The sequence below is a fragment of the Orbicella franksi genome, chromosome 10 (assembly GCF_964199315.1).
Source record: "Orbicella franksi chromosome 10, jaOrbFran1.1, whole genome shotgun sequence".
Taxonomy (NCBI): Eukaryota; Metazoa; Cnidaria; class Anthozoa; order Scleractinia; family Merulinidae; genus Orbicella; species Orbicella franksi.
The window spans coordinates 17,617,082-17,674,581 of NC_138154.1; the positions used below are offsets into that span (position 1 = coordinate 17,617,082).

At 39.1% G+C, this 57,500-nt stretch overlaps 4 protein-coding genes and 1 long non-coding RNA gene across 6 annotated transcripts in view; 1 reads left to right on the plus strand and 4 right to left on the minus strand.

The window, feature by feature from the left end:
- Positions 1-11,705: 11,705 nt before the first annotated feature.
- On the minus strand, positions 11,706-13,735 carry LOC145501901 (uncharacterized). The gene is made up of 2 exons (XR_014051269.1): positions 13,575-13,735; positions 11,706-12,372 (listed from the first exon to the last, which is right to left on the minus strand). It is a non-coding gene; the product is annotated as an uncharacterized LOC145501901 (long non-coding RNA).
- A 5,887-nt stretch (positions 13,736-19,622) lies between these two features.
- LOC145499998 (neuronal pentraxin-1-like) lies at positions 19,623-29,289 on the minus strand. Of its 2 annotated transcripts, XM_081479511.1 has the most exons (4): positions 29,217-29,289; positions 28,606-28,686; positions 27,578-27,788; positions 19,623-20,284 (listed from the first exon to the last, which is right to left on the minus strand). In XM_081479511.1, exons 2-4 carry the CDS (start codon positions 28,667-28,669, stop codon positions 19,891-19,893), a joined length of 669 nt encoding a protein of 222 aa, XP_081335637.1. In that variant the 5' UTR covers positions 28,670-28,686; positions 29,217-29,289; the 3' UTR covers positions 19,623-19,890. The 2 variants fall into 2 exon arrangements, with proteins under 2 accessions (XP_081335637.1, XP_081335638.1); XM_081479512.1 differs by lacking the exon at positions 29,217-29,289 and having other exon boundaries at positions 28,606-29,104.
- Positions 29,290-35,067: 5,778 nt separating this feature from the next.
- LOC145500549 (beta-4C adrenergic receptor-like) lies at positions 35,068-36,120 on the plus strand. The gene has a single exon (XM_081480070.1). It carries the CDS (start codon positions 35,085-35,087, stop codon positions 36,114-36,116), a length of 1,032 nt encoding a protein of 343 aa, XP_081336196.1. The 5' UTR covers positions 35,068-35,084; the 3' UTR covers positions 36,117-36,120.
- Positions 36,121-38,748: 2,628 nt separating this feature from the next.
- Positions 38,749-44,897, minus strand: LOC145501705 (putative glycoprotein hormone G-protein coupled receptor). The gene is made up of 4 exons (XM_081481117.1): positions 44,418-44,897; positions 41,054-41,125; positions 39,749-40,114; positions 38,749-39,718 (listed from the first exon to the last, which is right to left on the minus strand). Exons 1-4 carry the CDS (start codon positions 44,639-44,641, stop codon positions 38,752-38,754), a joined length of 1,629 nt encoding a protein of 542 aa, XP_081337243.1. The 5' UTR covers positions 44,642-44,897; the 3' UTR covers positions 38,749-38,751.
- A 12,364-nt stretch (positions 44,898-57,261) lies between these two features.
- LOC145500564 (uncharacterized) overlaps positions 57,262-57,500 on the minus strand; it is a 5,319-nt gene continuing 5,080 nt past the window's right edge. The window contains exon 2 of the mRNA XM_081480083.1: positions 57,262-57,500. This exon is cut by the window's right edge and continues 534 nt beyond it. Coding sequence (XP_081336209.1) covers positions 57,321-57,500 — 180 coding nt within the window. The 3' untranslated portion in view covers positions 57,262-57,320.

Sequence of the window (57,500 nt, forward strand, 5' to 3'; positions counted from 1 at the left end):
ATTTCGTAAATTCCAGTTCAATAAGCGTATGTTTTTAAGTATGCTCGAGGAAAAGGGCCATTTGATCGCCTTATATGATCCTAAGATGGGGCTTTTGAGAACATTTTTGGATGGGGGATTGGGATTGCCCCGCCCGAAAATTCAAATGTAAAATGCCCGTGGGTAAATGTTGAAGTTTTGAATTGACCGGTGCATAATGTCATGTCTTCATTATAAATTGGCATTAAGAAGCCGAGACTGATAATTTACAAAGGCATTCGGTTTTGGAAATGCGTCATTGCGCGAAACAATCATCGCGAAAAGGAACAACAAAATATAAATATGTTATCTTACTACTGGAAATAACTCACGCTTCGTAAAAAAAATAACAAAAACCAGCAAAAGATATTACAGTTACGCAATCCGACAGCAGTAATAGTTTTGCCAAAAAGAATACATATTTCATCGGCCATTTGGAAGTTTATGACGTGTTCACCCGCCAAACTTGTAACTTTCCCAGTATGCCCAGGATGTTGGCATGTCCTTGGCGCTCGCCAGAATCTTCCAAGCGAGTGTCTGTGCCTCGGGCAGATGGTTATGCGTGTGATTTGTGTCGCCGACATCCCACGAATACCCGCTCTCGCCATGATCAGCTCGGCTTTAGTAACATCGCCACATTTCGATAAATGACAACTCAACAAATGCGCAGAAATATCCGCGTTGCACTCCGACAGAAAAACATGGTTTTCCTTGTCCCTCGAGGATCCAAGTGAAGTGAACAGTTACTTTGCTTAGCCGACAATTTGTACAATTAAGACGAATGAATTGCGGAGAAGATTTTATATGTAGTTAAATTAACGTAAAATTAAAGTGCGAATTTTTTATACGCAGTAACATTTTTTTCCACACTGACATTCTGAATTTTGAAACAAATTTTTTTCTGATGGTACCCCCAGCGAAAATAAACTCATGCAAAACCTTTTGAACTGAATTAATTTCAGGAGCAGTAATTTTTATGTACTACGAAATTTCTCGAGAAGAGGTACGGTTTAATTCAATTAAAGTGAAACGAACAAGTGAAGCCTTGAAAGCAAACATTACGTTACCGCAACGTGAGAAATGGAAAGAGCTCACTAACCGGTAAAGAAAGCTTTTGCAAGGAGGCCGAGACAGCTTTTTCCCTCGGGTAAGAAACAATTATTTGCCTTTAAAAATATGTAAAAGAAATCAGTTTAAGCATTTGGTCGTCTCATCGTAACAAAAATTCACCCGGCTGCAGTACACGTAATTTGCATATGGATGAGAAAGTTCCAGTTAACCCGCCTAACAACCAGCGGAGATGTATGCCCGAACCCCGGTCCTCCTACGACAAAACCTAGCTGTCAAATGTGCTCAAGAACAATCGCCCACAACCACCGAGCATTACACTGCAACTTGTGCGGTCTAAACTATCACATGAAATGTGGTCAAGTGACAGCCAAGGAATACAAATCTATTCAATTAATAGACCCGACGACATGGATTTGCAACAGCTGTTTATTAAAGCAACCCCAGTCGGCCTGTGGATTTGACGAATCTGATCTGCTTACAGCTTTACCTTTCAGTTCATTGTTAGACGATTCGCTTTCCTCAGTGATCGGCATTCAAACACCGCCGCTTTCAGACGTACTTCCCAAAGCTAGCAGGCGATGCGATTGTCCCGTCACTCCTCAGCCTATTCCGACTCTCCCTTAACACCAGTAGGGTGTTCACTAGCTGGAAAACTGCGAGGCTTACTCCAGTATATAAAAAGGACGATGAAACAGATTGTTGCAATTACAGACCGATATCATTGCTAAGCGTCCCTAGCAAGATCCTTGAATCCGTAGTCAACGACACAATTGTTCGTCATGTATATAAAGCTAATAATCTGGTCACGGACAAACAATGGGCATACCGCGCAGGATTTTCGACAGAACTGCTATTAACCCAACTTACCGAAACGTGGACAAAAGCTGTAGACGCAGGCTTAGTGGTAGCAGTTGCCTTTATAGATTTTAAAAAGGCATTCGACAGTGTGTCGCACATCATTCTCGAAATGAAGTTGGAAAGGGACTTTGGCATATCAGGACTACTCCTGGACTGGCTTAAAAGTTACTTAAAGGAAAGACAGCAATTTACAGCTGTTAATGGAGCAACTTCAGAGATGATACCGATCTCTTTCGGAATTCCTCAAGGGTCCGTTTTGGGGCCAACACTTTTCCCTTTTTTCACGAACGATCTTCCGTCCTCTGTGTCTTCCGGATCCGTCTATATGTTTGCCGACGACACAACGGTTTACTGCGTGAGTGACACGGCAGAAAAAAGTATTGCCCAGTTAAATTCTGCCCTCCGTGAATTAAACGAGTGGTGCCTCATTAACAGATTAACACCCCACCCAAGTAAAAGTGAGGCCATGCTAATCTCTAGAAGAACTCTCCCGGCTAATATTCCCCCGATCTTCATTGGAAACTCTACAATTGAATGGGTATTGAAATCACGATTACTGGGAATGACCGTTGATGAGAAACTGACCTGGACTCCGCATATGCTGGAACTCAAAAAATCATTTGCTAAAAAACTAGGATTACTTAAGAAATCGAGATTTCTCCCTAGGAACGTTCGTCAGGATCTCTATTTTAAGGTCATTTTGCCCTCAGTGACCTATGGTCTTATACTATGGGGATCTTGCTGCAACTCCGACTTATTTCAGTCCCTGGAAAGACTTCACTGCAGGGCTGCGAGGCTTATTTTTAACTTGCCGAAAGACATGGCTTCTGTTGATGTCCTACAACGGGCCCAATGGCCCACTCTGTCTATTTATTATAAATCAGCCATTTTTATCTGTTTTCATAAAGCTTTTCATGATAGGTTACCTGTCACATTAATCGATCTGATTTCTAAGAAACGGGCCTCAAATTATTCAACCCGGACCTGCGCTTCTTTAATTGTTCCCCGCTTCAACACGCGTTACATGAAAGACTCTGTCGCGTTCAGAGGCTCAGTCCTGTGGAATGCAGTGACCAACAACTGTAGTGCCCTGACAAAAAATGTTCCATATCGTGACCTCAGGCTAAAGCTTAAATCTCTAGTTAATTTTAATGAATTCAGCTTTAAGATAACGTCTGCATCCACTTGTAATTTTAGAAAAGATGACTTTGCATATACTTAAAAACTTATGCTAACAATCTCTTACTGTATATATCGCTGACTTAAGTTCAAACGTTTTTTTCTGTAAATACCCCTAGTTTTTAGTTTTTAGTTACTTAGCGATTAGTTAATTGCAAACGACCTCACAAGCTCATGTAGCTTTAATACTCATCGTTTTAAAATAAAGGTTATCTATCTATCTAAAAAAATATTCATCGTTTTTACTGTTTAAAATACCAAATGAGGGTAGATTTTTCCCGAAACAACGGCAAAACCGCGGGTGATCTGATTTTAAATCTACAATTTGACCTGTAGTGATTATTATTTCATTTCCAAGCGTTTACAGTTCATGTTTTTTGGTTGCAGGCGGGACCGCCGTTATCTTTGTTTACCATCAAAATGGCGAATATTTGGCAAAATCGTGGAGCTCTGTACGACGCGCAGTGCAGAGTGCCCACAAATTTTATTCCATACGTTTTTACATTGATGTTATTACTTTTGAGTTATCATAGATTTGTTTCGAGATCAGGTCCCACATTTTAGAAAATAGCTTTTAACTTTAGGTATGTCACGCTTCACACATTCCGGAGCCAACTTTGACGGAATAAAATTGTTAAACCGTTAAAATATCGAGGGAAAATGAAACTTTTGTATGTGAAATATTCAGCTTGTTAGATTGAAAAACTGTGTTTTGGCAGCGTTCGACGTTTATAGCAAAATTTCAGAGTCTGCCAAGGCAAATTAGCCAGTTTCGAGGTCACTTTGAAAACCGTCTCGTAAAAAATGAAAAAAAAAAAAAAAAATCGAATTGATTCCAATAAATGCGTTATTTATACATTGCATATAATGGTTGACTTTAATTGAAAAAATGAAGCCAATCGGTGAAGGTCCGCAATTTGACGTATCCGTTCTTACGCGGGCAGCCTCTTAAAAGTTCCTTAAATAACCACGCAGAAATAAAGTTGAGTTAAATGCGAGGTGCTTAAGATAATACGATAGTCAAATAATACACTGAAGTAAAACAAGTACAAGCTACTACACTGTTTGGTGTAACAACGGAAAAAAAACCCAAACATAACAAAAACCAACCTTTCCTTGTAATACTCCTTTTCCCGATGGCAAAGGTCCTGAAAAGCACTCACTTTTTGGAAGCAAAGCTGAGATGAGAAGAAATGTAACAAGAGAAACGACGGCTTGGTTCTCCACTCTTTTGATACCTGTGGAACAGTGGAGTCAGAAATTCAGTAACTCACAAAATTGCCTTTTAGTTACTAAGAATACTGTTTGACTTGATATATATAGTTTCAGCCGCCAATGTGGCGCTGTATTCTGCATCCCAATTATACTATCACATTACGTTATCGTAAAGAAGACGAAAAGTCCGACCTATTAACTAACCGATTAAAGTTTTCAGGAAGAAATATAATAGGGTTAATTTGGGTGCTGTCTATTTTACTGAACTCTTTAGACATAAGGCGCCTTTTTTTAAAAATGTGCTATCACTGTTTTGATAAGCAGCTTCTTTACAAAAAGATTCCACTTTAAAGTACAATTACATATATTTTTATAAAAAATGGTGCAGAATTACGAAGAATTTCGAATTTTATTTAAATTTAGGCCACCACAATCTTGTGGTTTTAACGGCCGACTTTGTTTACACCTACGAAGACATATTTTACGAGAGCTCTTGTAAAGAAAGTAGCTGTAGCCTAATCTAGGCATTCTGGTAGTTGGAGAGGCGCCCGAAAAATGAAGAATGTATTCAAGAGGATTTGGAATAAAGGGTTGAGAGATGGCAGCGGAACCGGAGTTTATAAACTTTAAGACTAGACAACTGATATGTATTAAACCAAGATAGAAAATGTAGTAAAACTTTAACGTTGATTGTACTTGGAAACAGCATGGAGCCAAATACAGTGATACTTGGAATGTCCTGGAAACTCTTGCAAGAGTACCACTAAAACAAAAAGCAAGTACACAATGTCAGCATTTGCAGTAGAGGAAAAAAAAATCTTTCTTTTTTTGTGGTGTATTACATGGCGACATAATTTTTACAAATCGACAAACATTTGTCGCCATCTATAAAGCTCCGCTTTTCTAAAGTATTACTTTGGAAATACATTAAGAACGTATTGTAAATTAACATAAGTTTTGAAAAGTGTTTATAGTAGTACAGCTGAAGAAAAATATTTCCAAGAATGAAAGAAATAGCAGTCGTTTATGAATCGAAGGTTCTTATTCATCGTTTAGTGTTAACAGTCGCTCACCTTTCGAAGTTTTACCCACTGTCTGACGTCGACCCAATTGTTTATCTTTCAACCAATTGCCTTTGGTTAACTGAGAGGTTTCCTGAAGGATAGAATGGATTTTATGCTCACCCAACGGTAACGGAATCAGGAATGTCACCAACAAAGGGTTTAACAAGCAGTACAATGGCTCTAGACGTGCGTTATAAATCTTGGTACATTTATTTGGCGTTCTCTGGAAAAGTACGACGTAAAATCGCCAAATTGTATTTTTCCAACTCAAGGCTGTTTTACATATTCCGTTTTGAGTTAGCAATGACTGTATTAGACAAACTGAATGACTCTATATTATCGCGAGGTTCATTCTTTGCTATAAATTCATTGAAAATCGCCGTCTTGGTTGCTTCCATTCTCTAGAGTTTCTGTGAGAAATTTCCTCGTATTATTTCCATAAACAACTTTGGATTCAAGGCAAAATCACTATTACTCGGCTCGGTTTAGCAGGGGAGAGGGGGAAGAGGGGTGGGGGAGACTGCGCTCAAGGACCTTTTAGACGATAAATCGGCCATTTTGAATTCTATTGTTTCAGATAGCTATTATGGGATGCTCAGGGAGCAAATTAGCATCCCACAATAGTTATTTGAAACCATAAAATTCAAAATGGACGATTTATCGCCTAAAAAGCCTATTGTTTACGATTGCACGACTCCGGTATCAACGTATTTCCTAGTTTGATTTTCCTTGCCATAGGGATATATGAGTAGCCTAGCGCACACATGTAGAAAAGGGATTAGATGTCACACAAGGAAGAATATCAAAAGAGTTTGAGTCAATAAAGGACGACAAATGCGAGGGAGATAACTTGTCTTAATAGCTAAAGCTGTTTATTTCAATTTTCGCATTGATGTGAAGTATATATAAAATAATTCATATATGAACTGCGTTTGTAGATGAAAGTGAAAAATTATCATCGCAGTAAATTTTCGATTTAAGCAATTGGAAAGAAGAAGCCTGAAAAAATCAGGGCTTCAATGGGATTCGAACCCGTGACCTCCGCGATACCGGTGCGATGCTCTACCAACTGAGCTATGAAGCCAGACATTGGGCGCGAGGTCAATTAATTGAGTTCTATTAACTCAATTAATTGACCTCGCTCCCAAAGAAAGTCATTTCAAGCTGCTAAGCAAGAAACTGTGAGAAAATGGGAAGCTCCTGGTAGATGAGACCAGAAAAGGGTCCGAAAACTTTCCTAAAGGCATAAATAGCAGTGTCTGAAGTTCTTGGCCGATCACGCTTTAACACAGCAGTATCTTGTGTAATTGTGGATTGTGCATCTATATCCTCGAAAACCAAACAGTTCCCGTAGGAGTAGGTATGAAAAACTAATCGTAACTCAATGGCCGTTTTTATACTAAAGACGCACTATCCGTCTGGACGAACTTGGGCAAACATTTGTAGTTCGTCTGGTTATGCGTCTCTGGTATAACGACGGGCACAAGACATATTATGCGTCTAGACGAGCTATACTTCGAAATTCGTCTTGAACGACGTACTAGGAGAGATAGTTCGTCAAGACGCATAATACTTCTTGTGCCCGTCTATATACTAAAGACGCATAACTAGACGAACAACGTAATAAATGTTTGCCCAAGTTCGTCCAGACGGATAATGCGTCTTTAGTATAAAAACGGCGAGGAATATTATTTACTTTTCGTGACCTGAGGCTACACGCGATTCCCAAAACATTTGCGGGGCTTTGAACTTGGTTGCTTTTGAGAGACGTGTGCAGGTGGAAAACAGTTCTGATGTCTGATTATTGCGTACGGATATAGGTAACTATTGGTTTGTATTGAAAAAAACCAAAGACTGCACTATGATCGGTTTCATAAATATGAATATCTATCCTACTTAGGCTGGGTTTTAACCGCAAATTCAGAACTGCGAAAAAAAAATGAGCACGTTTACTATATTTTGTTTCCTTTTGTGTTCCAACTGGTTAAGGAAATGCAAGGACGCAAATAAAACACGCGGGGACTGGGAAAGAGGGCGTGGCATGGGCTTACGGGCGTTTCACTTCTGCATTAACCTCTACATTGCAAGTTATCAGTGTTAAGTACCAATTTCAGACAGCTTTTCACGTTCCGTGGGAAACGAGGGTCATTTCCTTAGGACATCTGAACGGCTGCAATGTTTCAAGGGGTTGAATTCTCAGCAGTTAGAAGAAAGTGGTGGGAAGGGGCGCGTGAGAGATTAGGTATCACCGAGCTTTCATGGAAGAGGTGGAAGGGGTAAAGAAGTCAGTAGACGTCCAGTGTTTCATGCAATTAATGAGTTTGCGAAAGATAAATACAACAATTTCGACTTGGATAGACAATCAGTAGTCTCTTATTCTTTCTCATTATACTTCCGAGCGAGCAAAATACGCAAGCACTTGGAAATGTCCTGTCGCAAGAAGACACAACACGTGGAAGGTTTTCGGCGTATTTTCTTCTTTCGCTCATTAGTCCCTGAAAATTTTGAGAAGCAAATAAGAGACTGTTGCAGGAGCCAAAAGCTTACATACAAACATGTTAGTATTACTTGAGCTCTCTCTAACTCAAAATAAAAGCCTTCTCCTCTGAATTTATCTTTATCGTTATCTTTATTTACCTTTCTTTATCGTATCTTTTCCGCCTTTCTTTATCGTATCTTTTTCCTTTGTTTCCACTCAAGTTGTCTGCACGAGTTTGCAGGAAACATCACTACGCGCTGAAGCGAGAAAAGCAACTTACATTAACAGTTGAGGTAGGTAATCAATCTTAGGAAAATCTGATTTAATAAATAAATATTTGCATACTTTGTAATGGTAGCGTGTGTAGAGCTAATATAAATTATGCATATATGCCTATAATATTCTGCCTTTGTAATTTTCATAGGCGACTCCCGATATAAGCCCTGAAGAGATTCACGAATAGTCTGTGTCAAGGATATCGACTGATCAGTCACCTGTGAAAATACTAGTACTGTTTCAGCATATGAAAGTTAACTTGAAATCTCGATGACATCTGCCAACGAAGACGATGACGCAGAAGTTAGCTTGTGGATTGACGAGAAAGAACAGCAGCATGAGAGAAGAGGAGTAATCAATCAAGCTATCTCGCAACTAACTGAGAGTCGCTACAGTCCTGTTGCATCCACGCTTAACACAGCGTAGGAGGATGTGTCAGTGACGCAACAGCAATACTATCAACGCAAGATGAAAGAGGTTCTCCAAGTGGTGTTATCGGTTGTTGTTCGAAGACAAGAAGAGAGAAGGTGGAGTTGTCTGCGGGAATACCAGTAGGTTCTTAACGTCGGAAATGAACCACCCGCTAAGAGAAAACGATTGGACACTGGTCTTGTGGAAAGACTTATTTCTGCTCGCAACGACGCCGGCAAATAAGCAGCTTTTTTTTCCCGATTATCTGTATTGCAGAAAAGCAATGAAAAAGATCAGTCTCTGAGGACAGTATAGTATTTCAGTGGCCAAATAAAGTTGTAAGTCTTCCTTATGCTTTCTTGTCAAAATCTTGCCCAAAAATCCACCAGCACGTAGAGAGTTTCTTCGCAAAACAACACTCTAAATGTGACTCTTATTTCTCAGAAATCACGTGATTTTACATACTTTTGTGACTCTGTTACCAAATTTGGACAAGGTGTAACGCAAGCCTTTCTCGCGTGATCCATATAAAAATAAGTTTCCATGTGTGGAATTTAGTAGAGTTAAAACAATCACAAAATTAGTCATGTCACTTTGTTTGTTTTAATTTTTTGTGGTAAAACGTCGATCCAGAACAGTTTTGTCCAGCGTACTAATAATACTACTACTACTACTAAGCTTTTAATATAGTGCAGGTGGAAATACTTGCAAATAGTAAAAGAAATCTCGCGCACAAAGTTTAGTGGCAAAAAATAATTTGCGCAACGGAAAAAGCTCCCTCGTCGATCGCTTCGGTACCCTCGCTCTCACCTTGGCTCTAAATTCTAATAGACCATTTTACAGTTGTCTGCTCAGTGACCTGGCAGCGAGGCTAGAGTTGACCTTGTTTTGATACAGACCTCACTGCTTTTGTCATGTAAATGCACCTAGTTAGCATCAGAACAACTTGTTTCACACAACAAAGGCAGTGAGGTCTGTATCAAAACAAGGTCAACTCTAGCCTCGCTGCCATACAAAGGCCAGGTCACTGAGCAGACAACTGTAAAATGGTCTGTTCTCTCTATAAATTAGTGCCCTTTATAACCAGTTCTTTTAGGAAGTATTGAAGAAGCGTAAGGTTTAACGTATTTTATATTGCAGATCCAGATAACGCATTGTACTTTATGATTACATTACGCTTAGCAAAACAGCATTTCAAAGGTACTGTTTTCTGAGCCGCTCGTATTCTTGAAAATTCACTGCAGTTAAGCATACGAATAAGCAATAACACCGGTAGTTTATAATTTTTTTTACCTTCTCACACTGCCTGATTAAGTAATGTAAATAGTAATACGAATGGGTGGGTACATTCAAACCCAAAACAAGCTGAAATACAATATTATTTACTTCGTGAAATCCGATACGTTCAGAACAACGTGGTCAATATTGACATTTTATGCAAATTTGTCGAACATGCAACAGTGAAAAAAACCTCACTACATCCGTCAATTCATGGAACTGTTACAGTGGCCAGACACGAGGGGTCATGTTGCAGGGACATGTTGCAGGGACATGTCGCTGCAGCATGTCCCTGCAACATGACCCATCGTGTCTGGCCACCTTTAAAGGGACTTGAAAAGAATTTAATTTACATTTGCTCTAGTTTTCTTTTCCAGGTAATCAGTGAGACTTTCGGAACATTAGTTCACATTTGTGTCAACCAAGGGCGCGTGACCTTGAAGGATGGCGTGACAAATTGTTAGTTTTTACCTAGAAAATACAACTGGAATTCTCGTTGAAATCGCTTCTGAATTTAAAGATCCCAGAATTCTGCCTCTTGATTTGGAAAGAAGGATTGATTAGAAGTTTTTAGCACCCATTTCTTTCTGAATAAACCGCCGCATATTCGAGGAAAGTGGTGGTCAAAAAGCGTTGGAAAATTGAGAATTCTGCTTACCACAACTTGTTTTATGTATGGTAAGCTACCAAATGTTTCAAAAAGGTCAATAACGGCTTATCATAAGTCTTTATAGGTCCTGGTAATAGAATCTTAAAAATGGCAGCTTTCGTGAAGCGATTACAATTGTTACGCGTTTTCGATGCTAAGTGTCTAAATTAACTCCATTTCTTCAAGTTAACGGTGGGTTTTTAAGAGGGGGGGGGGGGGTGGTCTGATGGAATTGATGGTTTGTATTAAACAGCCAAAATATGGAAGGAATCGGCCGACCCCTATTCGTGAGGTCTGCCCGGTTTTCTCTGGCAGTGGCTCTTAAATAGCAAAAACAAAATATTCCTTTCCTAAGTCTGAACCAGAAACCTTATGCCATCTTCTTTTTGACTGTCTACACTCGAAACGTTTTTAATTTTATTTCTTACTCTCTATCAATAGACGTTGTACACCTTACCTGGAAAGATATTATTGCAGGCATTATAATAACAAATGCCCTCTGCTATTTATTATTGATAGCTAAAATATGTTTATGGGATTGCAGAAGAGCACAAATATTGATGAAACAAAGCCTTGACAGCATCAAAACTAAAGTAATCAAATCACTGATAAGAAGAATGTAAAATGAGGCTCTGTAACTGAAGCCACAAGTGCCTTTTCTTGAAATGGAATAAAAATCGAGAAAATTTAACGAAATTTGTCCGTGTATCAATCAGTCGGTCGCTCGGTCAGCCAGTAAGTCAGCGAATTACACGGAACATTAGCATAGTAAAATTAGAGTCTGCCTGTTAAGGGCCCATTAACCGATCTTTTCAAGCCGTTGCTAAGGAAAATTTATTCTCATATAACCTCATCATTTTATTTGGTTCAGAGTTATTTCATGTGTTTTAACTTTTTCATGATCAGCAACACTAGTGATTACGTCATCAGGCCACGCCCATGGTCATGTGACTAATACTGAAAAAACGCAAAGGCTCCCAGGCAAATTACTTTATCTGGACTTTTTTCATTGATGTAATATTTTAATTTAAATCCTCATAACGCTATGCATAGATTTTGTTTCATTTCTAAAAGGTCAAATTTTGAGAGAATGTCAAAATATCAAAAAATTCGTAATTTTCTGAAAAAAGCATGATTTCGAAAGAGGAATGCATAGCTATGTTCCCAACGTTGGCTTAAATCGAAATCCGTCAAAAAAGGGTGGATTTAATGAAAAACCGCGTTTCCTTTAGCATTTAAAGAAACCGGAAGTGCGCTCGATATATATTTGAAGTTACCCTATCAGCGCGTGCGCAATTTACACTACCAGTGCACTTCGGTAAGATCAAACAAAGCCACACGGAGTTAGTTTTTCTCTTTCTATTGCTCTTGTTTTTCTGTCTTTTTCTTATTTTGTCTTTGCTTGTACTTTTTTTACTTTGCATTTTGTGAAAAACAAAGAAAAACATCTAAAATGCCAGTGAAGCAAATTTGCAAGTTATTGAGTTGGTTTTACTTTCCGCGCTCAGGCTGACGTAAGTAACTGGAAGTGAAAATTCACCTCCTTAGCAACGCGCGCGAGCGCGCGCATAAATCGGTTAATGGACCCTTAAAACGTTAGCCGAAGACCGCAAAAAATAGCTTGATAAGTGAATGAGAAAGCAATGTTGCAACTATGACGATTGCTTTATTTTATACTTCTTACAATTTATCAGTATTTATCCCATGCTATAATTATCATCATCTGATTCTTCCGAAGTTACAATGTTCAGCGTTAATCAGTATTCGGCTGGTTTTCCTTGTTGTTCGTTGCGGTCGTCATAGACGGTCTGCTCCATTCCCCCGCATCCAAGTCTTCTTGCCACAATGCACATGTTACTTTCCACTCTTTTGAACTTTAGAAGAAAATTAAAAGATAAACGATAAAAATTGTTGAGCAACATTGAGTGTTTCAGTGCGGCGTACATGAGTCTCGCTTGGTCCTGTCTTAATTAAAATGTATCTAAATTTCCGTTTTGACCTGCAGAATTATTGGTTGGATATCCGTTCATTGTTTTTCTTGTTTTGGCTTCGTAATGTTTTGAAAACTTCTATTTTCATCCACTTGACCATATACCTATCTTATTTTTGTAATACGTATCCTTGGGGTGGATGCGCCAAACTTGGTTATTTACAATAAGCAAGCAACACCTAATCGAGCATCTTGAAAGAGTGTTTTTTTTTAGTGCGTTAGCGCGCGGAATGCTCTGAATCCTGCCGTTTCATTGGCTTCGGGAGTGAGGGAAATTGCCAACTGACGCTATGATTCCGTCCGGGTTGATCACGCAGAGCTCGATGTGGAGAAGTCTAAACGTTTTACCTAAAAAGCTCACAATATATTGCCGTTTTACCGTTCTCAAGTGAATGAAGAAATTCTCCCAAAACGCGAGTGTTCATTTGATTTTGGAGTAAGAATTATTTCTCAAAATTACTCGTCAGTTTGTACTGCTGATCCTTTGCAGTGCTTCTCATTTTACTTAGTGACTTTGGACGACGCCATAATGGTTGAAAATACTCGCAGGTATCAAAAAAAATTGTTAAACGATCGTTCAAGTATACCAAAGATTAGGTAACATGTGAAGCGAGAAAAACTATATACTACTGGGTCTTGAGTACGGTCTTCACCCTACTGGAGAACGTTTGCAAAGCTAATCTATATGGACCTTCTGCCCGAAAGGGACATTATCTCACTTGCAAAAATATACTGAGTCATTGGATGGTCCTTTTAATGCAACTTTGTTCCTGTTCAAAAACTACTTGGGGATCATTCTAAGTCCAGGTTGGAAAAACGTGGGGAACATTTGGGGTTGGGATCATGTCGGACTCAATTTGGGATGATTTCTGGGCCTGGAACGATTCGGAGTCCAGGATATTTCAAAAGCGATATAGTTACTAAGATAACCTCGCAGAAACAAAGTTGAGATAAATGCGAGGTGCCTAACAGAAATACGATATTCAAATAATACACTGAAGTAAAAGAAGTACCGGGCGAAGCGTATACAAGACGTTTTACGCTGGGTGTAACAACGGAAAAAACCCAAACATAACAAAAACCAACCTTTCCTTTCAATTCTCTTTTTCCCGATGGCAAAGGTCCTAAAAAGCACTCACTTTTAGGAAGCAGAGCTGCGATGAGAAGAAATGCAACAAGATAAACGACAGCTTGGTTCATTCTTTTGATACTTGTGGAGCAGTGAAGTCAGAAGTTCAGTAGCTCACAAAATTGCCTTTTAGTTATTAAGAATACTGTTTGACTTGATATATATACTTTCAGCCGCCATTGTGGCGCTGTATTCTGCATTCCCATTTTACTATCACGTTACGTTATCCTAAAGCAAAACAAAAGTCCGGCCTGTTAAGTAATCGATTAAAGTTTTAAGCAAAGGAATATAATCCTTACAACTTAAGGTTTCAAAAATGTACCGCTAGTGACAAATTCAGCATTAATAGACCTTTTTTTAGCTTGGGCAGTTTGTTTTCCCATTACAGACCACGTAACATTCTCTTTCATCCATCTTAAAATTATTCATTCATATGCACGTGACCATTTGAAAATTTGAAAGCAAGAATTCTCAAGATTATCGTTACATGGTCTGAAATTGGGCAACAAATCACCCAAGCTAAAAAGGTCCATTTTACCCAGCCGAACTTAAGACTTTGAATGTGTCTATTTTACTGGACTCTTTAGATATAAGGTGGCTTTTTAAAATAAAGGACAAATGGATGGCACAGGCACGCACAGTCAATCAAAATGGCTGCATTTTACTTCCAGCGACAAAGGTAAAAGCTATTAGTATTCCATTAAATCATTTGTGAAATAACTCAACCATTTGGATCATAAATCCTCTTCACCCTTCAAATGTGTCGGCGGTTTTTGATTCTCACTGCTTCCAAGATTCCTCTTTACGTTCATCTGTCTCTTGTGCCGGACATCGAAAAAATATGAATTCCTGTTAGGGCAGGTGGTGACTGAGAACATTGCAGTGCGATGACAGATACCACAATTCAGTAAAAAAATCCGTCCACCTGGGCTTTTATCTACACATTAGAAATAATTTAAATAGAGGTTAGGAGAGCTTCCGTCTCAATTCCTATATAATCACTGAAAACGTCGCCTTATATTGGTTTTTTTATGTACCCATATTAATCGCCTTTTTTGAAATTCAGAAACAAAATCCGTCCTCCTAGGCTTTTATCTACGCATTAAAAATAATTTAAATAGAGGTTGGAAGAACTGAAGTCTTAATTCTTACATGATTACTGAAAACGCCTCCTTATATTCGTATTCATGTACTCGTATTTTTCATCTAGCTTTTAAATAATTTTTAACCAGAGGTTTTGAAGTTCTTATTTACGTTTTTATGTTCTTGTCCAATATTTTTAACTGTTTTATTATTTTTATTTTGCTTTATCCAAAAGGTTCTGTAAGCCTCTTTTTTGTGACCAGTGCACCCTGTCCAAAAATGCGCTTTATTAAAATGATCTTTTTCTGGACTTAGAATGGTAATTGGCTTAATGTGCACGTGGTACCCATAAATAGGAGGTGAAACCCAGCACTTGCATAAGAGTTTTGTTTATCATTTGCATTTGAAAAAAAATTGTTGGCACTGAGTAAGAGGAATTAGTTTTTCCTGTAGAGTCCTGTAGAAATCTAAAAGCCTATTTGTACACCGTGCCAGAAAGATGTCATCGTAGGTGTTACAATCACAAAATGCCCTCTACTTAGCAGTTTGTTATTGAAAGTTAAACTATATTATGGGGTTGCAGAAGAAATCAAATATTGTTATATAAAATAATCACGAAATAAAGCTTTTATAGCATCAAAACTGAAGCATTGAAATGACCTATAAGAATTCAAATCGAGGGTCTGTAATTGCAGGCACAAGTGCCTCTTTTTAAAATCGAATCGAAATGGAAAACAGGTAACGAAATCTATCCATCTTTCAGTCAGTCAGTGAGTTGGTCGACGGGCGGTCGGTCAGTCGGTCGGTCGGTCGGTCGGTCGGTCGGTCGGTCGGTCGGTCGGTCAGTCAGTCAATCAGTCAGTAAATACTGAGTAACTTTAGCATGGTTAAAATGTGGTCTGCGATGCATTTATTACTCTGATGGCAAACTTGCCGTAAGACGAGGAAGAATGAATTGATAAGTGAATGGCAAAGCAATATTAAAGTAATGATGTTAAAGGTGCTGTAGAAATAATTGCACAGCTACTTTATTGTATTTGTTATAATTTGTTATAATTATCATCATGTAATTTTTCCGAAATTACAAGGTTCAGTATTAATCAATATTCTGCTAGGTTTCATCACTATTCGCTGAGGTCGTCGTAAACGTTCTGTTCTATGCCCCCGCATCCAAGAGTTCTTGCCACAAGACACACGTTACTTGCCGCTATTTTGAACTGTAGAAGAAAAAATTAAAAAAAAGAAAACCAATGCTATTAGACTCCACATTTCGTGTAAATCTTGTCAGCTTTGAGACCTACAATTATTAGTTGGATATCCGTTCAATGTCTTTCTTCTTGTTTTGGCTTTGTAAAGTTTTGGAAACTGATATTGAGCCACCTGACCATATCCCCATCTTATTTTTTTTATATGTATCGTTGGGGATCACTTTAGGCCCAGATTAGAAAAACGTGCTGATCATTTGGGGTTGGGATCATGTCAGCCTCAATTTGGGATTATTTCTGGGCCTGGGACATTTCGGAGTCGAGTTCAGTTAAATGCGAGGTACTTAACATAATACGATATTCAAATAATACACTGAAGTAAAACAAGTACAAGCTACTACACTGTTTGGTGTAACAACGGAAAAAAACCCAAACATAACAAAAACCAACCATTCCTTGTAATTCTCTTTTTCTCGATGGCAAACGTCCTGCAAAGCAGTCACTTTCGATAAGAAGAAATGTAACAAGAAAAACGACGGCTTAGTTCTTTATTCTTTTGATACCTGTGGAACAGTGGAGTCGGAAATTCAGTAACTCACAAAATTGCCTTTTAGTTATTAAGAAATTCGAATATTCTTCGACTTATTATATCGTTTCAGCCGCCAATGTGACGCTGTATTCTGCATTTCCATTATAGTCTCACATTACGTTATTCTAAAGAAAACGAAAAGTCCGACCTATTAACTAACCGATTAAAGTTTTCAGGAAGAAATATAATAGGGTTAATTTTGAATGCCGTCTATTTTTCTGGACTCTTAAGACATGAGGCGCCCTTTTTTTTTTTTTTTTAAAAATGTGCTATCACTGTTTTGATAAGCAGCTTCTTTACAAAAAGATTCCGCTTTAAAGTACTAATTACATATATTTTTATAAAAAAGTGGTGCAGAATTACGAAGAATTTCGAATTTTATTTAAATTTAGGTCACCACAATCTTGTGGTGTTAACGGCCGACTTTATCTAAACAGTTGTTTTTCTGGAAAACCTACGAAGATATATTTTACGAGTGCTCTTGTAATGAAAGTAGCCGTAGCCTAATCTAGGCATTCTGGTGGGTGGAGAGGCGCCCGAAAAATAAATAGTGTATTCATGAGGATTTGGAATAAGGGGTTGAGAGATGGCAGCGGAACGCAATTAGAGAGTACTTACAACAGCGTATTATTTAGAGATCCTGGATGGTATCACAAAATGGAATTAGCTGTAAAATAACCCTGTTATAACATTACCTTATTACATGAAGTTTTCGCGACACGTTAACTTCGCGAATTTCGCGATTTAAAAAAAATCGCGAAATTTAGGTGACGCGAAAATTTATTGTCGCGAGATTAACATGACGCGAAAATTAAGTGACTCACATTATGTCAATAATTAAAAAAGCCACTTTAGTACCATTACACACGTTTATAACAATCATTTTGAACTATTCTGTGGTAATGTTCTGGTCCTCTTCATCACTATTGCTTTCCGTCCCTAGTCCTCAAACTGTCCATTTACTGGCTCCTTGTAGTGCTGTTCCACTAGTTGCTTAAACGTTTCAATTGCTTCAACGTTCTTGGTAGATGCCTCCATTCTTACTGTCGCCTCTGGAAAAGAAGTGCTACCGCCTGTTGATCCGTATCAAGACGTTTACGCAAACAATTATACAGCATCAGTCGTGAAACTAAACGGCAACATTTTCTCTTTGGAGTCTGCAGAAAGGAATATTTAATGTACGTGGATAATGAGGTCAATTGACCACTAAAAACGTGACTTGAATTAAAGCATGAACTACAAACCGTGCCTTGTAGACACTGAGAACATCTTCCTTGTTACTGTTTACATAATCAGATGCGTTTGTGTTTAATTGGACATTGTTGATTAAGTTGTTTGATCAAATTTAGGGACATGTTAAATAACATTGACAAAGAAATAAAGCGTGTCTCACTCAAAAACGCGAAATTAAAGTGAGTCAATGAAAAAGTTTCGCAAAATCGCGAAATTAAGGTGTCGCGACATATGCGAACCTCAAAATCGCGAAATTAACGTGCGCGAAAATTTCATGTAATAAGGTACACGTAGTAAACAATTTGTGCTTGTAAAGTGAATAATTACAAAATTACTTATCAACGAGGGAACACCTTTTACAAGATAATTTTTCAAGAAATCGCGCCCACCGTTTAAGTAAACGGACATACGGTAGATGTAGAAGGTAGAAATGGATGGAAAGATCACGTACTGTCAATCAAGATGACTTCATTTTACTACCAGGCGCCGCAAATTTTTAAAGATAAAATTATCGGTATTCCATTACATTATATGTGAAAAAACTCAACTATTTGAACCATAAATCCTTCATCCTTCAAATGTGTCGGCGATTTTCGACACTCACTGCTTTCACGTTTTGTCTTTACGTTCATCTGCCTCGTTTGGCGGACAACGAAAAATTATGAATTTCTGTTTAGGCAGGTGGTGACTGGGAAGATTCAGTATGGTGACAGCACTCTTGCAAGATTACCCCTAAAACAAAAAGCAAGTACACAATGTCAACATTTGCAGTAAAAGGAAAAAAAAATGTTTCTTTTTTTGTGGTGTATTACATGGTGAGATAATTTTTTACAAATCGACAAACATTTGTCGCCATCTATAAACCTCCGCTTTTCTAAAGTATTACTTTGGAAATACATTAAGAACGTGGTGTAAATTAACATAAGTTTTGAAAAGTGTTTATGGTAGTGCAGCTGAAGAAAAAAATTTCCAAGAATGAAAGAAATAGCAGTCGTTTATGAATCGAAGGCTCTTATTCATCGTTTAGTGTTAACAGTCGCTCACCTTTCGAAGTTTAATTTACTGCCTGACCTCGACCCAAATGTTTAACCTTCCTTCCAATTGCCTTTGGTTAACTGAGAGGTTTCCTGAAGGATAGAATGGATTTTTAGCTCCCCACAACGGTAGCGGAATCAGGGATGTCACCAACAAAGGGTTTAATAAGCAGTACAATGGCTCTACACGTGCGTTATAAATCTTAGTATATTTATTTGGCGTTCTCTGGAAAACTACGACGTGAAATTGACTAATTGTAATTTTCGAATTTTTAACGTTGTCCTGCATATTTCGTTTTTAGTTAGCTATGACCGTAATAGACCGACTGATTGACTCTATATTATCGTGAGATTCGTTGTTTAGTATAAATTCATGTTTCAATCGACGTTTTCCTCGATTTCGCCGTCTTGATTACGTCAACTCTCTTAGGTTTCTAGAAGAACTTTCCCCGCATTATTTCCATAAACAACTTTGGATTCAAGGCAAAATCACTATTACTTGGCTCGGTTTGGCAGGGGAGAGGGGTTGGGGAGGCTGCGCTCAAGGACCTTTTTCGCGATATGGGGGCCGTTTTGAATTCTATTGTTTCAAGTAGCTATTATGGGATGTTCGGGGAGCAAATTAGCATCCCATAATAGCTACTTGAAACAACAGAATTTAAAATGGCCGCCGTATATCCTAAAAGGCCCATTGCTTAGGATTGCATGAGACTGGTATCAACGTATTTCCTAGGTTGATTTTCTTTGCCATAGGTATATATGAGAAGCCTAGCGCACACGTGCGGAAAAGGGATTAGATGTCACACAAGGAAGAATATCAAACGAGTTTGAGTCATTAAGGGACGACAAATGCGAGGGAGTTAGCTTGTCTTAATAGCTAAAGCTGTTTATTTCAATTTCCGCTTAAATGGCCAACGACAGTGTTGAGGAGTACAACATATATTGTAAATTCAAGACTAGTTTCTCTCTTGCATTCCAGTTACATTGGATTATGCCTTTTACTGTTTATGCAGTTCTGCTGTATACTACGTTAGACATAAGACTCTTATCGCCTTTGTTTTAAATCAGCTAAATGTTGTTTACAACTTACAGGCTAAATTTAATTTTGACAAAAAAGCCTCTGTTCAATCTAGTAAACACATTTACAAGTTGGTGGGATTACAAGACGTGGATTTCCCTTAATTGCATATATGAAATCGGACCACATGTACACGTTTCCTTCGCCGGCACGGCAGCATCCTGACAATTCCTTGATCGTGGACTCTGGCAAGACATGAGACCACACGTTTACATTTGTCAAGCTTCCTTGGAATGACTGATTCTGATCAAACTTTCCTCCAGTTGAGTCTTGTTCTTGGCCCAACACCAGAGATCCCTCCGCTTGAATCACGTAACCTGTCTTGAGACCCGTCCCAGTCTTCTCCATTTTCCCATCTTTGTAGAGCTTCCATTCACCATTAACGTTCTCCCAGGTAGCGCAGATCTGATGCCAATCACCGTCGTTAGCTGAAATACCCGTTGATCTGCACCGGAAAGGAAACAATAATGTGGCGGTTGTAATGAGCACTGCTGGGTTACGGGTATCTGGGGTTGCTCTGGCATTCATATTTACGTTACATTACGCTAAGCACGCATCAGAGTGAAGGAATGATCGATACACTGTATTTTTAACGAGTGCGTCTGGTATCTTAAACCGGCAATGTTCGATAGTCTTTGAAACCGCGGCAAAACTGATCTTTTTTATACTTAACCAGCCACCTGTTTTATTTTTGAGTCACTCATGTCCAATATAATACACCCAACCTGATAGCAATATTTTGAAACCCACGGTCATGTTGCTATTGAAAGTACCAAAGATGCATATCCCAACGATTTCCAAGACTTTATCTATACTTCATGACTTCTACCAACTTGATAATACGCTAATAAGTGGAACGTTTGTCATTTCCACTATCTATGCAAAGTGAGCCTTGAAGTCAACCAATTTTGGTCTGTCTTCTATGTCTTTGGCTAATATCTTTATACCGTGACCATTCAGTTGAAAGCTGTCGAGTAGTCGTCTCATCTGGTATTAGTAGTACTACTGACTCCTTTGCTCCCTAACCAATCAGAGCACAGTACATATAATTAGCATCTTATTAAAATGCTCTCGACCAATCAGAGATCCGGATTTCATCCACGTAACTAAATTTGTGACGTAGTCGATTTTGAGGACCAAGAGCCAATCAGGAGTCGAATTAAGAATTCAAGATGGCGGTGCTAACCGTAAGCCAAGATGTCAGGGAGGGAGAATCACGCCAGGCCGCCAAGCCTATTATTTTGAGAGGCGTCATCATTGTCACGCGGAAAAGCGTGACTACCATCTTCTTGTTAAAAAATCTGTACAAAAATCGATAAACAGATACTTACAGTGTCCTGCCCACAAACAACAAAAGTCCACACGGTCTGCCATCATGTTGAAGACTCACTGGAAACGACATCGATTACAGTCACTTTAAGAATTTGCAAGACAAGCGCAAAGCGGATACAAAGAACTTCACTGGAAATAACTTCTCGCGTCTTTTTTCCCGTTATTGTTTAACATTCATAATCGTAGCCTCGATTCTCCTTATAAGCAGCGACCGTTGAATATCCTCGAGTACGTTTAGGCGTAAGCATTGTAGTTGAGCTGCTCTAAACCTTTACTGAGAACCCGTGAATTTCTATCCTGTTATAGCTCTTATGCTTATACACGTTTTCATACGCTTTATTGTATAAGTTTGTATGCAAATTTTAAGTTACCCTATGTAGGTTTCTTCACTAGAGAAACACAAGAAAGACTACGCAAACTCGTTCAGCGCTACTGTACTAACATCGAAACTAAGTTAGCTTTTTCTTCTTTTAAAGTTGGTAGTATGTTTAGTGTTAAGCATCCTGTTCCTCTCGATCTCCGTTCGCGCGTTGTCTGCAAGTTTTCGTGTGCAGGATGTAATGCCTGTTACATCGGCGAGACTAGCCGACATCTCTCGACGCGCGTTCGTGAGCATCTGAGCAGGGACAGGAACTCACATGTATATCAGCATTTTCAGCAATCCCAGTCATGTCAGTGTTTAGCTAATAAGAACTGCTTTTCCAGCGCAGATTGTGCACCCAACAAACTACAAATTATGTTGAAGGAAGCAATGCACATCAAATGGAAGAATCCCACTTAAAATAATGTCTTAAAATTGCGTGTAAATTTCTAGTGAAAGAGCTGAAGTACAACAAGTCGCGAGTTGACTTGAGTCATGTCCTTTAGCTAGACGTTTTGAAGAAAACACGTGTTTAGAATTCAACTTAAGCCAAAATCATTTCAGGAACGACCGTTGAAGAATGAAAATAATTAGTCGAAGAGCCGACAAAAGTTTGAATAAGCATACATGCTTCCCCCTCTCAGAACATTAAACCATGCATCACTCAATGTCAAACGTAATGAACTTTAATTTCAAAACTTTTGCACTAACGTTACAAGATATGAAAGTCAGTAGGAATGAGCAAAAAACGTACACGATGTGTGACACTATAAAGAGCTTCTCGCGCTCAATGTAACTATAAACTAAACCCTTCAAATAAAACAACCGTTTGAATAAGAACACATGTTTAGAAGCTGAAATCATGTTTTGATTGTATCCATTAGGAAACACCTCGAAGGAATCTCAAACAAAGTTTTCGCGCTTGAAGTAAAGACCTAACAAACACTGCAAATCGCATCGCTTCTAATTCAACAGCCGCGCGAATGATAGTTCGGCCTAAGCGGTTTCCCAATAGTCACAAGAATAAATCATTTACATCAAACATAATCCTTTCCTCCAAAGCGACGCACAGCTCTTGATCCGTTAAATCCATAACGCCCGCTAAGACACTTCAGAAGAAGCGTGTTCTGAAGTCCGGCGTTGCAACTTGTAAAAATGAATTATCTCAAAGACCGTCTGACTTATAAGTGTGTATTCCCGGCGGTAACATATCGCGTTAATTTCGTTGCTAACAACCAATGAGACCCATTTATTATTAAATTGTTTAAAAATGAACAAAGAGTCTTGATGCTTACTTTCTAACGTTTATTGAATAATAATAACATGAACTCCGAAAGGATAATTGTTTACAATTTTAAAACTTGACCGTCGGTATTCCACAAAGTGCTGGGAACTAGACTGGTTTCCAGTTTCTCAAACGCACGATATTATGGTTTATTTTTCTTTGCTCTTGGTCACGAAGTCTTTGCTCGATCCGTTCCTTATTCTTGGCATAAACACTTCTCCAGTATTCATTGATCCGTTGCCTGTTACTTTTACATTATTGTGTTCAGTAGTTTCTGATCTGCTCGTTGTTCTGTTGACAATATATAGGCTGCTGGCTAGTGGTTCCTTGTTGGTTTCATACCATCTTTTACGACGGGTTTTGAAAATCTTGACGTTCTCTGCACGATATCTTTTTTGTTGGGCCGGGATTCGCTCCCTGTTCTTGGCATAATATTTTTTGTGGTAGGCCTTTTTACAGACAACCCTTTGGTCATTCCCTGACAGTTGATTGGAGCAATTCATCTTGCATGTGTGGCGTCTTACAAATATTAATGACTAAAAATCTGGAATCAAACACTCTTATAAGAGTCGTAGGGCTAATTTAGGTCTAACCTCCTCTTCTACTTCCTCTTCGCCATCATCGTCGGGGAGTAACTTCTTTTGCATTAGTCTGTTTAACAGGAATTTCCGTTTTGCCACTGCCGACTAGGCCGCTGCGTCAAAATCCATGTCGTCTTCCTCAATAAAGCGTCGAAGAGTCTTCATGACTTTACGGTGTATTGCGTGGTGTTTGATACGGTGAGTCCATTTTAGACGCTGTAAGTAAGTCCTTCATAGCGTTCTTCTACTTACAGGTAATAGGGCATTGAAAGCAGGATTTTCGGATAGTTTTGGGATTTTCCCTTATCCAGGAACTGCTGGACTTCTTTCAGGTAGGGTTCTTTGAGATCTTCCCCGACATTTTGACGTAACGGACTTCATGGATCTGGTTCATCGTCGTCCGCTTCTTCTTCCTCCTCGGAGCTGCTATCATCCTCCTCTTCTTCCTGTTCCTCTTCAGGCTCCTCTTCCTCTTCTACGTTTTCATCATTGTTATCTTCCACGGGGCCAAAAATATCTGTTGAATGATCACCCATGATTCTCGACAACCTTCACCAAAGATAGCGTGCTTCAAATGAGCCGAGTCGATTAAGCTGATATTTAATATACCATTTTGGTCATTGATCAGACATCCTCTTTCTTTCTTCGATGCCAGCGCGGGTATCCTTCGTGCGTCAGGAGGTGACTAAACACGCGTTTCCTGTCATCACTGGCGGGATGTAAATCCAGGACCGTGTACCCAAACGGTCGTTCGGTCACTTTTTGATACGCGTCCGTCATGTTTTGTCAAGGTGGGAAAAGCTTGAAGCAGTAAATTCTTCATCCCTAATTGATCTCTTGGATTTTTGAAGGCTAAGATGTAGTGGGCGTTTCTGGAAATACTCTTGGCGTATTTGCCTGGTGGAAACATGTCTTGGCACAAGATATATCATATACAACACGGTGATATTTTGATGATGAGAGTGTTTGGTGAACAAGTCTAGCAACGCTTTTTCCTCACCTCCCTCTGCTATCAGATCGTCTAATGCGAGTAATCCACCCTTCGGAAACCATGACTTGAAATGGTCTAACTCTGGGATCCCTTCGTGAAATTGCACACCAGCGTGTTTCATGTTTCGGAATCCATCTTGCCACTCCCCGTAACAATAATAGGCTGATTTAGCAATAGGACGGGAAAGTCAGATGACGATTGCAGGGCGCGCGGAATAACCTGGATTCTGTTCTAATTTGACCATATTTGGGTATTTGTACCGCGCGCGCCGTCGTCAAGTGACGTTCCCGTTCTCTCGCTAAATCAGCCTACTGAATCGTAGGGGGAGGTTTTACAAACAATTCTTGCAAGTGATCCGAGAGTAACGATTCGGTAAAACAAGTCTTGCCACAACCAGAAGGGCCCACGACCAAAATATTGGATGGTGTCTTGAATTATCATCATCGTCATTATAAGCCAGAGAGACTACTGTCAACAGAACAAGGAGCACATCAGAAATTACTGAACACAATACTGTAACAGCAACAGGCAACGGGTCAATGAATATTGGAGAAGTGTTTATGCCAAGAATAAGGAACGGATCGAGCAAAGACTTCGTGACCAAGAGCAAAGAAAAATAAACCATAATATCGTGCGTTTGAGAAACTGGAAACCAGTCTAGTTCCCAGCACTTTGTGGAATACCGACGGTCAAGTTTTAAAATTGTAAACAATTATCCTTTCGGAGTTCATGTTATTATTATTCAATAAACGTTAGAAAGTAAGCATCAAGACTCTTTGTTCATTTTTAAACAATTTAATAATAAATGGGTCTCATTGGTTGTTAGCAACGAAATTAACGCGATATGTTACCGCCGGGAATACACACTAATAAGTCAGACGGTCTTTGAGATAATTCATTTTTACAAGTTGCAACGCCGGACCTCAGAACACGCTTTCTCTGTAGTGTCTTAGCGGGCGTTATGGATTTAACGGATCAAGAGCTGTGCGTCGCTTTGGAGGAAAGGATTATGTTTGATGTAAGTGATTTATTCTTGTCGCTATTGGGAAACCGCTTAGACCGAACTATAATTCGCGCGGCTGTTGAATTAGGAGTGATGCGATTTGCAGTGTTTGTTAGGTCTTTACTTCAAGCGCGAAAACTTTGTTTGAAATTCCATCGAGGTGTTTCCCAATGGATACAGTCAAAACATGATTTCAGCTTCTAAACATGTGTTCTTATTCAAACGGTTGTTTTATTTGAAGGGTTTAGTTTATAGTTATATTGGGCATGAGAAGCTCTTTTGTCACACGTCGTTTACGTTTTTTTGCTCATTCCTACTGACTTTCATATCTTGTAACGTTAGTGTAAAAGTTTTGAAATTAAAGCTCATTACGTTTGACATTGAGTGATGCATGGTTTAATGCTCTGAGGGGGGGAAGCATGTATGCTTATTCAAACTTTTGTCTCTTCGAGTAATTATTTTAATTCTTCAACGGTCGTTCCTGAAATGATTTTGGCTTAAGTTGAATTCTAAACACGTGTTTTTGTCAAACCGTCTAGCTAAAGGACATGACTCAATTCAACTCGCGACTTGTTCTACTTCAGCGCTTTCACTAGAAATTTGCATACAATTTTTAAGAAATGGACAACAACTTTAAGTTTAAAACAAGACATGTTTCGATCGTTCAACGATCATATTCAGTTGTGAATTCGTTTACAAGTTCGGTTGAATTAATACAAGCAATGGCGTATAAGTTAAAACGTGATACAATTCAAAATTTCGAAAAAATTAACGTACAATTTTAAGAAGCGCGAGACATGGAATAACACTTGCGCGAGCTCTACACTTAATACAAGGAAGAAAATTGTAAAAAATTGAAATTATTATAATGATTATAAAACAAAATGTTATGAAAAAAAATATAAACCGGTGCTAAATAAATGTATATACACAAAGAATAATATCAGAACAAGAGAGTTAAGTCAGCATGTTTCAGCTACTTATTTAAAGTGGGATTCTCCCATTTGATGTGCATTGCTTCCTTCAACATAAGTTGTAGTTTGTTGGGTGCACAATCCATGATGAAAAAGCAGTTCTTACTGGCTAAACACCGACATGACTGGGATTGCTGAAAATGCTGATATACATGTGAGTTCCTGTCCCTGCTCAGATGCTCACGAACGCGCGTCGAGAGGTGTCGGCTAGTCTCGCCGATGTAACAGGCATTACATCCTGCACACGAAAACTTGCAGACAACGCGCGAACGGAGATCGAGAGGAACAGGATGCTTAACACTAAACATACTACCAACTTTAAAAGAAGAAAAAGCTAACTTAATTTCTATGTTAGTACAATAGCGCTGAACGAGTTTGCGTAGTCTTTCTTGTGTTTCTCTAGTGAAGGAACCTACATAGGGTAACTTAAAACTTGCATGTGAACTTATACAATAAAGCGTATGAAAACGTGTTGAAGCATAAGAGCTATAACAGGATAGAAATTCACGGGTTCTCAGTAAAGGTTTAGAGCAGCTCAACTACAATGTTTTACACCTAAACGTACTCGAGGACATTTAACGGTCGTTGCTTGTAAGGAGAATCGAGGCTACGATTATGAATGTTAAACAATAACGGGAAAAAAGACGCGAGAAGTTATTTCCAGTGAAGTTCTTTGTATCCGCTTTGCGCTTGTCTTACAAATTCTTAAAGTGACTGTAATCGATGTTGTGTCCAGTGAGTCTTCAACATGGTGGCAGACCGTGTGGACTTTTGTTGTTTGTGGGTAGGACACTGTAAGTATCTGTTTATCGATTTTTGTATTGATTTTTTAACAAAAAGATGGTAATCACGCTTTTCCGCGTGACAAGGATCACGCCTCTCACAGTCATAGGCTTAGGGGCCTGGCGTGATTCTCCATCCCTGCCATCTTGGATTACGGTTAGCACCGCCATCTTGAATTCTTAATTCGACTCCTAATTGGCTCTTGGTCCTCAAAATCAACTACGTCACAAATTTTAGTCACGTGGATGAAATCCGGCTCTCTGATTGGTCGAGAGCCATTTTAATAAGATGCTAATTATATGTACTGTGCTCTGATTGGTTAGGGAGCAAAAGAGCTAGTATTACTTCTGGTATTGTTTGTTTTCAAATAAATTGTAGAATTGAATTTGGAATTCTTCTGTGTGGTGGGAGAGTTACGAAAACCTTACCTGTGATCCCCATTAATATACAGAGCTAAGTTCTCATAGTTGAAGACGATTAGTTCGTTATCTCGGCTTGGTACGCTGTAACTGAATGCGGTGCCTGGAGCTGTGTCACTTGACTTCATCCAAAAGCAAATAGTGAATTGCGACAAACTGCGCATTCCCCATATATTCACATAATCAGTTACTCCTTTGTTTGGGAAGAACAGTGTATAACCTGAAAAATAATCGAGTGAGGGTTCTTAGCTCTTACATACTGTATAACATATGTAAGTGTCCTTGAAAGTATGATCTAAAGAATTGTCCCATCTAATATTTAATTAAGGAATGTTCCGTGTGTAGACGTACAGATTGTACTATTTAAAATTCAGTAAACGTCGATGTGATGCCAGTGAAAATGGTGATTAAAAAGAAAAAGATCACCTTTCACATTTTATTACTGAGCTTACAATTTACCATCTTTATTCACCTATCACTACTCACGATGACTTCGTCAGTGCTAATCCTAGCAGTATGTGGGACGTCTGTCACATATGAACTCAGTTAAATGACATTACTCTTCGTGAGTTCTCGTAGCAGAGCGGATAGAGCGCCCGCCTGGTGTTCGGTAGGTCATGGTTTCGATTCCTGTCGGGTACTCAGGTTTTTTCTTTGTCCCACGCCCGTGTCATGTTGATCAATTCAGCTTACACAAGATCCCCAAAACATGAGCAATTAAAAACTTGGTCAAAAATCGTAATGAAATTTGGGATTGCCGCAGAAAGACTCCACAACGGAACAAAAAAGGTCATTGAAAGGAGAAAGCATTCCCTAAAAAGAGACATAGCGAAAGCAATTTCTTGCCAAACCACGTAACAACTTGACCGTATATATCGTATCTGCTTCTTCCCGCCTTTGGAGAATGACCAGAGAGAAGCGTTGCTCCCGACCCCTAATAAGGACTGCGAAGGAGACCAATTGAACCAATAGGTATTTTTCTTTCTTCGCTGTACAAAAGATGAAAGAGACTTTTCATACATTTTATTATGAGATACCTGAGTCGCCACTGACGTTCCCACTGAGGAAAGCCAAACATATACCAGCAATCACAAACAACATGACTCAATTTTCCTCTCCTGAAAATGAAACGGACGTTATGATTTTCACACGCAATGTCTTAGGGTAACATTTTTCAAACAGCTATGAATATAAATACAACTATAAATACAAATTTAAAAGTTTTGAACATTTGCTCTCCCTGTGGGGATGCGTATTGCAGTAAAAAAATAAGAATTTCAGAGCTTAGTTGAACCAAGTTCTAATGTGTCACAGAGTCGTAATCTGAACTGTGATATGTACGCCTACCGAACACCCTATTTAGTTAAAGGCTTATTAAGTGTCTCCCATATCACTCAGAAGTTTGTGATCGTTTGTCACTAGAGGAAGTTAAGAGTTGGTTGTTTCTGATAGATGGATAAATGGATAACAAAAAATAACTTCGAACTGTTGCTCTGTTGTCAATGAAAGCTATGTCAAGTGAAAAATTTGAGGGTCGATCAGTCCTTTCTCACTCGTTTGAATGATCAATAGAATTAACATCAAATATAGGAGATAGCAAAGATAACAAGTGAAAGTCTCATTATTTTTAGTGTGAAAATTGTCTCACCTGGAACTTTGATCTTGAATCTGAAATCTTTTTATTGTAGGTGATAGTTAAGCGGTTTTTAAGGGGATCGTCGCCCAATATTAATGATGTTTGCTCAGGTGGGAAAAATGGTTAAAATGGCTTAGGAATATGTTGAATACAAGATAGGTAAGCAATCATTTCCTAAAACGCCGCAGATTTGAAAATTTAAACAGTGGCTAGATAAATATATTTTTAATTTGATCCTATGACTATGTGATTTTTCTGGAGCTAGCTAGTAGTTGTGTGGCTTACGCGTAAAAATGCCCATCAGTTTGGCTCAATATATAGAATACTATCAGGTTAATTAATTTCTAAAATCGTTAATTGAGATTACTTAGCTGAATTAATTTAGATTCTTAGGTGAGAATGTAACAGCTGCAAAGCTTTAGCACATGTAATCAAAATTGTAAAGTGTACCACCGAGTCATGCAACTTTACATTCATTTGGGTTCATTTGCATAAGCCAGAAAGAGATATTTGAGTCAATTACTCGTTGAGTTTCTTACAATGCTCGGAAGGAAAATCCACACTAAATATTAGATAACATTTCAAAGTTGTTCGACTGAACTTATCATTTAACACATCTCAGTGATTACTGACTCTAGACAAATTCGCAATCTGGTCCACTACGTCGGCTTTGAAATAGAGCGCCCATGCAGTAACTATGTGCCATTTCAGTTCAAGCACGTTTAGGCCTTGTGTATTGGCAAATTATGGTTACTCAAAAAGGTCTTCAGTTAAAGTTATCATACCAAGGACAAGTAATCCCTTTATGTTAAACTTTGCGTTTTTATTTCTCTTAACAGGTCCTAATGAATCTCCCCAATCATATGAAATGCCACACAGTTTTTTTGCCATTTAATCGCATTTGAACTCTGTTCAACTTCGAAAAACCCACGAGCGGTCCTTGAAGAGAACGATGTAATTTGACTTGAAGTAGACGGACCGAAACTTACATTGTGATAAACTTTATACGGGTCTTGCTGCCAATATGAATACGACCAAAGTGACCAATCAGTTAAACACTTTCCTCTTTACTTTGGTAACGACTTCCGCTTCTGTTTTCGATAAGTCAGTCGTCAGTAACAGTTCTTTTCAGAACGTCTCTCGCCTGCACCATCATGCTAGACGAATTAAGCTAATTAAATTCGTTCAAGAGGCAGAACGACGAAATTGCTTAGGTCTGATTCTCACTAAGCACACTAGACCGCTGACTAGTGTAGATTCTAGCCCTGTCTAGTATCTCGCAAGTTTGGGACTGATGTTGATATGTTTCTGCTTAATGTTGTTTTCATTTGATGTAAGCACATAACTTTATTGTCCGCTAATGTTATCCGCTCACCATTTCAGACGCATTAAGACGAAATCCGATAGGAAACCGAGCAATTTCAGTTTTAAGTGGACAAAAACTCTGTACCAGATTAATTTTAGTAAATTACGGTCCTTTTTGCATTTTCTAAGAGCTAAGGATGTAAATAATTGCCTGAAATAACACCGAAAACAATTTCCCATGGAAACTCGAGGAAATAAGTTTTAAAGCTCAGAGAAATTGAGCGAACAGGTAAAATTTCATCATGATTGTCATTTCAGCAGTACCTTCAAGTGTTTCATACGAACGCCAAAATTTGTTTTCGACATTTGGTGTTGTTAGAAACGATTTCTTTTGAGAAGATAATTAAAACAGTCGCACAGACATTTGCAATACGATGTAAATAATCTCGGTACAAAGTTCTTCTCCACTCGTTACTCGAACCTCTGGTAGATTCCCTCTTAATTTATTCCTAATTCCTTGAGCTACGTTGTTTTGGTTGATCACGTTTCCCTGTTTGTTTCATAAGTCTAAGGCTTAAGGTTCGCAAGAGCCGTCAAAATGTCGAAATCCTTCAACAAAAATAACAAAACTAACTGTCTTGTCTCAATACAATATTGAGACAATTTATTTAGCATAGTTTAATTATTTTCTGTGACTACATGTATATTGATATCACCAGAAAAGGATAACATGTCATGTCTTTCTAATAGCTAGTCGCGGTTTGGCTTTGATCGATGAAGTCGGTTTATATTTAGACGAATGATGAGGTCACATCAAACCTTTCCGGGGACGCCTTTTCCCTTCATCTCTGTAGAACTGTCATTCGCCGATGAGGTTCTCCACGTTAATCAGCTTTGATTCTTTTTACTATCCTCAGCTGAACGCTTGCGGCTTGCGATAGTTAAAATAATAGCAGTAAGGCGGCTTCAATGTCCACGAGCAGATGGTATTTGTCTTTGCCCCGTTGTTCCCAATTACCCTGCAATACGCTGAAGATTGATTGGTGGCTAGAGCACTGAACGGCTGAATCTGGCAACTTCGGTTGCAAGGAAGCAATAGATCTATAAACAAATGCCGCCCTGCGAGCGTTAATTTTTGTGCTCTCGCGACGACTTTTGAAAATTGCAGTTTTTTTTATTTAAACTAAATAGCTAGGTTTAATAGCGTCTACCAATTAACGTTCCTGAAAGTGGAACGTTTGGTTCTTTAACTTCTTGTGTCAATACCTAGTCATTTAATGCTGCTTTGTCCCTATGTTAATGGAAAAGAGATTTATGTCGCCATAAAAGCTATTGAGCAGTCGTTTCGTGTGGTACTAGAAGCATCACGTGTACTTGAACTAATGAATCTAATTATTTATTATACATTATGCGACAGAGGACTATTCCCTCCGTGATTATTGCCCTTTTGCAACATCGACATTATCATTTTTACTAGTAATACTATTTGGAGGTAGTGAAGTGCTACTCAGGGAGTGACCCGATTACGAACGTTAGAAGTATCAAGAAATTCGAAACCATTACAAGTTTCGGAACTATTGGGATCTCGGATTTCTTTAACGAATGGCGGGTAGAATTTGTTGTCAATTCAAAGTGATTTATACTGTAGCTCATATTTTTATGAAAATACCATTCTTTATGGTGCCACGTAGGCTTTAAAATTCGAAGGAAACTGAATCTTCTAAATCAAGTTATCATCAACAGAGACAACAACGCACAATAATCTCCTCATATATGACGTCACAAGATCACAAAAGGGGCCCATTCCCACCTCAGTCATTTCTAGGCTGTTGTCGTACTTTCATTAGAAATTATCAGTGCCCAAAATGTCAGAGAATCGCTGAAGATTGGTTTCCAATGAATGAGAATTGTCGAGACTGAGATAACATAAACAATTTGTAGAATTTTCACAGGCGAAGTTTTGGGCTTTTGCGCTCTTGGGTTACGTGCGATCTAGTCTCCTGCGGCGCGGCATGTAAAAGAAAACCATCCAACACCCCTGTCAGAAGAAATGACCAATGGCCCACACTCGATATGCAACCAAGGCTTTGTGCCAAACTTCTATATTTGGTCTTATTTATTTGCATGAATTCTTTTGGAGGAATTACTAGACAAAGAAATTTTAGAAAATTTAGAATTTGGAATTTTTCTTGCCTTTTTTTTTTTGTATCAAGTCGTTTATGGGACTTACCAGACAAAGCAATCTTAGAAAATTTGCAAACTTAGTATATTGAGCACGGACCAAAAATGGGCTATTAGAATGACAGACGCTGGCTGGTTGGAACAAAATGTTATGATTAATTGCCGCATGCCGCTTCCTACCGTAAAATTTATTGCACAATTATTTCTACATTTTTACTGGGGCAAACGCAAATCGCTATCACGTTTTTCCAGTTTTTCAGGCAGGGAAATGTTGTTAATTGTCATTCAATTGATTGGAACATTTTAGCGTACAAAAAAACTATCTACACTCCAGTCATAACTTCCATAACTTAGAGATTCGTGGTTTGAATAAAGATGAAGGCCTTTATTTTGACATATTGTACCAACAAAAACTGACATTAAGTTATCGTTTGCTGAGACTTCCGCCCTTTTTAAGAATTGCAAAACCATTACCACTATAAATGAAGTTCGTTAGCCATAAATACGAAGAGTGCGTTTAGTCTGAGTATCAGAAAGGCCTGATACTTGGGTTACCGTATTTATTGAAGGCTCACATCGCTTCCAATATTTGTGGAGCACGCTCTGGAGGAATTTCTTGGGCGGTATACACCTTACAATGATAGACTAACGGGTAAGTACAAAGTAAACGATCGAGAAACAAGAAAAAGCCGAGCTGGCCAATAAACATTGTGCTTTTTAAAGCTCAAACAAGAGAATTATAGAGAAGTGTTTTTTTGCGATGGAGAGAGCATCTATTACGGATTAGTAGACAAAAATCTGTTCTAAGTAAGTCTTAGGTTTTCGGGAACGTGGTGAAATTTAATTAAACACCGGAACTATGAAAGTCCTAAATTGCGTAGGATGTGTGGTCTTGAATGTCGGAGATTGTTTACCTTTGAAAGCTTTAAATCTTTGAATTGTGGCATTCGATTCCGCTAAGGCTTAATTATTCGCAGATGACCGACAAATACCATAATTGTTGCTCTGTTTGTTTGCACTTTGCAATCCTGAAAGAGGAACTAACCTCCTGCGGAATACTTTTGGAAAAGAAAATTTTTTGACCGCTTCAGGTAATCAAATGGAATAATTTTAAATGTTTTTTAAATTAGAACAAGAGCTTATCAACGCTTTAGAACAGAATTGCTGTTCAATTCACAGGGGCGAGCGAGCTGCTTTTAGAAACCTATTTAGGTGTGGGTAGCTAGTAATATGCATCGTGCAAGGCGTCACGCCCAGGAGCCTAATTCAAAAAATCTTGCTTGATTTCAGAATAGCCACATGGCAGTATACTATTTAGAAATTTTCGACTTTATGTGTGCATTTGTAGCGTGAAGTTAGATGTCTTCATCTAGGGAGGGAATCAACTCGATCCGCAAAGGGAAATCCTGGTATATAACGAAATCGGAGACGTTTCCTCTAAGCTATTGTTTAGTAAAAATCAACAAAATATGCATGTTGCCTGTCGTCTCTACTTTACTAGGCAGGATAGAAGGCACGTTAAAAATTCAAAAACTTAGGGATTCCAATCTCGGTCGTTTTGATAGACACTTCGAGGAACTAGGTAAAATCTTTTAATAATTGATCTCCATTTGTTTTATAAACACAATTTGAAAATCATTCAGCAAATGTAAATTCCATGGTTGTTTTTAAATCAACTTGTTTATCCAATGCCACTATCATTCAAGATAGGCATCTTGTCCTTTTCAGTAGTTGTCTTAACTGTGTAAACAAGGTATATCCCAAGTTACGGATTCGGAATTCATGTTTTCTAAATCACGGCACTTTCTGTTGTTTCATGATTAGTGCTTTTCTGTTCAATATATTTACTTCCAGGATTTTATTCAGGCCATAATAATTTCTGACGAGGTCGATAAAACGTAAGAAAGTCATCAATTTTGGAGGTAACACCTTCAATCTTAAATTTAGATGAATACACCTTTAAATCTTGGAGTGTTCTTGTACAACATTTGGCAATCTTAGAGCAAACATCTTGCATTTCTGAATTTTCTGGTTTTCTATATATAAATGTGTTTTGTCGTATTTCTATGGAGACATTTCTAAGATACTTCGGTATCTGAATCTGATATCGCGCATTATAATTAAAAACTTTCAGTATGAACCGCATTTCTTGGATAAATCATCTGGCTTTATCTTTTGTCATCACTATTAAACTTTGAAAAGTGAAAAACGCAATGTAATCTGAAAAATGCGAATAATCATATCACTTAATTACACTCTATTTTCTTGGGCTACAAATTTCAATGCAAAGCAAAATATCGATACACTTTCTTTTTTTTCTGACAGCTGGGTGTATTTCTGCCAGCACGTAAAAGGAGACGCACTTTTTGGCTTGGTTGGAGGTAAAGACGAAGAATGCTGCCTCTTGTCGTAGTTGAGTCAACATTATCTGGAGTGATCCTCGTTTTTTCTTTCATTGGCAACTTCCTCATAATTGTGCTTGTGTTTAAGAAGCCTCGGTTGGATACAACGACCAGCATTTATATCACTTCTTTGGCTGTAACGGACTTTTTGAATGCTTGTATACCTGGTCCACTCTTCTTGGCAGCTCTAATTACGCAGAAGATGCCCTACAATTCTGTGGTGTGTAATATTGACGGATTCTTTATACATTTCCTGACACTCGTCTCAACGTCTACAATGGCTTTGATAGCCATCAGTCGATACTACTGTACCTTAAAGCCAAGCCGTTACAAAATAGTGTTCAGTATTCGTCGTTCTGCATGTTACCTCGTCAGTTTATGGACCTTTGTTGCCTTGTTTACGTGGATTCCTGTGATCGGTGGATGGGCAGAAATGGGATTCAACCCCTTAATGGCCTGTTGCAATTGGCGTTTTTCCCACAAAACTATGGAGATGACATTTACTTTTTTAGTTGTTATCATCTTCATAATTGGCAGTTTTCTGATTATTGCAGTCAGTTACTACCATGTATCAAAGTGCATTCGACAACACAACAATCAAGTTGCATCACATCAAGGCCTCAGTGTGCAGGAAATTAATGTGACAAAGACATTCTTTACTCTGGTCTTGTCATTTGTGGTTATGTGGCTGCCCACATTTACTGCCGTCTTTCTTTTCCGCGTTGCTTTAAGGGAGACTTATCCACGCCTTGTTGGTCTTGCTGTGCCGTTTTTCTTACAGGCAAATAGTGCAGTAAATCCTTGGATTTATGGCGTTATGAATCCCTCTTTCAGGAAGAAGTTAGCACAGCTTGTAAAGAGGTCGAGTGGAAATCAAGTTCATTGTGCGTCAAGAGATCGTCCGACTACTCATATAGAGATATCTAGATTGGATACCTGCCACCGGGAAAATCGTTCCATTGAGCAGTTTTCCCCGCTACAGCGCGCCCATTCATTGGCTAGTTCACGGTCACATGACATCTAACAATGAAACTGTTTACCGCCAAATGCCATGAGCGAGCAACATTGCGAAAACTATGACGTCAAACGAGAAACCGTTCACTGTTACCCGCGAAATGTTGACCGCTGTTGCACGTGATCAGAGCTTGCAGTTGAAGGTGGCCTGATGTTGTCGCTGGAATCTCAGCGCGTTTTTCCACCGGTGTGACCTCGAATCTCAATGTTTCCCTCGACTTCGTATCGGGAAACATTGGGATTCTTGGGAAACAAAATTCACTGTTCCCCTCGGGACCAGTCATTAAGTGTTAATTATATGGCCGTGTCTCCCAAGGACTGGGAACTGCCAAATTCCCGAATTAGATTGGCTGAAATCGATATTGAAAGTGGTCTAGATTTTTCCATCTAGACCGGCATCTAGACAGATTACATTTTGCGGGGAAAAAGTTGCAAACTAGAATACAAACATATTGACTATTTTCCTCTAAATGGAAGTGCCAAAAAGCCCGATGAGAAAAAAGAGTAAGGAAGACGAGCAAACTTTGGCAGATTTAAGTTCAGCTAATCGCCGTTTGCAAGAAAAATGTCAGCTAGTACAAACCAGTTATATTAAACGAATTAAATTTTTCTTGTTTGCCATATGATAGCCATGTTATTAACCAAGCTTAGTTGGTCTGTATGGGAGAATCTTGACATCGATCGTGTACACAGACGTCAGTTTCTGGAATCTCAGTGCGTTCGGTTTGTGCTCACGACTTCTATCAAGATTCTCCCATACAGGCCTCCTGCTCGGTTAATAAGAGCTAATTATTTATGAGTAGAATTCCTCTATAGTATTAATGAAAATGGTAATAAGCTGAGCCTTCGAACACTGTAAGCCATTATAATTCACCAGTAATTTTTTTCTGATTTTTATTTAAATTGATCACATGACGCGATAGTGTCCACCGGCGGAGAGACACTATTTGCCCATCGTGCGCGTCCGAGGAAAATACCCGGATGGATAGCTTTGGATAGTGCTCGTCTGAGAAGCTTTTTCTGTAAACAAGTGGGCTGACAGGAAAAAAAAAAATGAAAGACAGAATTGGTCTGCTTTTTGTCTTAAATTTTACATTGCTTATGTTTTGTGCAGTTTTAGAATATTAAAAATTCGTAACTGAAGGGCAAAAAATTTAAGCGGAAAACCTCCGCGAAAAGCTATGAAACTGAATCAAAATTTACGCTAATCCTGGATCAGCTTAAGCGGGCTTTAAACAACCCGCAAAATGCACATACACATGCAAAATCGTTTCATTCTTGTGCATTCTCTTGCAATACACCCACAGTTTAAGATCATTGATAATATCCTCTGTTTCATCACAAATTTACTTCGCAAAAACATTAAAGCTTTACCGGGGGTCTCAATGGGGTGGTAGCTTTTACGGCTGAGGGTTAATGTTTTGGCTTTTGTGCGACCACTGATTAAATTAAAGACGAAAGACGCTAAATTGTAAACTTAGCAGTGGCATGACAGAGAAGTCATGTTAATCATTTCACAAGTGAGGCGCAAAGAGAAAAATCTGAGTCCACGACCGGGTCCGAGGCCATGACTTTCAAACCTCGGGCGCACGCCTCCTATCCGCTCGATAGCGGAGAGACCAATGGTGAGCAAGGCCACTTTTATTTATTTTTTCTTCACTGAAACGTGTCCCGCAAACTGCTGGGATCAACTAAAACCGGTAGTGACATGTATCACAAAGTCTGTTTGCGCTATCCGCCTTAACCTTGGGAATCGGCAGAGAACCAAACCTTAGCTTTCAGCCTTACGTTACTCTTCCATGTTGTTGTTGTATACAAATCCTTCGTTAGACACTTGTGGTTGTCTTTTAGAGACGACCTCGGTAAATTTAGAACTTTTGCTGAAAACTATGTTAAAAAGTTATAAGGATTCCACAAAAAAAGAAAAAAAAAGGCAGTTCCGAGGCGGAAGTAAGTTATTTAGTTTATTGTTATTTACAAACCCACAAAGAACGGTCTTTGGTATAATTTTATTATAGCGATACTACTCATCCTTTATGTGCAATGCAATAAAAGTCAAGATGTTTACATTTCGTATTCTCTCTTCCACCCTCGCTACAAAGTGACTCTTGCGTGTTTTAGCTTATTTTTTTTAAAAGACTAAGCAACATCTATTTTCATCCATATAACAAGTATATAACATCTCTTTACAATAACAATATATGGCCAAGAAGAATAGTGAGGTGTATTAAGAAAAGTAAGAAATAACGTTATACGAATAATGCAGCGCGTTAATCACTGCCACTTTCATTAAAGTAAAGCTCTGAAAGTAGCAACCCTCGTTACTTTCGGATTTAACAGTCTTTAACCATTGATACTTTGGGAGAGTCGGAAATTTCAGGGCGCGGTGCAACTTTCGGGTAAATTATACGTGTGCCGTATCTGCGTCGATTCATCTACACGAAATAATGTAATATTTTTAAATAAACGTCAAAAGATAACAAGTCTAAAACTTGTGACAGAACAGAGTAACAAATTAGTTTCGAATAAAGGTTATTCACTTTCAAACATAAGATCAGATTGGTACGTTTAAAGCTTCTTGTATCAGCTTTTTTCAACATGAGGTCGATACTTTTGGGAGATCGTTACTTTGGCTTAACGCTATTTCACAATTGTGTTGAGCAATTTTGCGACTTTTGGCACTTATCACTCTTGTGACGTGTATCTTCACGATCCATCAGTCTATTCCTTCCTCTTCGTTTGCTAAACCATTTCCAGCTCTTCTTCAATGCCTTTCCAAAATTATCATTTCTGCAGCCGTACAATATGGGATTTAACAAGGCATTAGTCGACATGCAGATGACTTTTGTAGAGGTTACCACAATAAACCTCGATTTTTCAGAGAAGCCTCCCATTTCCCCTGTTGCTATAGCAACATGCGATAAACACATCGGTACTGCCATAAACAATAGGTTACTCCCAACTAACAGAAAAATCCTTCGAGCCAGTTTTGCTTCCCTCTTGATGCCAAATTGGCTGCCAGACTTGCGTACCACCACAAAGATATGGATGTAAAGCGGAATGGTTGGTAAATAACCTATTGCACTTATAATAATTGATGTTATGGTGTACGCAAGAGATTTCTTTTCCAAGACACTCTGAATCGAAAGACAGATGTAAGTTTCATAACCTTTGGTGCTATAGATATTGGTTTCAACAACTGACCACCCCGCCATTGACAATGCAATTAGCCAAGTAAACAATAAGCAGTAATACGCGTGCTTGACACGCAGCCGGATGTGAAGTTTCATGCAAAAGACAACAGCCAAATACCGTTCAATTGTTACCGCAAGGGATATCAATACCATGGACGACACTGAAAGCGTGGCTATAAATCCTAGTGATGGACATATGGAGACACGCTTACTCTCAATTTCATTCACTGGTACAATCTGGTATACGGTTGCTATAGCGACTGCGTAAACGCTACTTATAACACCACTTGCACACATGCTGGAGACTAATAGTAAGGAGGTGTTTGATCGTAAATTCTTGTTAATTATTATGACGGCAAGAACAATCAGGTTAAGAAAAAAAGCAAATATTCCAATGGGGAAGGCAGAAATTAAGATACTTCTTCCTACTTCTAAACAAATGTTTTACGTCTCCACGCGACCAATGGCTTTGAGGCAACGAGTCTCTTGAACAATGCACTTTGGGAAGAAATGGTGCTTTGTTAACTTTTGATTCTTTTTGCTGAAAATGTACTTGTGTTTGATGCAGCCCTTTTGTATGATAGCTCCTTCGTTTCCCTCAGAAATTTCACTTACATCATAGGTTCGATCAAGACGGCAAACTGGGCAGTTCGCACTTATTGATGCACCTTTAATTACCCGAAGAGATTTATGGCTCAGGATGTTTTCAGTCATCGTCCAGTTGGTATTTCCTGTGATATCCAGAGTGGTTAAGGATGGCATTTGATGAATGATGTCGCCCTTCCACTCTTGGAGCTTATTATCCCCAATGTCCCTGCAAATAGTGAAAAACATTATCTTTATTTTGTGCCGTTGTGGGGAAGTAGTTGATCTGGTGTTCTTGGTCTCACTTGCAGCATTGCACATAAAGATACTATTTATTCCCTTTAAAGATAGACGTGGTAGCTATGAAATATGTTTAGTTGAAGAAAATACTTATCTCAATATCTACAAGCATGGTTGCGTACTATTTAGTAATACGTACAAACCACGTACAAACCGCGAACGAAAATGGTGCTGGTGTACGTAGGATCTGTGAAAGATCTGATCAGCCAAAAATAGAAACATAACAATGAAGCAAGGGTGATATTCTGGATTCTGTCTATTGTCGGGGGTCAGGCGTTTTGGATGTGCCATTGGCCAATCCGCAAACGTTTGGATTTGAGTTTCATCTGAGACCATTACCATGTGCATTTAGTAGACGATCGGTCAACCAGCCGGTTGCTTTACTTTTTGTTCCTACACCATGCTGACGAGCCCAACCAGGTCGAAACAGCTGTCCACGGTTGCAATTCTTGGCTTTCAGTTTGGACTCTATCACGTCATTGTCCCGTTTTAAGCTTTCTATGTAGTTATCAGCCTTGATTCATTGTTATGAACATACCATGAACTGCATGTGTCCTATTTTCCTGTCTTAATTTTTAATAAAAATCTATCGATCCCTTTTCATATAGGTCTAGACTAACTGTACAGTGTCTATTCTAATACGTCATACTACAAAATGAGTCTCGATCAAAAACAGTCTTCACTTACAGTTCGGAAAGTTGAAGCAGACTGTTAAAAGACTGATTTGAGATGTACCGAAGATTGTTTCCCCTCAGAGATCTAAAAGTAAGAAAACGTGTCACTATCATTTCGAAAAGTAAATGAAGAGAACTAAAACTATAAGAAATGATAATAGCACCATTTACCAAATCTCTAGGTCTATACTTACAATATAGCCAGGTTACTGAAGTTGATAAATGCGTTTTCTGGCAAGCTAGGGCTGATAATACCGGTAATAATTCTAAAAAGGAGAATAAACATTAAATACAAGCTTTTTTCAGCGTGGCATAGATCAAAATTACTAAATAGAAAATAAAATAAATTAGATACGATAATAATAATATAATAATATTATAATTATGAGATAAACTTCTCTCCGACACTTGACGCCTTGAAGGAGCAGAGACAGAATTTGTGGCACTTAACAAGTACTCGATGAAATTGAGGGCGAATAAGTAAAAAAAAAAAAAAAAAAAAATATACGAAACTCACTTGTGAGGTGAAGTTTGATTTCAATCAAACAACTTCACCTTACAGGTACGTTTCGTTAAATTTCTGAATTCCACGTCATCATTAGTAAGTAAGTAACAACTTTATTTTTCGAGGGTAGCACATGACAATTAAAAAATGATAAACCAGTGGCCCTCGACCATTGGTCATTGGTCGTTTAGAGGCACGTGAGAACTTTAAGCCTGTGAAACTAGGAGTCACAACTAAGGAGATAACAGTCAGTTGACAAACTGGAAATAATTAGTTGTATGGGAACCTCTCAAGGTAAGTAACAAGAACTCAAGGTTTACAAAACTTTAAAAGTTCGTTTCGAAATTTCTCTTTGCTGCCAACAGGTACGTTGTAGAATTTCTGGAAGGTATCAGAATTCTCCATTTTCGGCCCAATGTAGAGATCAAAAGTTCATGTCTCTGAGGACGTAGATAAGTATCTTTAATTCCAACGTGAAGTCGTTTCTGCTTTATGGATCCGAGACCTGGAGACTATCAAAGAAGATCATCGCCCAATTCCAAACCTTCACCAATCGAACGCTCCGGTATATCTTAGGGGTGCGGGCCAGAAGATCTCCAATGAGGAGTTGTGGCAGCCCACCAAGCAGGAGAGGATTGCTGTTGCCATGCGAAGACGGAAATAGAAATGAATCTGCCACGCTCTGAGCAAACATCACCTAGGAGGAAAGACTATACAGCAGAGGCATGAGGATTTGGGAATGTCGTGGAATCAAGTGAAACGGACTGCACGAAACCGAGTCCGAGCGGTCGGAGCGAAGAGGACTAAGTCAAGGCAAGTCATCAGAATTTGAGCTTCCAACACCCTTCATAACAGTATCCAATGGAATATGTGTTGCCTTAGTAGAGGAGGTAGAAGGCATCAGGGTCAGGTTGATATAAAACAAATGGCGGTTTCACTTTGTCCTTTAGCCTTGAGGCAAAACGGTCAATGCTTATGTTTAACACCTAATTTTGCTATTGCATCACAATACACCTTTTGGTTTAGAGCCCATCCAGTTCCCGTGGTTGTATTACGTGATTTGCGGTCAGCAAAAAACATTCAACTTCCCTGGAATGTGTGCAGTAGAAAACCAAATGTTAAAGACAATGAATCAGTCCCCTATGCGGTGGGCTAAATTACTGCACAATGCCCAGTGACTTGCACCCATGTGCCCAAGTGTTGTGAAAGCTGTGGTATTGTCAATCATCACTCTAGCATGTTTTCCCTCAAGATGCGTTTGAAAAGCTAAAGAACTCGCTAACATCTAAACGTAATTGATGCGCTGAGGCGCTTCACTTGAGCTCCAAACACCTTTAGATGTGGTGCTGCGCAGAACAGTCCCCAGCCATAAGATGGCGCATTTGTGAATATAATAACTTCTGGCTGACCATGTCGTACAAAATTATACGCACTGTGCACTGAGTCGCGCTACAATTTAACGCTGGCTAATGAGGGGTCCGTTAGCTGCATGCACATGTCAACGTTTTCCTTAGCATGCTGCAAAACACAAGCTTTTTCCATATCAATGAGTCTAAAGTGTAAAGGTCCGTACCTGACAGCTGGGAAACTGGCTGTCATGAAGCCCAGTTGTGATGAGACCTCCCTAAAAGTGGGTTTACTACAGGCACGTAATTTGTCACATGCATCTTTAAGTTTCTCTGCTTTTTCCTGAGTCAGGAAAATTTTCTTTTTCTACTGAATCAAGAACAAAACTTAAATAGGTGATCTTTTGAAATGGTAAAAAGACCGATTTTGAGGGGTGGATAACAAATCCCAGAGTCAAATAATGAAAGTGAAGAATGATCATCGCAGTAAATTTCCAATTTAAGCAATTGGAAAGAAGAAGCCTGAAAAAATCAGGGCTTCGACGAGACTGGAACCCGTGACCTCCGCGATACCGGTGCGATGCTCTTCCAACTGAGCTATGAAGCCACACCTCCCAAAGGAGCTTTTCTTCGGCACCTTACGCTTGCTTTACGTTGCCTAAGAAGCTTGTCTAGGGGTCCTCGACCTCGTTTGATCTTTTCGGTGGTGCTGCCTCTTGTTGAGCACGAGTAACCTTAAACAAGGAGCCTTAGCCGTCCGAGTCAAACGATTCATCGCCTGATGCACCGTCGCTGAGCTTATTGCGATGTGCAGTTGTGGATTTGCGTCTTTTAGCATGGTAAGTGAGCATTCAGTATTTCAGTACATTTTCTATTGAGGAAAGTTTCCCGCCGTCGTCGCATGGTCTGTTTTATGGTGGCGGGCGTAGCGGCGAGCAGGTCGCTCGTGTTGTTCGTCCTCTCGGTGTTTTCTGCGTCTGTCGCCGGTCCCATATCATCTCGTAGAAGGTCGTCTTCGTCTTGGTGGTCGGCTGCATCTTCCCGTCAATTCATAGTCGGTTAAAATAGCTGGCAAAATGCAGAGCTCGCCTTGACCAAACTTGATCTCCCGAAGATCGGTCGCACACAAATTTGATCCCTCAGGTTCGCACGCTTTCTCACTTGACTCCAAACGACCAATGACCAATGATGATGTAGAATCTAAATGTTTTATTAAAATTCTAACCGAATTTCCCGCAAATAACGTTTTCCAATTACTTCTGTACTGACTAAGTAGTACTAATCGCTGGTTGTTTAAACCTTGCAGCTGTTTTCACACGCTCACGCATCAGTTCATTGAACAAGTTTTGAGGTTTTAAAACTAGCCTTACGGTTGGTTTCCTCTCTGCAGTATTCATGAGAATTGGATTATCTAAATTCAAAATTCAAATACCCCTCTGAGACGTCGGAAAAACGAGAAAACAAGTGCTGTACACTAACGCTGCACACTAATGGCTGATAGTGAACAATAGCCCAGTACTTAAGCAATAGAGCACGTTTTGTGTGTTTACATAGCCTTATCTAAACTCGAGGAGGGTTGGGAGAATTCGAGACAGTTATGCCAACCCGAGAACCCAATACGTAGTCGAGGGCTTGCATAACTTTCGAGGAATTCAATCGTAACAAATAAATAATTATAACAAATAACTTTGACTTATATAAACGTACAGCTGATGCACTTCTTCTGGCTTGCTGATTGACAAAGTTAAATCGGTCAAGCTTTCGACCTGGCATGTTACTTTTATCCTGTTGTTGAAGTCAGTGGAGCAAGAACAGGAAGCTGATGGAACACAAGCCTCCGATGGGTTTGTCAAATGACATTGCTGAAGTAGAGCAAAGACCATAAAAGCAAGGGCTGAATGAAAACGGTGATAGATCCTTCGTTTGAACATCTGAAAGTAGAAAGGTATTCTTAGTTATTTATCTAACTGAAGAAATCTCGTACCCACAGCCCGCGTTACCCTTGAACAGCGGTCGTAGCAAGTTTGTGAGTTTGACGTTTCAAGCGTTAGCCCTTCGTCAGAGCAAAGTCTCAAAGCAGGAGACATAACAACAACAGCAACAACAACAACAACAACATTATTTACTCATACGTTTACAGTTTTACAAGAAAATATATATAAATAGAAGGACAGAAAAATAATTTTAACAAATAGATTCCATGTTGCCCAGCGTCTGTTCAGTAATAGATCGCAGATGACGTCAAAATGCTATCGCCTCGTGTGCCACTGATGTTCTCACCACATTTTGACGTCATCTGTGATATATCACTGAACAGACGCCCGGCAACATAGCATCTATTTGCTTTATATAATAAAGAAACAAACTAAGGACTAAAACGCTTGTTTACTTCAAAATCGTTCAACAAAACTCGAAAGAGGGGCGTTTCCGCCTTTGCCCACTTTGATAAACACGAAAATAGCAATTTGACGTAATCTATTGTCTATGCAAAATGAAGCAATCTCATTGGTTGCTATGCGCACCAAAGAATTTTGATTAGTCAAGGGAAATCACATCACTGTCAAACTTGAATCGGGCGTCGCTTCTCGTAGAATAGGAAACTTACAGCGAAAGTAGAATTGAACTGTGAAATCTACAAATCTTTCGCAAAATACTGGAAAAGTCAAGTCAGTTTTTGTCATCAGGGCACCCCTGTAAGCTGAAAAATCTGGACGTTACCTCGAATATTGCAGGAGTTGAAAAATACGCTCGCAAAAATTGCTGTTGGAGGCCATTCGATTCGAGTTTTGAATGAAAGGAGCGTTAGTGTCGGTGGAAATTTCTGTCCTCTGTTGTTGGTGATTCTCAGATTAATTTGATATACTGTCGCAGAGATTTTCTAGCTGCGATACAGTTGGCCGTGAGCTGTAGTGAGTTACACTTTGCTCGCTGCTGTGCCCTGAATCGGACTGGAACATTCACGTTGGAAAGCAAGGTTATGTGTTTATTTTAACTGATTTTAAGAAGTGATGTTGTTATGTTTCGTTCCTGACATCAATCTTTGTGAGCAGTTATTTTGAGACGCAGAACAGTTGAACTTGTTAAATAAATTAACCTTATAAACATTTTCTTTTTGGGTTTGTGACTTATTCGAAGAAAGCAATGGTTTCTTACCTTGAAGTTGAACAAATCCATCCCAAGGAAATCTGGATACAGACTGGATTAGGATTGCGTTACACTACGTGAACGCAATGAAACGAATTACGTACCTAGAAATTTCTTCGATAACGGAGTCATCATTAAGTACTTAATGACTGGTCCCAAAGTTCGCCTCGGGGAACATTGAGGGTCGAGAGGAAACAAAACTCACTGTTTCCCGAGGGGCTGGTCATTAAGTGTTTTGCTATTCCTCCCGACTCAAAAACAGAAAAAAAAAAATGCAAAAAAAAAAATGATTTGCTTGACGCCTGCGGTGGCTGTGCTTGCAGTAAGAGCGGCAGTCAAACCGAGCTGTCCTGATAACAGTCTTTTCTTCGCAGCTAACAAAAACTAAAGACAATACTTAAGTTGCTTTGCTTTCTTCTAATGCTTAACTCGAGAATTCTGGGTTTGATTTGACGAAGAACAGCATATTTTGTTGTAAATGACACAACTATTTTCCTACCTGGCGAGTGGCGACAGCGATCGAAGAGCGAGTTGCCGAACGCGAGCGACCCATTTTTGACGCCAAATTAAAAGCTTGAAGACACAGAATATTCAAATTTTCCCCTTTGTTAATCTGATAGGTTTTTGCCGAATTATAGATCCTTTTTTTGAATAAGGAATGCCTTCTCTAGTGAGAAACGTTGCCCGACTTCAATGGCTTTTTGACATCAGGCGGACTGGCCGGCACACAAATTTGCCGCCGTTTCAAGGTGCACGACCTGATCACGTGCGAGTCGAAAGTTCAACTTGTTGTTTCCTAGAGAGTTAGGGAGTTTTGTTCGCCCTAGGGAGTTAGTGAGGTTTGACCCATGGAACGTGACACGTTTTCCTCCAACCAAAAACCGTCTTTGAGTTGGGAGGTATAACAACATTTTTTGTCGAGTCCAAATTTGTAAGTACCATATTTTTTTTCAGGTTGGGCAGGACATGATCCAAATTATATTTTAGATACTTCTATCACGTTGTTATTCAAGACACGTTTGTAATCTAAATATTACTTAAAGGACATGAAATTGAAGATTTGAATAAAATTTAGGTAAATATGCTGGACGGATCGAATTGTTTTCTATTGGTAAAATTTCTTAAATTTTAATATTTTTATTGATATGGCGACCACAATAGGGCAGTGATAAAAGTGCTGATAAAATTCATGATCGGGATTTTCCACAAGTAAATGTAGGAAAAGGGCGATATCTGTTGATTGTTAACTGGCACTGAAATGACATATGGAAATGAGTGATTGTTTTTTGCGATACGTGGTGTATAGTCTAACAAAAAAGTGAATGAGTTGCATGTCACTTAGAGATTCGAACCATCACTTAATATTTTATCAGCTGTGGGGGTTTCGGGTTTCGTAAAACAGTAACATAATTATCGCAAAGGAGTAGATGAGAAATAAACCTCAGCTAACCTTTATAATAATAAAAAAATTATCACAAAAACATACTCGACAGGGGTATTGTGTTATTGGTTGATTTTTCCCGTGCAGCCATATTGAGATAGATAAGTGTGCTATGATACATATGCATGAAAATCAATTTTGGCCTGGTGCGATTTTCTTTTCTTGCTCTCTTTGCTTCATAGCTTTAACTTGTTGTTTACTTGGAAAATCAGTCCAAGCATATAGACATATTACTAAACTTCTCGGTCATTTGTTTCCGAGTTAAAGTTAAAGTTTAGAAATTACGTGTTAACAGTAGGTTTTTAGTTGTATAACTTTGATGTGCTTCAACTAAACTAAATGAGCTGGATAATGATAATTAAGTCAATAGTGCACGATAGAATTTTAATTCTTTATTTTAATACAATTTCTCCTAAAGCCTTAGATTATAGGATTCTTAAGAGCGAGGTAAACGAAGCTCGGAAAGCCAAATTATATTTAGACTAGCTTAGTGACAATATAAATTATGCTTTGGAGAAAAGTGTGACATTGATTGACCAACGATGATAAATGATGACAACGTATTTATGAGGGCAAAAGACAAATTAAAATGAAACAATTTACTGCAGAAAAGGCCTTCTCTTTCTTCTGTTAGCAGCTGGGTCCGTACCTGATTTGATGGTGCTGGATTAGCCGTAGCAACTACGTTTTGTGTTGGTTAGATAAGCAGCAGATCACAAGGTTTAGCACGTAGTGCTGTCCTGATGCATGACTAACTGTCAGATAGACAAGGAAATTTTCAACAGATACGTTTTGTCAAAAAGTGTTTCGTTTTCAATGAAACGCATTTCTCAGGACTCATTATTTTGTTCTTGTAATTTCTTTTCCGTCTTGTAGCTTGCAAAGTACAAAATTAAAGAACGGTTTGTTTTCCATGTATTGTTTTATCCAAGTTCTGAAGCGTTGTGTTTATTATTATAATAATTAGATGTCCAAGTTTATATCATGTTTGGCGATAAATACACAGTGAACTCTGCCTTTTGTTTTCGAATAGGTCAACCATTTGCCCGCCCAATATTTCGCCAGTTCAGGTGCATTGTCGAAGAGTAAAACGAACTTAGAACAATAGCATAGTGTTCGCGTGTAGCTGTTACATCAGTTTAAGTCATCGCTGATTAAACTTGCGTGAAAAGAATCAAGAAACAATATTCCTACCTTTGTTAATGGAAAGCTACCTGGTTTCACATTGGAGCCTCATCTGAAATTCTCAACAGTACTAAGAGCAACGAGCACCAATCGACTGCAGTGTGTTGAACGGTAAAATGGACATGGAAATAAACATCAGCGTTTTTAGAGATAATGTTACCCCCAGGGGTTGTTTGTGGATGTAATTTGTGCAAATGTGTATTCCATTGCGGCGTCATTGTTAGCGATGAGGTTAATTTAGAGTCTGCATTTATCTACCGTTTCTACTGACTTGGGGGGTTAAGTGATTTTCCCTTTGGCCTGATTTGCCACAAATGGAAAGGTGCTTTTTCATTTTCACAGAAGAAACTCCTTTTTAATAGAATTTAACGAAATATCTAACGAAACACAAGGCATTTTTCTGCCTATTTAAAGAATAGTTTATAAATTATTATTTTCAGGCCACTGTAAACATAGAATAGGTTAATGAGCCTGTTATCAGGTGGCTGTCCTTTTCAGTAGTCGTGCCATGCGACTCATAAGGCTTTATTGAAAAGATAACGATATGTGCGTGGGTACGTCTATCCATTTAAAAACAAATAGTGCCTGAGATAGACTGATGATTAGATAGATCCGCTGTACTGATTGTATCATGTAATCATGTTTCTGAAATAAAAGTTGGCGCTCAGCTATGTAGCTTTTAACGAAACTTTTCCTTAAATGTGCTTTGAAACTTTTTATTCGAAGCAATTTTAAAATATTTTATTTGCATGTATGCAAGCTGAAAGGTACGGTCTTTTTACGAACCACCCGCCATCAATCTATCATGCATGAGTAATTAGTGCAACTCATTTATCAAGGCAGAATTTGTTAAAGAACAAAAATTGAACATTTTGGAGAAAATTGTTGTTGGAAATTCTTGATGGTAAAACTAGGTACCATTTAATTGGTAGTGCTTAGAGTTAAATTACCTGAATGAGAACGTTTTTCATCAAACTTCGTAGTTGGTGTTATGTTTAATTGGAATGGGTATCTTTATTTAGGCTCAGTGTAAAAACCAGATGAAATGCTAAAATGTATTTTTAACTGACTATTATTTTCCTAGCATAATTTATTGTTATTGATAATATGTCTTGTTCTTAATGTAAAGTCATATTTTCTTCGATGTAAAAGCACAGCACGTTATCTCTTTAGTGAAGATTACAGATGGAAAATTTTAGCTTATACTAAATATCTCCTAGTAACACTTTAATTAAAAAGGAGGTGTTATTCGTAGAAAACCGTTTAGAAATCGATTTGTATATGTAATAGGACTACATGCTGTCCAATTTTGAAATATTTGGATGAAAAAAATTCCGAGGACAGCCAAAATTGGACGAGGCAGCAGGCCAAGTCCAATTTGGCTGTCAGAGGAATTTTTTGAATCCAATTATTTCCAAATTGGACAAGCACGTAGTCCTGTTACTTCTTAATTATATAGCTCGTGAGGTAATACACCTTTGCAAGGAAAACTACAGTAACTGTCTCTGAAGAAAAACAGACTAGGCCCACGATCTTCCGAAACTTGGGAAAGCCTCGAAAATATCCGGTGATCTTCGGAAATCCTGGGAAGTGTTCGGGTGATATTCGGAAATCTTCGGGTGATCTTTGGAAATCTTCGGAAGTGTTCGGGCGATCTTCGGATGTACTCAAGTGATCTTTGGAAATCTTCGGAGATGTTCGGGTGACATTCGGAAATCTTCGGAAGTGTTCGGGTGATCTTTGGAAGTCTTTGGAATTGTTCGGGTGATCTTTGGAAATCTTCTGGAGTGTTCGGGTGATCTTCGGAAATCTTCGAAAGGTTTCGCGTGGCCTTCGATAATCTTCGGAAGGTTAATAGCTTAATTTCATTGGCTGAGACAAACTGTCCTATTTTTTCCCAAATTGGACAGTTTCCAGAAATTAAAGGATAATAGCTGTGCTGACAATACTGGATTAACTGACTGCCATATAATTACATTCAAAAAAAGTTTGTAACACGTACGCTAACACCTATGAATTAATTTCTGTTATTGAAACTACCGGTTACTTAAATATTAAGATATGGAAAGGGCGTAACAAGTAGGGCCACCTTTTTTCTCCAGTAAGTAAACCTGAGTCGTTGTTGCGCTGTTGGATCGAATCAACACTTGTTAATTATTTTGCAGGTGAAATCGTGGATTTTCCTTGTCATCGTTTTGACGCTTGTCCAGTTCAGGCCCGCACATACATGCTGTAATTGTTACGAGGAACGAGTAAGTTTGTTCCCTTTACCTTTGCTCAGATTGGGTGGACATGTCTGCCAATAGAAGAGTTCAGCAAACGCGAGTTTAAAAAAGTACAGGATTACCTTCTACCCAACGCTACTAACCTTAAATAAAGAGCAATAAACTTTTATTCATTTTTCTAAAAGAGGGTGTATCTGCTTTTCAGTTTCCCAGGAACTGCAACAGTCTGGAGCCTAAAGCATTAAGCGTCGTCTATAAGATCTGTACAGCACCGCAAATGATCCCAAACCGCAAATGTTCCCCAGACCGGAAATGGAATGTTACTAAAACTAGTAACGGGAACGGGGAACGGGGAACCGGGAACGGGAGTCTGGGAACGAGTGTACAGCGGTAACTCGCCAAAGAATTCAACATGGCAGACAAAGGAAAAGAAAGGGGAACAGAAATGTGAGGAAGTGTTACGGTTGTAAACGTGGGTTTCTACCGGCTGTGCCCCAGAGTCCAATATGGTACTGGGTTAAACAAAGCATAAAATAGCGTCTGGGCAGAAAACCGAATCGGTATTACCATTATCACACGCTTTCCCAATAGTACAAAATGCAGACTGCAAGACTGCAGACCGGGTACAAAATGCAGACTAGGTACAAAATGCAGACTGCAGACTGGGCACAAAACGCAGACAGAGAATAAAGCTGTTTTTTCGTCTGATAGGTGACAACATGTCATCTGAGAACATACCGAGTGTTACGCAGTCGCTTTTCCGCGGTCATCTTGTTTATCACAGTGCCAATCGGACTCTGCTATAACAAGAACGTCCTGCGCACATGATCAGGGGGGCACAGCCAGTAGAAACTAACGTTTACAACTGTAACACTTCCTCACATTTGCCCAAATTGTTCCCTTTTCATTTCCTTTGTCCGCCATGTTGAATTCTCAGGCGGATTACGGCTGTACACTCGTCCCCAGACTCCCGTTCCGGGTTCCCCGTTCCCCGTTCCCCGTTACCAGTTTTAGTAACATCCCCGGGAATGATCCCCAAATTGGACCGCAAATGATTTCTGATGTGGCCGTAAATGATTCCGCCGGAAAACGAGAAATGGCATGGGGTTTGTTCCCCCGGTCGAGGTTTCAATTTTTAACCTAAACAGAAACAAGTCATAACTGACTATATTCTATATAGATATAATTCTCAGGATAAATAATTCTTCGGACTACCGTAAAAGCTCTGCGGAATGCCTTGTAATCGGCTTTGTCTATATATAACCATAACATTTTATAACAATTAAAAGAAGCGGAAATTGTGAGCGGATAAATATAGTCAGATCAGTCACTCGATATTCTGCCTCTCAATTTACTAAATCGTGTCTAATTTTCTCGCCTGCACGTTTGGTCATACCCTGGGTGCTAGAGACTTTTCAAGTGCGGTGTCCGGTTTTGGTCATGAAATAAAAAAACCTCTGATACGTAGGGTACTCTTGATTTTGAAAATCAGTAGCAAGAAAATGTTATTTCGGACGAGTGAGCTAGCGAATAAGGCTGAAATAACTATTTTGTCGGCACGAGATACAACAAGGGCCTGGCTTCTAGGCCAGGGCATCGTGGGTAGGGATGTAGGGGTATATAAGACCGGGTATAACACGTGGTTGTCATCTAGGCTTTAGAACCAACCGCGTTCTTTCGTTTCGTTTAATTCTTTCTAGGTACCATGCATCCAGTCTGGTAGGATGGGCTGTTCTAATTTCATTTTTGTAAAGCCTTCGTAGGATGGGCTTCTAATCGCTTGGAGCTTGAGCCTTGGTTGCTACCCAGATTTCCTGCACATTTTTCCCCCACAGGGGTTTTTTTCTGGCAGGTTTTTTCTGGCCTCCGTTCAAAGCGCATTTGCTTTGTTAGCGGTTGCTCAGCTCTACTAGTTTCTTAAGACTTTTGTTCGTTTTCCTCTTGTATTTTTGCACTTTAGGTTTATATTGTATTTTATTTATATTGTAGGTAGGAGTTGATGATCCCCAGCCTAATTGGCAGCCTGACTGGCACGAAGCTTGAGAGCTTACAAGGGGATGTAGGCCAAGATAGCCTGTCTATATTATAGTTTAACGTAATGTCCGAGTTGATGTTCCCCAGCCTAACTGGCAGTCTAACTGGCACAAAGCTTATAATGAGAGCTTACTTGGGGAAGTAGGCCAAGATGGCCTGTTTATCACATAGTCAAATGTAATGATGGCGCTGATGTCCCCCAGCCTAACTATTACCAAGACTGATGGCTTATTCTGAGACGTAGGCCATATATTTTGTGTTTTTATTAAAGTGTTGTGGCCCACCAGCCCTACTGGCTTTAGCAAATGACTTGTACGTGTGGAGATAGCTTTATCCTAGGTTGCTTTTCAAGGATTTGTCATGTAAATTGTAAATTGTTTGTGTTATACAGTGTTCGGGTTGGTTCTCGCCAGGCCCTCCCAAAATAAACTTATTTGGTTCAGCGATGCTGTGTTGTTATTTGTTGTGGAGTGGAGACAAAATTTTTAGCAGATATCGGGTTGTAGTGGTGTAACCTATGTATCAGGTTGTTCATGATTCATGAAGCAAGCGTTTAGTCTGGAAATCTTACACGAAAACGGCTTACGACTACTATTCTACTTCTAGTTCGTAATGATATCCGTTTTCTCTGTTTTCCGCCTATGTTTCCCACGGTAATGAAGGTTAGTGTTAGATCGCTCAACATACTCTGCAAGTTGACTAATCAGCGCTCTTGGCCAGATTCAGTACACGTTTACATCATCAGTATGGAATTTCTGGCTGTAAATTGTAGATGCGAAAGCTAAACCGGCTTGGAGTGTTAAGATGCGGACTTTCCAGCTCACACAATATCATTCGTAGGACTAAAAGGTCATGAGTTAGTCACAAATGTATACAAGTTGTTTACGACCTTTTTTCCGAGATTTTTCAGAGGAATTCTCGAGAGAAAATGAGATGGAATTATTTATTATGAGAATTATATTTAAATTGTAGTTTACGTTGTCAGTATCTTATCTTTACATTTATCGTTTGGATGATGAAAATAAAATGAATAAATGAAAACATGGAAGGAAACTCCATGCCATTCCTCGTTTTCCGGCGGGATCATTTGCGGTCCAATTTGGGGATCATTTGCGGTCGGGGATCATTTGCGACGCTGTACAGATCCAACCCGTGATGAATGCTGAGCCCATTATTGTGTACTGTGAGTTGGCGACTTAGATCGTTGGAGCGAGCGAACACCCCTATACTTTCCTTACCCGCAGCATGACCCGAAGATCAGATGCCCAGATGATTCTCAACGCACTATTCACGGACCGGAAAAAAATGTGTTGCTCAACTTGCAGAAGAAAGGCCACCGTAGCGAGCGTTATACCCTAGCTCTGATCCAGCCCCTGCAAAGATTCGCCCATGTTAATTTCGGGCTTTTGATCAACAGCTGGTCCGGCTACACTAGCCCGCAGAACGAATTTATGGAAGAATACATCTTCCTCGGGATCCTCCGGAAATCAGTTGCAAAAAATAAAAATACCCAAGGCTTCGAATCCAACGGGCAGAACATCGACTTTGACAATTGTGACGCAAATCCCAACGGCTTGTTTGCTTTCATGCCAAACCATAACAATTTAAAATATTTATTTAAAATAAGTCACTTACAAGAATTGTTATGAAGAGCAGACGTGAATAATTAAGTCTCTGGAAACTTCTAGAATGTCAAGTCACGCGATGTTTGTGCCAGAACCTTCTACTGTCACGCTATGGAACAGTTTAGAGCATTCTACCGAATAATGTAATTATGGTGTAATGCTACATAAATAGAAGCTCCAAGAACATTCTAGAACATTAGTTAAATGTATATAAAGAATCAGCTAGCTAGTAGTAGCGTTAGTAGTTCTCGACAGAGACCGAGTGGAAAAGCTAGAGTGCTATTGTTATTGTAACAGCTATTGAGGAGATTTCTTTGGAGACATCGAGATTCATTGCGAGTTCGTGTCAGTGGTGACGAAAGTTTAGCAGTAGACTTAACTTAGTTTGGTGGAAGATTATATTGCTCAGAAATCGCTCCTTTGTAGCCTCTAAGATTGCATTACGTATTGTTAAATAAATAAGTTGGGTTCGTTGAAGAGTTTCTTAGTATATCTTGTTGTCGGTCGAGCGATACCGTAGCAGAATTTATAGCCGAACTAAAAAAGGTGCACTCATTGGCTTAAAAATTTCTAACTGAGGAATAAGTAAAATGTATTTATTCCACAGCCTGAAAAAACAGAAATTTAGAAAAAGAGACTGATGAATGGGTTTTATGACGCTTCCGAGACGAAGGCAGAGGAAAATATTGCGCGAACGTCTTAGTTGTTTGACTTCATTATTTGGATGGCTCTCATAATGCTTGCATTCAAATCGGCTAAAAGATTTTCAAAAGGCTAAAATGGGATCCAAATTTGGCAGCACATACACATACCGATCGAAGACTGATCAAGTGTCCTTCTCCACCCCTTCCCCTCTAGGCTGCTGGGAAAATGGGTCAAAATTTATTTTGCGCGCTTCCGGTCAGCGTTGACCGGAAGCTAATGCTGGCTCACCTTACGACTACTCCCAGAGAATTACAGTCATTGGGAACGAGAGAGAGCAGCTATAACAATATGATGTAAGCAGCATACGCAGACACTTAGTTTGCTAAGAGATTACCAAACTTTATAAGAGTTTGACAAATACAATAGGAACGACGCCTTCCTCGAGTCTTCGTCCGGAACTGACAAAACATGCGACGTTTCGTTTCAGGATTTATTTTCGGATGGTTTTGTAAACAGTGACAATGACTGGAAGTGAACTGACACGAGTGACCCGATTGAGCGAAGTGTCTGTCAGCTAGAGATCCTCAGTTCAACTGGAAGTTCGACATTTTTCGACTTCCAATCAGATCTTTTCAGGTTGGCTTGGTACCCAACAGCTGGTTAATGGGCACGAAGACTCTGGGCACAAGGTTGCTGTGCCGCGTCGAAATCTCAGAACAACTTCTCAGACGTCTGCAAGATATCAAAATATTTATCTCTCTAACCTGAGGTTTACACTATTTCCAACCAGGCCCTTGTCAAAATCATTACGGATGGAAAATGATTTTTTAAATTGAAAAACTGCGAGGTTTCTGCAATTACGCGGATCTCGATTGATTCCGAAAGATCGTCACGATTCTGTGGAGGAGGATGCACTGTCACTTCAAGTTTTTAGTTGAAAATTGTAGCTTTTTATGTCATCTAACTATAACCCTCTGAGTACTTCAGAGTCTTATTTTGCCTATTACATTTTAGCTAAGGATATTTTCGAAATGCCATTTTAATTCATTTGACCAATGAATTTGGAAGTTGCTGTTGATGCTTTTTTTTTCACCAGAAGCAAATATCGGTCAAAAAAAAATGCAAAATTGGTTAAAAATTCCGTATCGCTTCACAGTCAGTTTATAAATCAGCTGAACGTGACACGGAAAAGAGAATTGTATGGAACTATGTAACTACAAATAAACGTCCCGGTAAACTGTAAACCGTAATTACAATAAACGTATTTCCCCCGTCGAATGTTGGTTATTTCCCGCTTTAATGAGTTCAAATCTATTGAATTACGCCGTCGTTGTTTTCTGAAAAAGTATACAAAGTAATTTGTCTACGAGTGAATATAAGAAAGAGCATATATTTGAACTGCGGAGAATGATATGAAGACATGATTGATCATCGCAGTTATATACCCAGCTTAGGCAGCTGTGGAATTAAAGCTTGAAAAAAATTCAGGCTTTTACGGGATTCGAACCCACGAACTCTGCGATACCGGTGCAGTGCTCTACCAATTGAGCTATCTAGCCAACCGGGAGCTAGGCTCGTTTTGAGTTTTTCAGTAATATACCCGTAGTTGGTGAAGATACAGAGTTCGAATATATGATCTTTCATGGAGTTATGGTTATTTTGTTCAATAAAGAAAAGTTTGCGCACGTATTGAAGCAGAGGCAAAACGCAACTCAAAAATGTTCTAAATGTAGAATACAATGCAATACAGTCACCCGAGAATATGAAATATAAAAAGTTATATGTAAATCGAAAGAATTCTAAAAAAATAATCTAACCTTCCACAAAGCAATGCAATCAATCCAGTTTTCACATCTTTACACATTTGTCTGTTGAGGTTCGCTTTTGATTAGCTTATAGCCAAGCTTACTTTGAGTCTAATGGAAAGCTCTTTAAAAGTGCTTATCGTCTGCATGCTTTCCAAGGTAACCATGACCTTGTTAGAATTCGAGGGCATGACGTCTGGATTAGATCCACATTGCCCACCACCTCGACTGGGCGGACTACTAAGCTACTTCGCCGGGCCTGCGTCCACCTGGTCTCGTCGCTCAGTCTGTTGGAACAATGGTGATCTAATCCGGAGGTCGTTAGTTGGAATCCTACCGGGGTCAAAGTATTTTTGATTGGCGTGTATGGCCCCTACGATCCTTATCTGGCTAAGGCGCAGAAGCAAATTCACTGGTTATAACAACCACCGAAAAATTACTTTTGAATTAAACCATCAGTTTTCAGCTCGTTCATCATCAAGCTGGAAGGGAAAGTTAGTAAGTTCTCAGCGAATACCAATGGCGGCAGCGTTAAAGCCATCCTTCCAGCGGTTGCTGGAGGTGTAACAGCCACAGCCTCCAAAATGGAGCTCCGTCAAGAAGTAGAATTTGTTAGGCATGCGATCACGATATGTGATGGAAATACCCTTTGAGCACCAGTTCACTGCGAGGCCTTTGTCTTCGTA

Excerpts from the sequence above, each read along its gene's own strand:
- LOC145500549 (XM_081480070.1), top strand. The coding sequence starts at position 35,085 with ATGCTGCCTCTTGTCGTAGTTGAGTCAACATTATCTGGAGTGATCCTC.
- LOC145499998 (XM_081479511.1), bottom strand. The coding sequence starts at position 28,669 with ATGTTGTTTGTGATTGCTGGTATATGTTTGGCTTTCCTCAGTGGGAAC. Across the intron at positions 27,789-28,605 it reads GAACGTCAGTGGCGACTCAG|GTTATACACTGTTCTTCCCA; the intron begins GTATCTCATAAT and ends ATTATTTTTCAG. Across the intron at positions 20,285-27,577 it reads TATATTAATGGGGATCACAG|ATCAACGGGTATTTCAGCTA; the intron begins GTAAGGTTTTCG and ends TTTCCGGTGCAG.
- LOC145501705 (XM_081481117.1), bottom strand. The coding sequence starts at position 44,641 with ATGTTCAAACGAAGGATCTATCACCGTTTTCATTCAGCCCTTGCTTTT. Across the intron at positions 41,126-44,417 it reads CCAGAAGAAGTGCATCAGCT|AATTATTACCGGTATTATCA; the intron begins GTACGTTTATAT and ends TCTCCTTTTTAG. Across the intron at positions 40,115-41,053 it reads TTCAGTAACCTGGCTATATT|GGACATTGGGGATAATAAGC; the intron begins GTAAGTATAGAC and ends CACTATTTGCAG.